Here is a 72,089-nt window from a genome sequence, read left to right on the forward strand (position 1 = left end):
TAAAGTATTAGCAAATCAAATGCAGCAATATATTAAAAGAATAATATATTGTTACCAAATCAGATTTATTCTAGCATCAAAAAAGTAGTTAAATATTGAAAACCAATTAATGTAATTCACTAATTTAACAGAATGAAGAAGAAAAATTGTATCATACCCATAAATAAAGAAAAAAATTAACAAAATTTCACATCAATTCAAGATTAAATATATATTAAGGAATAGAAGGAAATTTCTTTAATCTGATATAGTATTTACAAAACAAAACAAAAACAAAAAATAAACACCATTTACAATATTTAAAGCTTTTACCCTGAGATTAGGAATGAGACACAGATGTCTGCTATTGCTATTTCTAGTCAATATGACCATGTCAGAAGTAGAGGGCTAAAAGAAAGAGTTGGTAGCAAAATCTCTAGAATCACAAGTGACATCATCATTCCCCATCCCTACTTTATGCCCCCCAACATTATTCTATACATACTTCTATCACAGCACCTAAAACAGTTGACTATACTTATATTTATTTGCATGTCAGCTTCCATTAAGTGATCTATAAATTCCTCGAGAATAGGGATCTTATTGGTTCTGCTATAATCCCCAGAACCTGTTTAGTACATCACACTTAGAAGACACTAGATGAATGTTTTGTTAAATTATAATAGTCCCCAAAGTTCCTTGTCTAAGTTACTATTGCTATGAAAGAAACTATTTCAAAATTTAGAGGATTAAACATTAACCATTTTATTATATCTCATGGATTCCGTGGGTGAAGATTTTCAGTAGGGCTTGGTCAGGTGACCTCTCTGATCCCTGACTGCTTCAGCTGGTAGATGGGATAGTCTGAAGAGTCTGAGACTGTTTCACTAACATGTCTGGGTCTTAGTGGGGATTGCTGGAAGGCTAGGCTCATCTGCGACTGTCAACTAAAATATCTAAATGTGGCCTCCTCAGCAGAGAGATCTTATTGTGGTCAGACTCTTGTCAAGGTGGCTGGCTTCCCCTAGAAAGAAAGACCAGAGAAAGCCAGGTCAAAGATGTAGGGCTTTCGTTTGACTTAGCCTCAGAAATCACACAGCATCACTTCTGCTGCATTCCATTGGTTATCAGTGATTCATAAGGCCAGCTCAGATTCAGTGAGAGAAATTAGCCTCTACCTCTAGCTGGGGAAAGGGGCAAGGATATGACAAGGTCACTTTGTAAAACAGCATGTGGGATTGGAGATATTGTTATAGCCATCTCCAGAAATCTGCTACTCCCATATTGTCTCAAATGGTTTCCCCAACAACTGGCCAGGGTTTATGACATTCCATCATTAAAAACATATTTAAATAAAATATTGATAATATGTGTTTAGAAAAGAAAAATGTTATAAGAAATCTTGGAATTAACTAAGCCATATCTTAAAAAAAAAAAAAAAAAGCAACAGTAGATAATATTTCCCCCTGAGAATTAGACTATAAAATCAGCACATCTTCATCACTGCCCCTTCTGTATTAGGAATTTGACCCAGCAAATTCCTAATGGAAACTGAAATGGAAGCTGTGAAAGCCTGGTTCTTTTTTTTTCTCTTCAAAATCAAAGTCTCATGTTGTTGTACCTGATGTCTAGCTGCAAGGGAACCAGGAATTTGAGTTTTGACTTCAGCATTGAGGAGGCTGGACTCATAACACAAGAATTTCCCCAATTGTAAAAAAGTTATTTGAAATCTGATGGGTACCCATGATTATGAGTTCAAATGTTCATTGTATAGAATCAATTTTTCTGCCTCATATTTTGCAACTGCTTTGCCTAGTTCGTCTTTTCCTTTTGTTCTTATTCATTTTTTAGTTTTGGTTTTTTACACAGAGAAATATATATCTTTTTCTAGTCATATTTATTTATTATTTCTTTCTCTAGTCACATTTGTTTATTATTTATTTGTGGTTTCTTTAGATTATGTTTGAATTCCTAAATGATCTATCCACAGAGAAAAAGCACCTCATCATGCCCATGGAAACATTCTGATCCATACTCTACCACTGTTTTAATTCCAGTGTTTAGCACTGTACTGATATGCTTCTGTTGTTATTGTTCAGTATATGGAAACAGAAACTATAAACTTAAATCTTTGTTTCAGCCTTCATTAAAATTAAATGAAAATATAGACCTTAAGGCACAACTGTATTTAATCAGAAGGCTTGAGAGGAAATAATCTTGTTGACATAAGTACTTTGACAATTCAGAGCACTGAGCTAGTCATTCTTACTCATGAGATACAGAAAACATTTACATTTCTGTGCCCTCAAAAGCACAAGGACCAAAGAGTCTAGACAGGTGAGAAAAAAGGCAGTTTAACTGTAATATCTCCCATTTGCTTATGTGTACATAAAATACCTCTGAGAAAAGGATAAAAAACTAACAATAGTGGTTTTCCCTAAGGAGGGGAAGTGGGTGACTATGGGGCATGGGTGGAAAGACTCTTCACTTTTACAGCATTATACTTTTTGATTTTTTTTTAAATCATGTGCTGCCTATATAATAAATGATGGATACAAATTTAATTTACATAAATATATATTTTTAAAAACATTATGTCATCAAGAAGCATCTAGAAGTTTCTTCTGCTATTCAAGGTTTTAAAAAAATTCTTCCAGGACTGTTCAATTCAGACTTCATGCTTCATCTCACAGGAATGTAACCTCCAATTATAAAACGGGATGACCACAAAATCTTACAAATATTTTATTGTTCTTTTAACCTCTAGCATGTTTGTTGGGGTTTAAGAGAATTTGTTCTCTTAAATAGCTAAGCAACCGTCCAGCCTTGTGTTCAACCAACTTATCATTGTATAAATCAGGTAAGCCCTTCTCTTCATTAGAAAAGACCTGAGACCCTTAGTGTACATTTTCTCCTTAAAAAAATAAATTTGAAATGGTTATATTTCTCTCAGTAAATAAACAATTTGACATTTTAGTTTATATTTCAGCCTGCTATGAGTTTGATTAATTTAAATAATTCCTTAGAGATTGGTAATGCCACTCTAGTACTTGGCAGCCATTCTACCTCCTGGTATGAAAAATTCAATAAAACATTCTATATGTAAGTAAGTAAACTATTCCTTCAACTATATAAAAATTTGGGTGTCTGTAAACAAGGGCTAAATTATAAGGAAATATAATAATAAATATTATATATAATAAATAATATTAATAACTACGTTCTGCAAATGTATCCTGCACCAAGTATCGCACAAAGACCTTTACACATATAATTTTCTCATTTTCAAAACAACATTAAGCAGGAATTGTTACCTTCTAGGTGAGAACAATGAGGTTTAGAGAGATTGTATAACCGGCCCATGGTCCTATAACTAGCAAGTGGCAGAGCTGGGATTCAAACCGGTGCCTGTCCAGAGACTGAGACCTCAACCAGTAACTGCTTCTGACAGGAAAAATAGCAGGTTAAAATCAAGCAGTTGTGGGAACCGTTTTGCTTTTTACAAAACAATTTTTTAAACATTAACATATTTTCGAGTTTAATATTCCAAAGGAAAGAAATATATTCTTCTGGGTTTTTGGGAAAACTATAAATACATATGAGAAGGCAGTAATAGGTCACCCTGCAGGCACTGTAATAGACTGCTACAACCTGGCTATGCTGGTAACTCACTCTCAGCATCAGCAGCTGGGGGGAGGCTTCTGAAGGCCTGGAGCCCAGTGAGGCCACAGCTGACATAGGAAGAGAAGAAAGAGGCCCAGAGCAGGAGACCACATGTAGGCTGGCTGCTGCTTCTGCACCTCTGAGAGACAGACCAGGGAAAGAAGAAATGAGATGGCACAGAAATCAAATCACAGGCTTTCGGAGCATGACTCAGTGAGTCTTGCCTCTGTCCTCCCTTCCACTTCTCTCCAGGCCACCCGCATGTCCCAGGATCACTGCTCCTGAAGTGAGGGCGGCCACGACCCAGTCGCATCTGTCTGGCTGAGGCTGCTTCAGATGGGTTAGAGTGAGATGAGGAGGCCCTGAAGTCTGTCTGTACCTATAGCAAGGGTCTCTGGCCTTTAGATATTTTCTCTTGTTTGTTTTACCTTTCATTCTTCCAGAGAGTAACTATTTTTTATTGTAAAAAATGTCAAACATACAGCAAAGTGAAATAATTTTACTTGGAACACACACCCACCCACCACCTAGATTCTGTCATTAACATATTGTCCTACTTGCTGATCACTCATCTATTCATTCTTCCTTTCACCCATGATTGAGTCTTGATTCTGGAAGTTTCGGATGGAGCAGAAGAGAGGGCCATCCTCAGAGGTGAGGCAACCTCCAGTTGGACCATCTTGTGATGCAATTTATCCTGCTTACTTGTTAGTCTTGGGGTCTTATCCCCTTCCCAGCTTCTCGGTTCTAGCTACTCTCAGCCATTCTTCCTTCTCCACTCACCATTAACGCTAGTTCTCAGCATCTTCATAAGATGTTGGCCCCATAAAATCTTATACAAGGAAAGGGATTTTAATGGTCAATAAAGTCCAACTCCTACAGATTAAATAAGCCTCTTCCTTGGGCATTTACATCCTCACAGGGATAAGTTCTGAATCATAATAACAGCTTTCATTTATATGATGGCTTGGAGTTATGTAAGGGCTTCCACGTACCATTTGGCTCTCACAGAAAATGAGGACATCCATGAAGCACATTGGGGTAAACCAAGATAACGAGTGTATGGGTTTTGGCATCCCAGGTTCTGCTCACTGCCCCTGGGTGTGAGAAAACCGGTGACTCAGCATACCAGTAACCTATTCCAGACATGGTTGGGAAGCATCTTTGCCCTAGGAATTAATAGCACAGGCCACTTACTAATCAAGGATGTTGCCCAACATCCCTAAATCTCAATTTTCTCTTCTGAGTAGAATGGGGATGTTGATATTAAGTACCTCAATGAATTACTATGAAAAATAAAATTGGATAATTTATTGAGCCTTTTGCTAACCAATTTATTTCCCTTGTATTATTTAATCCTCTCACTAAGCCCTGCTGGTAGATACTGTTATTTTCCCCATTGTAAAGATGAGAAAACTGAGGACGAAAAACATTAAAAATAACTTTCCTAAGGTGACATAGTGAAGTAAGAGTCAGTGCCAAGACTTGAATCCAGTTTCATCTGGCTGCAGTGCCCACCTTTTAACCTCTATCCTAGTGGTTTTCAGTGGAGGGCGATTTTGGCCCCAGGAATACCTTGCAATATCTGGAGATATTTATGGTTGTCATAAAGGAGTGGGTCTAGCATCTAGTGGGTAGAGACCAGGGATGCTTCCAAATACCCTACAATGTACACGGTAGCCCTTCACAACAAAGAATTATCCGGCCCAAATGCCAGTAGTGGCAAGGTGGAGAAACTGTGTGCTATATGTATTCTTGCCAACTGGAGGAAAACAAAAATCTAAAGATGAAGCATAGGTTTGGAAGCATTGATTTTAGGATAAGCCACTGAGGAAGGGACCAGGCCCCCATCAGGACAAACATTCCAGCAGGGACACTGATGATGGGCCCATCCATTAGGCATCATTCCTGTGAATCAGGCACATCCCTGTTGCCTGAGAAGCCTCAACTCTCATTTGGCAAGAGTCAGTGGATCCAAAGCCACATTCAGCTTCTTTTTCTACAGTAACTTTTGAGCTAAATCCTCAACACCCTTGGCAAATTGTTTGAAGCATGGCATTCTCTCAGCTGCGATCTTGTTCGACGCTCTGGGTGCTAGATAATTAGAGACAAACCAAGAATTCAGTAAGGAAGGAACGAGACAAACCAGCCAAGGAGCCAAAAGAAATTTCTGTTGTCACTTTCCTTCAGTGAGATTTCCCCCACAGCTGCTCCTTCCAAAGCCTCAGGAGGAAATTTGTGGCTAAGGAAAGCAGAGCAGCCACTGAGCCTCGGGTAGCCGCTATGGTGCTCAGGCCCTCGTCTGCAGAGGCTTTTGTTCAATTATTGATTTCTGGGGAGGGAAGCTGGCCTGGCTAGTTGGGCTAGGATGGCTGCCACCATTCAAATGAAGCAAGAAAACCATAAGGAAGGGAGAAGAGGGGCCTAGTAAAGTCCACCTGTGTTTATCAATGTGAAAACATGTCCAGGAGAGGTGATTATGTGAAAAAGCAGTTTATAGAACAGCTCAAAGGAAGAAAGAGATCATTGTGTGTGTGTGAGAGAGAGAGACAGACAGACAGAGAGACAGAGAGACAGAGAGAGAGACAGAAAGGAGGGGATTTGATAGATGTTCATTAAAAAAGTAAGTAGTGGTTGTTTCTGAGTGACAGGCTTTTGAACAATTTCTCTTTTCCTCAGGCTTTGTGGATTTCTTTACTAATAGGGAATTATTGTTTTTAGAACCCCAATGACCAGTGATATGTGTGGCAGAGGTGGGGAAAGGAAGAATGTGTAGAAAAGGGTGAGTGGAGTAGCAGAAGCCAGCCATCAGGCCTTCAGACACTACCTGAGTCTCAATTGCCTTTCCGGGGCTACAAGCCTGGGGTCTTCACCAGAGAGAAGCTAGTTAACATGCCCAGAGAACCTGCTGGCCAGTTCTGAACATTGTTTATCAACACAAGAGGGGCCCTGGCTTCTGCCTCAACCGTCAGAGTGCAGAGGCTAGGAAACCAGCTGTCTCCTCATAGGGGCTCTCCGGCTGAGGCGCATGTTCCCTTAGGCGGTCGGTATAGCAGTGCATTCTACACCAGGAATGCCTTCCTCACCAGAAACAAAGTTCTGATTGAAAAGTGTCCGGGCCCTAGTCCAGAGTCACAGGACCACACAACTGCAGGGTAGAAGCCACCCCAGAAGTCATCCCCAAGTCTAACTCCTGCCCCCCGATGCTTGAATTCCCTCTGTCATGTGGTTAGTTATTCAGGACTTGTGCCACCCAACTGCCAGGAAACCCCTAATTTAGGGTTTAGAGTATTAATGTCAAGAGGTTCTTCATTCTTCTGAGCTCAAATTGGACTGCCTGTAACCTCCACATTTTGGTCCAGACAAAACGATTTTACCCCTTTAAAAAAAATTGTTCTGACTTCCATCATCTTCAAAGAAAGTTTAAACTTTTTCCCTGGGTGTACAAAATCCCTCAGACTTTGGGATATAAGTACCACAGGTCAGTGGGCTCTAACATAACAGGAAATGGGGAAAGGGGGGACCTCATAGACCCAAAGAGCAGTAGTACAGGGAGGTGCTGGGACTAAGAACAGAGGTCTGTCTTCCCTTACATCTACACTTCGTTTTCCTCAGGCTCTCATGGCCACCGGGTAAGCAGGACTTGGCCCCCCACAGCTCCTGAGTGTCTTTCTTCTGGTTACAACAGTCCAGTCCCAGATCTGAAATCTCTTAATCCCAATTCCAACCTTCTGAAATATTATTACTATTGGCTCAGGTTGGACCCAGTGCAACCACCTGGGGTCAAGGAAAAAGGGTAAAATGTACACACACATAGCTCCTGAGAGCATCTGCTTAGAAGAAGCACTTAAAGAGGTTATGTCTGTGCAGACACCCCAGCAAAGTGCCCACTTTAGCACACAAGATTCGTTATGATCCCCACCCAGCAGATCTCTCCTACATCATCCCTTAGCTCCTTCCCTCTGTTACTTCTCCTCCATCTCTTGCTTCTTCCTCTACTTGCTTTTCTTCCTAGATACAGTGTACTGGTTAGATCACAAGTTCTACAGCCAGACTGCCTGGATGCAAACGGCGCCCTTTCACTGGTGGCTGTGTGTCCTTGGGCAAGTTACTTACCTTCTCTGTATCTCCAATTCATCTCTTATAAATGAGTACACTAAAAATGTCTGCCTCATAGGATTCTTATGAAAATTAAATGAGTTACTAGAAAAGTAAAGCACTTAGAACAGTACGTGGGGCATGATAACCCCTTGATCAGTGTTAGATATAGCAATGATTCCCCATGTATTTAGTCAGGATTCACCAGAGGAATAGAACCAATAGGAGATAGATTTTTTAAAATGTATATTTATAAAGAAATGTATTTATAAATATATTTATATTTATAAAGGGACTTATAAGAAATTGGCTCACACAATTATGAAGGCTGAGGAATCCCAAAATCTGCAGTTGGCATGCTTGAGAACCAGGAGCGCGGGTGGTATAAGTTCCAGTCTGAGGGTAAGAGAAGACTTATGTCCCAGCTCAACAAATCAGGTAGAATCCCACTGATGCAGCTTTTTTTTTTTTTTTTTTCTATTCAGCTCTTCAGTTGACTGGATAGGCACACACCCCTTGCCCCCCCACCCCATCCCACCTTAGTGAAGGCAATCAGCTTTACTCAGTCTGCTGAGTCAAATGTTAATCTCATCCAGACATACTGTTACAGACACACCCAGAATAATGTTTGACCAAATATCTGGGCATTCCATGGCCCGGTCAAGTTGACACACAAAATTAAAATTATCCATCACACTGAACAACCAGCAGTCCCCCAAACATGCATGAAATAATTCCGCAAAGCAATGCTTACGTTGTATTACACATTTTTAGAATAGCCATGTATTTTATAGATCCTATCATCAAGTCCATTTCTCCACTGCTTGAATCTGAGTTTGGCCACATGACTTGCCCACTTGGGAATTAACAAATGAAATGCAAACAGATAACAGAAAAGAGCTTGATCTTTGTAGCTGCTTTTGGAAGCCAGCCTCCACGTGGAGAAGCCTGGGCGAGTATGCTGGATGCTAGAGATACATGGCCCAGGTACCCTGTTGTTCCCAGTCATCACCAGGTATATGCCTGGGCCATCAGTGACCCTCCAGCCCTAGTCCAGCCAGCCCAGACCAGGAAAACCACTCAGCCAAGTCACAGACACTTAAGAAATAAATTTTTAAAAGAATTATTTTTTTTAAGCCAGTAAGTTTTCTGGCTGGTTTGTTATACAACAATAGATAACTGACGCATAAATTGGTACCAGACGTGGGGTGTGGCAATAACAGAAACTCAGAACAAAGTTAGCCATGGGCAATGAGACTGGCTGGCAAGAAGCCGGAACAGTGGTAAGGAAACTGTCAACAAAAACTAGGAAAATGAGGATATTATGAGTGGAAACTGGAAAACCTTTGAGGAACTACTATGGCAGGCTTGAAAAATGATGACCCATGTTATCTAGTAGCAAAACAGTTGACAAGTGTTGCCTACAGACACCTGAAGGAAAATAATTAGCAAACCTGTGGATCCGATGAGAGATCTCCAAACAGATGTTGAAAGTGTAAGTTGGGTGCTTTCAGCTGTAACAGAGATGAACTAAAGAAGGAACTGTCCTGTCTGCAAGCAGAACTTAATGGAAATTTAGAGGGGCCAGGACTTGCTAGATTGGAAAATAAAACAATTTCACATTTTCTGTCTCCCCAGGGGGCCAAAGAGAAAGTAAGAAATGGCTCAAGCCAAAGAACAAATCAACGATGAGTCTGTAAGACTCTTAGTTAAGACTTCTGAAATATTTAATTTCAAGTAATACCTAGAGTGAAATAATAGAAAAGAAAAAAATATTGATCTCTGCCCCGGGTTCCTAGCACAAAACTCCTAAAAGCCTGTAGTTTCCTAAATGATAAGAATACTATTGTAGGAGCATCTTTTGTTCTATATTTGACCCAGTTCCTGACACAGAGTTCCTAAATCCCTTGGGATTTCCTGTGTGATAGCAGTGTCTTTTGTTCTAACGAGGTGACTCTGGGTGGGCCCTGTCTGGGGGCTGGTCATTGGAAAGACCAAGTCATGATTAGAAGCTTGGAATTTTCAGCCCTACCCCATTCTCTGGAGAAGGGAGAGGGACTGGAATGGAGTTAATGACTGATCATGCCTACATGAGGAAACCTCCATAAAAATACAATTGTACATGGTTCAGAGACTTTCCAGGGTATGGAACACATCCAGACCTGGAGGGTAACACATCCCAGTCCTGTCCATGGGGACAGGAGCTCCTGTGCTTAGGACCCCCCCAGACCTTGCCCTCTGTATCTCTTCATCTGTATCCTTTATCACGTCCTTTAATAAGCTGATACATGTAAGTGTTACCCTGAGTTCTGTGAACCACTCTAGCAAATAACCAAGAAGAAGGTCATGGGAACCTCTGATTTGTAGCTAAGATGGACGGGAGTTGTGGGTAACCTGGGGACCTACCACTTGTGATTGGCATCTGATGTGTTGAGGGGGGCAGTCTTGTGGGACTGAGCCCTTATCCTATGGGATCTGACACTATCTCCTGGTACACAGAGTGTCAGAACTGAGTTATAAGTATACCTTACTTTATTGAACTCCACTTTATTGTGCTTCACAGATACTGTGTTTTTTTTTTTACAAATTGAAGGTAATACCCTCCACCAGCAAAAAGGTTACAACCCTGAAGGCTTAGATGATGGTTAGCCTTTTTCAGCAATATTTTTAATTAAGTCTTTTTTAATTAAGGCATGTACATTGTTTTTTAGATAATGCTATTGCACGCATAGCAGACTACAGGACAGGGTAAACATAGCGTTTACCTACACTGGGAAACCAAACAATTCATGTGACTCGCTTTATTGTGCGATGTGCTTTATTGCAGGGGTCTGGAACCGATCCCGCAATATCTCTGAGGTATAGCCGGTCCTCGCATAATGTCATTTTGTCCAACTTCTTTCTGTTATAACAGTGATGAGCTGCCTTAGGAACTTAACTCTTGTTTATATCAACTAGCCTACGGTAAAATTTGTTTTGTTATACACCGTTTCACTTAAAGTCGCAGAACCTTACGACACCCAGTTGATGTCGCAGCAGTGCTTGGTGTGGGAAAACCCCCCATAGGTCTGGTGTCAGAAGTGTTGTGAGTGTCGCAGTGTGTAAGAGTAAAGGAGAAACACAAGGGGAAGACCGAGGTTTTCTTTAAACTAGTAAACCCTCTCAGCTAGACAAGAGCTTTTAAGAATCTTCTGGTTGCAGTCCCCTAGACGCCTAATCTAAGAGTAAGCCAGGAAAGAGAGGCCCATCTTGGGGGTAGCTTTTGTCTACAAGAGTGAACTATAACCCAGTACAAAGACTTTAAGGGATTAAGACAGACAGACGATTCAAATGAAGTCTCTTTGTGCTTGAGTTTCTAGGACTGGGAAGCAGGCTGAGAAAGCTCTGCAGCGGAAACGTGGCTGTTTCTTACAGAGAAGAAAGAACATCTCAGAGGGCTCTGATAAACGCAGGGTCAGTCAGCCCCTGAGAGCAAATGCCTCAGTAAATATGCACCCCAGGTTCCTTGCTCACCTGTCCCTCCTCCTGGCGCTGAATTATAGCACCACGTTTGCCACTAATTATAGTGTGTCCCTAGGTAGGTGACTGAATTCCTGCATCTCTGCTTTGTCATCAGTAAAATGAGGGACTTGGACTAGAGAATCTTAAAGTTCTTTGAGAAATTCTTTAAATAATGGTATCCCTCTGCCATAGTCTGGCTCAAGAATTCTGATAGTGAAAAATTAGACAAAAGAGAATAAAGCATGTGGAAAATGGTTAAATGGTGTCTTCGAAGCAAGTGTGGAGAAAGGCCCTTGTAGTCAGTTGTCCATGTTTGTTGTAAGTAGAAAACAAATCATTTGTCTGATAGTGGAGTTGGGATCATGGCAGCAGTGAAAAGGTCCTGAGTCATGACGTACAGATACATGAGGTGATGGACCAAGCATCAGAATATTATGGTGTGAACCTCCTTGTGAAGCAAAGCCCGGTTTAGGTGGAGCCTTTTATTTATACCCATAAGTTCCAGCAGGAGAGGGTATATTGTGTCATAACTAATGGATTTCAGGGACTTAACAAAATAGAGGTTTCTTTCTAGCTCAAACAAAGCCTTATTGGTGGAGGGCATGGGGATGGTTGCTCTGCTTCACAGTCTTTCAGGGACCCAGAGAGATGGAGGTTCTGCCATGTTCATCATGAGGCGTCCCCCTGGGAAGCAGATTTCCAGCTAGCAGACAGGGAAGAGACAAAGTGAAGGACCAGGCCTGGATACAGTGTATTTCACTTCTGCCCGCCTCTTGTCCAGAATTCAGTCACATGGCCACACATAACCACAAAAGGAGGGCTGTGAAGGTGGTCTAGCTGAATGCCTAGGCGGAAGGGGAAATGGGTGGGTGTGGTAGTGAGAGATAATTGGAGGAAACTCTGAATGACAATGGAGTTGAGTGCATTTCAAAGTTATTACGATTATTATTGGTTTTAGTATTGGAGATTTAAAAAATATATACAGAGGATGCCAAAAAATATATAGACACACTCTAAGAAAGGAAAACGGTATCACAATTGTAATACTCAATGCACACGTATATAGCGATAACAAAAGATGAATACAAGTCATATGAATACGTTTTTTTGGCACCCCCGGTATGTATACTTAGAACCTGATATACAAAGCATATAAATGCAGAGTGCTCTTTTGAAGCACAGGCTTTGGAACCAGTCAAAATTGGTCCATATCTAGCTGCTGCCACTCAATGTCCAGCCCAGGCATAGGAGACCCTGAAGCCACTGGTTAAGAGCATGCACTTTGTGGCCAACCAGACCGGGAGTAAATGCCAGCTCTGCCCTTTATAAGCTATGGGATCTTGCTCTCTTTTTCTGAGCCTCAATGGCCCTATCTATAAAATGGAGATTATATTACCAATCTCACAGGATTGTTGGGAGAATTAAATGACTATTATTATGTATTTTTTTTAACTACCTGCCTGACACATTGTAGGGTAATCAATAAACGATAGTATGTTTATTATTGTTCTAAGATGGAGAGCACCTCTAAAGAGGTCAGTTCTCCAGGGAATGAATTTACACAAACACTAGCAAGTGCACCAAAAGTATGGCATATGCCAGTAAAAGAAATAAAAGGCATTCCTGACATTTCAACAACAGAGGCCACTCATGCAGGTGCCCGAAGGCAGCCTGTGACTAGAATTATACTGGAAACTTCAGTCAGATTCTCAGGCCCCATCCCAGATGGCCTCAAGAGCAGAGTCTAATGCTTCTCATTAAAGACACAGCCAGACGGCACTTTACAAGCCTTCCTCTTTTTATTGTGAAATTCCTAATTCCTCTCCACTCTTCCTGCTTTCCAATGAAATGTATTTTTGACAAAATGAGAGCCTATGTGTTGCAGTTTTTAAAAATGCAACATCTTATTAGCCATACGGTGATACAGAAAGAAAACTGGGAAGGAGATAGAAATAATTACCTAGAAGCATGGGGACATGAGAGTTTTTGAAAACACAATAATATTAGTATCTTTAGACTGGTTAATAGTACGACCAGAAGAATCCTGAGCAATCATCTAGTTGGATGCTGGAATTTCAAGCCAGAGTATTTAAATGCAAATCCTGATTCCACCACTTAGTAGCAATGTGACCGTGGGCTAACCTCATTTTCCTCAAATATAAAATGGAGGTAATGATAATACAGTTCCCAGTTATTGTGAGGGTCCAATGAGATCACATACAGAAAAGATACTATGTAAACTGTAAAGATCTACATGGACATTAGATGTGGTTTTTATGATGTGTCATCTCAGTTCCACAAATATTGTGAATCCCTAAGATCCTCAGTTGGGCACAGGAGATGTACTGATGGACAAGAAGCTCTCAGTGTGGTGTGGGAGAGATGTAACTAATTTGACATGATGCCAGGAAAGGATGAGTACCAGAGTGGCTTTCCCATCCTGCCCTTACCACGCCTCTGCCTAAGAAGAGGCACTGGCGTCCACTGTAGGACAACTACTCCCAGCTGGTAAGACCAAGGAGCATCCCCTGACATAGGTGGGCCAATCAGAGTTCCTTCCCAAGATTTTGGAATTGGGCACAACGTGGGTTACTGGGCTATCCAGAAACTATGCCTGTGACATCCTGTAAACTCAGGGGTCAAGGCAGGCATTGCGGTGGGGGCTGCACATTTTGGGGCTTTGTATGCTGAAGAGCAAGCAGAGAACTTGTTTGCAAAGAGAAAAGAAAGGAAGGAGTAAATGTGGAGCAAAAGAAAAGAGAAAAGAGAGCAGGTCAGAGACAGAGAGAGACAGAGGGATTGAGATAAATTTCCTTGTCTCTTTACAATTATGAGGCCTGAATGCATTCCTACTCCTGAGTAAAAGTGAGGTATTCCTAGAGTCTTGTATTACAGACTTTCCTTCACCTTTGCTTCTCCCTCTAAATTGATTTTGGTTGGGTTTCTCTTACCTAAAATCAACAAATCCAAAGTAAAATAAGATAACCGTACAGAATGTCCTGGACACATGAGAACAGAGTGCTGCGTTCTCCTAGGACAAGTTGGAGTTGAGAGGAGCTTTACAGAGTCTACCTCCCTCATCTCATACAGCTGGAGACCAAGACCCAGATTGAGGTGAACTGATGTCCCCGAGTTCACACCCCTGATACGTGTAGAGCCAGGACTTCAACCTAAGTCTGAATTAGTCTGAGAGAAAGATCTGACTCTAGGCTCTCAGTCAACCAAGAGGATAAAGGCAAACAAAGAGCCCCCTTCTCCCTCCGTTCTGCTTATCAAATCTCACTTTAAACCTAACTTAAGCCTCCCCTCATTTCTGTGCTACTCTAGTACTTGCTTTCTTTTCCTCTTTTGGGCCACTTATCACACACTTTCTTTCATTACTTGTTTATGTTCATTTGTCTCCCTGACTTACCTGTTAGGGAATAACCACACCTTGAATCTTTTACTCAATTGGGAGGCAGAGTTCTATAGTGGAAGAGCAGAGAGCTTTTTAGTCTTATATGGGGTCAACTGATTGTGTGACCTTGGGACTATTGTATGACGTTGGGATGAATGCTGGTTAACAATGATGATGATTTGCTGAGCATTCGCTATGTGCCCAATATTGGCTGTGTGCTTTATATGTGATCTATTTAACATTAATAACAACACAGGTAATAGGGGTGGTTATTCCATGTTTACAGGAGAAGAAACTGAGGTTGACAGAGATGACAAAGATAGGTACAGAGTCAAGAAAAGGCAGAGCTGTGATTAATAGCACAACTCTACAATTTCTATTTGGGATTAAGGGTTGCAGCCCAGTTATGATGGGATGCTAGAGAATTTAATTTAAATCAAAGTGTGAGAGCAAACACTTTCATTTAGAATGTGTTATGTACTAATAGTATAAATAGCAAAAAAGCTTTCCACGAATGCTTTGATTCATTTTTATAGAAGATTAAGGAAAGATCAAGTGCCCATACCAGAAACTAAAGACACCAAAAATGGTGGCTCTGGGAGCGCTGAAGGCCAGAATAGAGCCTGAGAGTGTAGCCATGAATTTGTCATCTCCTCAGAGCAGCATGGTGCTTCTCCAAGACTACTTGAAATGTGTGTGACGGAACTGCTGTCCCCAAAGAAAAGGGCAGGAACAGAGAAGTCTGTGAAGGTCTGAGTGTGCTTCCTGTGGAATCAGTAAAGGGACACATTTTTACATAAGCTGAAATACTTCATCTGTGATTAATCTCTGGGGACAAAAACAAAAACAAATTCCCAAAATAATTAGACTAAGTTAATTGGCCTAGCAAAGTCTCTGCTCTTCATCTGTTAGTTATAAATGGAACCTCAATACCCTCCACAACTGGAGCTGGGGCCGAAGAAAAGCCTTAGTGTTTACATTTTCTGTTTTAATATTTGGCAAAAACAACAACAACAAAAAACATATCTAAATCCGTAGTCGTCATTCAGATCTTAGCATTCAGAGCCTTCACAGACTCTTAGCACTTGTTTGTGTTTCCTATCCTCCAATTTAAACAGAGCCATTGGAAGGAGATGGCTGACAAGATGGGTATCCAACCCCGAGCCCTCTAGCTCCCTGGAGCCGGCCAGCCACCTCCCACTCTAGTCCCTGACCCTGGTCTCCTGCATCTGGGGCTTTCCCATGGCCTTCTAAACTCTCTCCTGAATTCACGTCTCCCATTCCTCCTCCCTTTCCTTCCTCATCCTGTGTCCCTTCCGAATTGGGTCTGTCACGTGAAGTCACGTGTGTTGTAGTATTTTGTAAATGGGAATGTGCTATAATGAATACAAGTAGCTCCCCCTTAAGTCTCTGCTGGTTCCTAGCCTTGTGCCGAGTATCTTCTATGTTTAACTTCATTTAATCTTCACAATAAGGTTATGAGGGAAATTCTGTTATCGCCATCCCACAGATGAGAAATGGAGAAGTAGGGAGGTTCAATAAGTTCCTCAAGGTCACAGAGCAGATATACACACCTAGGTTTTAAAATTCGGACACCATAACCGTAATGACTATGCTGTTATTGTCATTATGAATAATAATTACTGCTACTAGGTAATGTTACCCAAAATAAGGTTTTGTTTTCAGACTTTAGCTATCTATTTCTTGAGTTCTTAGCCCTCCAAAGAATATTGTATGACAACATGCAAATGCAGCTTCTCCGGACGCCAGCCACGATCATCTGAAAGCATTGCCTGCCTGAATCAGACGATGTCTAGTGAGGCCCACTGTACTCCCCACCTTGGTAAACTCTCCTCTGAGCCACAGACACTGAACACCTAGACATTATATTTTCCAGAGCCTCTTGCCATCAGGGCTTTGGCTTGACTCTGCCAATAAGAGATAATCTCATGAGATTTGGAAGATGGATGAGAAGGAGAAGACACTGTTTTCTGGAGGCAGCTGTGAGGTTCTCAGGATAACTCCTGCGAGTTATCCACCAGGGGCTGCTGACAGCTGAGATCCTGGTGCCAGCTTCTCAGGGATTCCTACACTTACAGATTCCTTAACAATGACTAGCAACCTTCCCCGTCCTTGCCCCCAGCCCTTCCCATGGTTGTGTAGGCCTCTATCTCCTTAGGTAAATTCACTTCCAACCTGAAATACCTAGGGTGGCTTTTGTGTTCCCGACAGAACCCTGAACGAAACCTCTCCCAAGGTAATGTACCATTAGTAATAAAATTAAAGGAATTAGTAAACTAATATATATTGATTACCTACTATGTCCAAGACACTATTTTTGGCGTTGGAATGGCAACATAAATAAGAAATCCTTTCCTTTGAAAAATTTATGCTAGTATGTTTTGTAACTATTTGTTAAATAAATGAATACAAACAATATGAAAAAGAAATTTAGAAACAATAGTATAGCTAGAACAATAGAATGAGTTCAGACTTGAGGGTAAGGTATACCTGGGTTCTACAATCCACTTACCGATTAACCCTGGGTTGTCTTTGAAAGCCTCTTAACACGTTTTCCTAACTTTAGTTTCACCCTGTGGAAGCAATATAAATTTGGGTGTATTAAGACCAGCTCGTCCTTGCTCACTGCTGACCTGGGGTAATATTTTCCATCTGTAAATGAGTTTTTAATGGACCAAAACTTGTACATAAAGCCAGGACTCAAAATTGTTCAATTCCTGCCTAAGCAGCAAAGCATTTAATGAATGTGGTTCAGAGTGGAATTTTTTGTCTTGCTTCAAGCCTTCCTCAAACATTTAAAAACATCTGTGGTAGCTGGCCTCCCAAATGGCCGCCAGTGATTCTCACTCCCTGGTATTCATGCCCTTGTATAGGCCCTTTCCCACACTAAATAGGACTGACCTATTAATAGTTAGTGTGACTATTGGATACCGCTAAAATGCCTGTGTGTGACTTCTGACGTTGCAGTGTCCATCTTGCTCTCTCTTGGATCACTCACTCTGGAGGAAGCCAGTTATCATGTCCTGAGGCCACTCAGTGGAGAGGTCCACATGGTAAGGAACTGAGAACCTCCTACCCACAGCCATGCGAGTGGGCCATCATGAAAGTGGCTCTTCTAGAACTAGTCATGCTTTCAGGTGATTACAGCCCAGCCAATACCTGAGCCACTATTAAGACATTCCCAAATTCCTGACCCACAGAAATTACATGAGATAAATGTTTAGGCCATTAAGTTTTGAGTTAGTTTATTGAGTTACATGGCAAATAGAGAACTAATTCAGGGCCCAAAAATTCTACTTAGAGAAATGAATGAAATCTCTCGTCCTCTCCTCTCCCCCAGTACCCTAACCCCTAGGAGTCTCTCACCCTTCTGCTTTAACAGCACCTCTCCCCGGCTCACCCTGTCCCTTTTCCATCAGGTTATACCCACGTTCCTTTCTCTTCACAGACGCCCCCACATGACGTATTCCTTATCTTCTCACAGAGAACAGCCCTTCCAGGATTATACCTTTTGTCTTCGTTGATTTTTGCCTGAAAATCTTGGTCATTTTTATCTTTTCTAGTTTCAGAGATGAGAAAAAGAAGGAATGAAAAACAAGATTCTAAGTGGGCGAAAGAGAAGGGATGGCTGTAAATAAGTTTATTCCATCACATAACACATTCGGTTATTGTAAGAATTAAATAAGGTGATATATGTACAACGTCCAGTTTGGTGGTTGACAAATAGACACCCAGTCTATCTTAGTTCCCTTCTTTTTCTTTCATGTCCCACCTCACCTCTCTTCCAGCCGTAGAGAACCACTTGGAATTCACCTCAGTCCTTCACATCTATTTGCATTAGCATTCTTTTTTGTTTCTTCTGATAGGAATACCATGTCTCTTCTTGACTATTTGGGGACCTCTTACTCAACCTATAAAATCCGTTCAAGTTTTAACAGTTCTGGAAAGCCTTCTGTGTTCTCCCCAGGCCAACAAACTGTCTACTTTCTTGCTCTGTGCTCCCATCTCTCCACTATTAGCATTCATCCATTGCTGTAAGTACGGCTCTCACTTGTCACTCCCTGACCAGCCCTAAGGGGCCTCCAGAGCAGAGAATATGTTTTCATGTTTATAGCCTCTACTCCAGGCACAGAATTTGCCATAGAGGAGAGAAGGAAAGAAGGAGAAAAAGAAAGAGAAGCAGGGAAAGAAAGGAAGGAGGTCATAGACATTGATTGGTTGCTTCTCAGCATCTATTTCCCACTTCTCTGACTTCCTGTGAGGGAATTTGCCTTCCCCGTATTCAATCCTGGTTTGGATGTGTGATTGAGTCCACTTCCAGCAGTGAGCTTGATTGGCCCAAAGAAATCACAGTGTCTCAATACCCTTGCCACAGATTGGTTCAGAGATGGGTGTGTAGCCCAATCAGAAATATTTTCTGAGTCTTCAGGGAAAGCTAGGACTTCTTCTTTTATAAGAGGTATCAGAGATACTTTTTTCCTTCCTGACTGATATGAATAAGGAAGAGTGCCGCCGTGCGAGCTGCTGGCACAGCAGCTTGTACTTCAAAGGGAAAATCTGTCTGAGAATGAAGCAAGTACAGTAATTAGGAGAGACAGGCCAGAAATAGAAAGGGGAAAAAAAATTTTAAACTACATCCTGATCACATTGTCTGAGGCCTGGATCAAGCCACACCTAAAAGTGTGAACCCCTGGTTTTCAGATAAGAAAATTCTCTTTATTGTTAAATCCAGTTTCAATTGCGTTTTCGGCTATTGGCAATGTAAAGAATCCTAACTGATACAAGATGGAAAGAAAGGAAAAACTTACATTTTCTCATGTAAAATGTCTAAGATACATATAATTTGCTATTTAAAGGACTGTTCCATTTATCTGGAAAATTCATTTACCTAAAATTTTTTATGCCCCAGTGATGGCAAATGAGGAAGATATTGCTGTACCTATCTGCTCAACTGTGAGTAGATGAAAAGCTCATTAAAAGTAGGATCTATTTCTTCATTTATTTGACAACTATTGAACATCTTCCAAAAGTTAGGCACTGGGTGACCCGAAGGAGATAAGTTTCTTATCAAGTGGAGGAGACAGACACCTCTGTCCAGCCTCTATGATATCTAGCCCATAGTCCTGTACATCAATGGTGGGTAATCAAAATCGATGAATTATTTCATGACTGCTTGCATGCAGCTGCATAGCAGCTGAGAGTTGGTTACCAGGGATAAGATGAGAATAGGAAATGCGAGAATGGAAAGAATGCTAACTTGGTCCAGGTCGAAGGAACTGGTAAAGGAAGTTGTAAAAGAATGCCATCGGAGAGACCCAGTCCATTAGAAAAGAGTTGAGTTCAGGGACCAGCTGAAAGAAAAGCCGACCAGTTCCAGACGTGCTGGGAGATTGGAAGGCACCTAGAGAGAAAGGACAGTGGGTTCCCCAGGCCCTGAGTGAAGTAAATGTGAGCAGACCAGGCTAGGGAGGAGAGAGCCGGGAACTATAAACCCCTGACCATCCTGATAAACCAAGTTAAGTGGAGTCAAAAAAGATTCTGTCTGCACTCCCTCCTCCCCTCCCCTTGAAGCCCCTCCCCCTGGCGCCCTGCTGCCAGGGTGCTTTCTGCAGAGCCCTACCCCTGCCTGCAGAATCAGCTCCTCAACCCGGCACTAATGCTTGCCCACATCAGTCTCGGACCCACTTCTACACTCATTTCTTACCTTTACTCCATGCAGAACTTGGACAATCATATTATCGTACTTTGTGTACATGTTTCTCTCTTCCACTGTCTCCTGGGCAGGGACCTTTTTGTAGTCATCCCTGTGGCCCCAGCACCTAGCTCCGTCCTTGGTATTTAAGCTCCTGCTGAGACGGTGGTCAAATGGCCAAGTGGGTAAGGAAGGGGGGTCCTGGTTTGATTCCTGGTTCCTGCACTTACTGTGGAATTTGGAGCAAGGGATCTGACTTCTCTGCACTCGATACTCCCCATCCCTACATAGTGATCTTAGTTGCAGGTACCTCTGGTTGTTAGGAGAGTTATGTGAAATTCACACGTGTAAAGCAGAGAGAGACCAGTGCCTGGCACGAGGGGCTTAATTTAAAGCTAGGTATTATCACTGCCTGCACTTGGGAAATTCAAGGTTAAGCTCTGACAACTTCTAAAATCCCAGCCCGACTTGAAGAGTCAGATTCTATAAAATCAATCATCATCATAGCTAATGGTACACATGTGTGTGTGGAGCACTTTGCGGTTAACAAGGCATGTTTTATCCTTTGTCAGTTTCCCTAGCCTCGCCCCGGCAAGTGGGCAGTAATCTTTTAATAAATATCTGCACAACAGGATGCAGGGAGCTGCCGGCCTTTGCTTGGTGTGGGTGGACACCAGGTACTCGTTTCCTAGGGCTGCTGTAACAAATTACTGCAAACTGGGTGGCTTCAAACAACAGAAAGTATTCTCTCACAGTTCTGGAGTCCAGAAGTCCAAAATCAAGCTGTCAGTAGGGCCACGATCTCTCTGGAGGCTCTAGAGGAGAATCCTCCTGGCCTCTTCCACCTTTTGGTGTCTCCAGGTGTCTCTTGGCTTGCAAAACCGCAATCTCTGCCTCTGTCTTCACATAGCCATCTCCTCTGTGCGTCTGTGTCGTCTCTTCTGGCCGCTATAAAACATTTGTCATTCGATTGAGGGTCCACTCTGATAATCCAAGATGATTTCGTCTCAAGTTCCTTAAATCAATTACAGCTACAAAGACCCTTTTCGCAGGTGGACATATATGTTGGGGGAGCGGGAGCGGCACAATTCCACCGGGAACACCAGGCATGACCTCTGCTGTGCTAAGAGCCTCTGGGTCCTCTGGGATATTCTGGGATATGCATAGTCCCATGGAGCAGGCCTTCCTTGCCTGGGGAAATGTAGAGCAAGGCCATTCCTCCCTGACAGACCTTGATTGCTGGGTTGAGGGGAAAGAAGCTGCTGTGAACACAAACCTGTATCCCTGAGGGTCAAAGTTAGGGGTTACAGCCCTGACCAAGGTTACCAGGCAGAAGAACAAAGCAGGAGTGCTCACCAAGTGAGGGGAAAGGATGTCTGTGCTTAGCACCAGATCTCTGGCTTCTTGGGGGCTGGGCTGGCCCCTGCACAGCCTGGGCTTGAGGCTGGAAGGGTTTGGACTCAGCCTCCCAGGACCGGGTGCCGATTTTGAGAAGCTCTGTGGGTATGAACTAAGAGAGTGTAGCATTGGAGCCCAGCTGGGGCACTGTGGGGTGTTAGTGAGGGTCCCCATGGCAAGGGTGTCACTGGAGTGGATAAGCATCTAAGGGACAGTGTAAGACCAGGAACCATCAGGTGAGCGTGAGAAGCAAGCGCAACTGAGTCCTGAAGAGAATCTCTTGTTCCCTCTTTCTGCTGGGCAGTTGGAAACAGACTAGTGTGAGGAAATTCTGAGCTCACTGGGCACTTTGACTGACAGCATGAGTCAGGAAGGACCCATGAGGGAAATAACAGAATCCTTCCTGCAAATAGGGCATGTGAGAAGTAACTGACACTATTTCCTAAGCATTGTTCTAAATGTATCATATGAATGAATTCTTGAAGTCTCAAGTTATAATCTCATGAGGTAAATAATATTATCCCCATTTTACAGATGAGGAAAGTGAGGCAAGTGAGACTTAAGTAATGTCCAAGATCACACAGCTAGTAGGTTAAGTGTTAGAGTTAGATCTGAACCCAGGCTATCTGGCTTCAGAATCTAGGCTTGTTTCCACCACACACTGGCTGCCAATCCTGCTGGTTATATTGGAGGGAATGAGAGAAACTCATTTAATCCTGACAGCTTCCCTGTAAAGTAGGCAAGGTGGGGATTATTGTCCATTTTGCAGATTAGAAAACTGATGCTCAGAGAAAGTTGCTTGGTTAATTTCACCCAGCTAGACTGTAGTAGAGCAACGGTTTGGGCCTAGATCCTCTGGGTCCAGACCAATGCCATTTCTACATCACCGCGCCACCTTTAGCGGAAGTGCTTTTGCATTTTGAGTGACTGCCTGAGTATATGTTCTTGGGACATGGGGCATGCCCAAGAAAAAGAAAGCGGGAAGGAGGGCTTTGAAGCATTGATGTGTTTGGTGCTAAAACCCTTCCATCTTCTTAGGGGCATCCAGGCTTTCTGATTCAGTTGAGCCAACATTTACTGAGCCCCTGTTCTATGCCAGGAATGAAGAAGCCTAGGGAGCTCCGTCTTTGAGGTTGTCCTGGTCCCCAGGCCCCGCACCACAGAACCAGCACCCTCTCAAAAGCCTGCCAGTGTTCAGGCTTACCCCTGACGGAGAATGGCCCCTGGGAGCAAAAAACCTAGGGATGCTGGGTTCCAGCTTCCGCCCTGACCTGGTAAGCTGTATGATCTTTCTGGGCCTCAATTTCCTTCTCTGTAAAATGAGAAAATCGGACTGAGCCATTGCTAAGATGCCGCCATATACCGTGATTCCCCGAAAATAAAACCTAGCCGGACAATCAGCTCTACTGCGTCTTTTGGAGCAAAAATTAGTATAAGACCCAGTATTATTTTATTTTATTATTTTATTTTATTTTATTTTATTTTATTTTATTTTATTTTATTTATTTTATTTTATTTTATTATTTTATTTTATTTTACTATAAGACTGGGTCTTATATTAATTTTTGCTCCAAAGGACACATTAGAGCTGATTGTCCAGCTAGGTCTTATTTTTGGGGAAACACGGTACTAACTTTGTAGGAATCTGGGATTTCCTAAGTTAGTGTCCATGCCTTGATCTGTGATGGAAAGTGATCTGTTGTTATGATGTGAGTATTAATTCATGTATTCCCACAATCACTCTGTAAGATCAGCATGATTCTCCCCATTTTGCAGAGCGGGAACTGAGACTTGGGTTTAGTTCTGGCCCTGTAACCCCACAGCCAGCAAGATTTGAACTCAGGTTTGACTGAGGTCATAGCCTTTGTCCTGGCTCTCAACAACCCCATTCTGTCTACCCACATGGCACCATACAGTCTGGGGTCCATGCTCAGCAGCCTGGCCCCATTGGGGCTTTGCCAGTCTTGTTGGGCTCAGCCTACCTTCTTACTAAGCTAGGAAAACAAGACAGGTGTGTGGTTACTTGTCAGGACTCTGGCACCTCAGGTTGCTGAGAGAGAACTCACTATGTTATAGAGGTGAGAACTTCCATGCCTGACTTCTGCTGGGCTAGAGCCCCGTGCCAGACCCAGCCTAATGGCTTCCTGGCTGCCAGGTGTTTGGCAGCTGCCAATTCTGGGGGGTTACCAGCCACTGGGTTTTTGAGGTTTGCTCAGCTTTCAAGTCTGGCCACATTCAAACCCTTGCTAGGCCTTGGGCCAGCCCCAGGAAATGCCTCTGGCAGTTGCAGCTACATCCAGATAAAAACAACTCCTTGATGACTAGCAAGGGCCTACTCCACGTGGCTGGGCTCCAGGGGTGGAAGGAGATCCAGACCTTTCAGAAACACTGTAGCCCAAGGTCACGCTCACCAGTGAGGGATGCTGGCAGCCGGCTCACACAGGAACTGCCAATCAGGAACACTCAGCCCCAGCTGGAATCCTATACGCACACAGAACTGGAGCCACACTGCCCCAAGACAGCCTTCTTCACAGTTTAACATCCGGGCCAGGTATGGACTCCAACCAGTTTACTTGTCCCTCATCACTAGCCCTATAATCTCCTGACTGTTCTTCTGGAAAAGGAAGCTACATAGCAGAGTAACTAGCTTCCTGTGCCACTACCACTTGATTGCCTACCAGGCACTCTACTTATTCATCCCTGTCTGGCCACTTACTAGCTATATGGCCTTCAGGAACTTATTTGACCTTCCCTGTGCCTTAGCAATAAGCTGTTTCCTTAGTTATAAAAGGAGGATAATCGTTGTACCTCACCGGGGTGTTGTAGGATTCAGGAAAAGAATGTATATTCATTGTGCTTAAAACAATGCCTGGCACATAAGCTTACAGCATATGGTATCGGCTACAAGTAATCTACAGATAACAATTAAACCATTTAAGAACTAAACATGAACATTCTGTATATGAACACTTTTCAAGACTACTATGTGCCAGACTCTGTGATAGATGGTAAGAGTACAGCTATGAATGTCACTTTTGTAGCATTTGCCAATTTCCATGGTGTAAATACTCCCACCATGGCAAATTCCAAATTACAATGTCATGTCACTGACTATAGAGTTGTGAAGCGGTGCCCATAACAGCTCTCATGACCTAGTGCAAGCCAGTGTCAGCATACCCGTGCTTTTGATGGACATCCATGCTGGGCCTCCTGGGGACTGGAACCGGAAGAGGAGAAATCAGGAATTGAGGTTTCTCCTTCTACCTCTTGAAAGTTGCTATTTCTCTCACTTCTGGTTTTCTCTACATCTTCCTCTAGAGAGATTTATTCTGCTTACTTATGCCACACTTGGCCAAATCTGGAGGCTTCAGATCTTATGGCCACCAAAGTTTTCACAGCTTACTGACTCAGGTTCCCAGTGCACAATTTCAGAATCTAATCACCCATCTTTTCTTCCAGAGTCAGGTGCATGAGTCACTCTCTAGTCTCTTACCTTGCTTTACATTCTTTGTGACACTTAACATCTATTTATTTATTATCTCTCTTCCCCTCTGAATGTAAGGTCCACAAAGACAGGGACACTACATGCCTGGAGCCTAGAACAATGCCTGTCACTTGATAAATCTTTGTTGATAGATCAGTGAATGAATGAATTCACAGACCACTGATGAGATAACAGGTTGCCCAGCTTCAGGTCAGTTCCTCACCTCTGGTCCATTCAACCATGGTAAGAAAAGACAGTGCGGCTCATAGGCAGGCTGTCCCATATATGGAGGTCTCACAATTAAGTTCCCGAACTTGCTGTAACGAAGTTGCTAAACTTTTTTGATATCAGAGGGATTATTCATTATGAATTTGTACCAACTGGACAAGCAGTTAACCAAGTTTACTATTTGCAAGTGCTGAAAAGCCTGCATAAAAAAGTTAGACAGGGCCGGCCTGATGGCTCAGGCGCTTAGAGGTCCATGCTCCTAACTCCGAAGGCTGCCGGTTTGATTCCCACATGGGCCAGTGGGCTCTCAACCACAAGGTTGCCAGTTCAACTCCCTGAGTCCTGCAAGGGATGGTGGGCCCCTTGCAACTAAGATTGAACACGGCACCTGGAGCTGAGTTGCCACTGAGCTCCCGGATGGCTCAATTGGTTGGAGCGCATCCTCTCAAACACAAGGTTGCCAGTTTGACTCCCGCAAGGGATGGTGGGCTGTGCCCCCTGCAACTAGCAACGGCAACTGGACCTGGAGCTGAGCTGTGCCCTCCACAACTAAGACTGAAAGGACAACAACTTGAAGCTGTACAGCACCCTCCACAACTAAGATTGAAAGGACAACAACTTGACTTGGAAAGAAGTCCTGGAAGTACACACTGTTCCCCAATAAAGTCCTGTTCCCCTTCCCCAATAAAAATCTTAAAAAAAAAAAAAAAAAAAGTTAGACAACCTGAACTTTTCACCAATAATTCATGGCTCTTGTGTCACTACAATGCACCAGCTCACTCGACACTATCTGTGAGGGAGTTTTTAGCCAGTAAACAAATAACTGTATTGGAACACCCTCTCTACTCACCTGATCTGGCCCCCAATGACTTCTTTCTTTATCCAAAGATAAAGGAAATATTGAAAGGAAGACATTTTGATGGCATTCAGGACATCAAGGGTAATACCATGACAGTTCTGATGGCCATTCCAGAAAAAGATCCAAAATTGCTTTGAAGGGTGGACTAGGCGCTGGCATCGGTGCATAGCTTCCCAAGGGGAGAACTTCAAAGGTGACCGTAGTGATATTCAGCATTGAGGTGTGTAGCACTTTTTCTAGGATGAGTTCATATATCTAGTTCAGTTATCACATAGATTAGACTAACACTCTGTGAAAATAACATACATCCTCGGGAGCTTGTACCCCTGGAATTTAGGTTCACCTGTGGGATTGCCCATGTATATTCAGATTAGACATCTCAACTTAGAGTGTAACCATTTCCTGGTTTGAGAAATTCTAGCTTGAGTGTGATCAATCTGTCACACTGTTGGTGAAATTTACACTTTCTATAGAAGACATCTAATTGCTTTATTTGTCTGGCAACCCTCCTTGTTTTTCTAGAAACAGAATTCCCTTTTTTTTTCTTCTAGGAAATCCTATTTCAACTTCATCCATTTATTTTGAGTGGATATCACCGTGTTCTTGCTAACCCCCTTTCAAGTCACTGTTGATTGGACCAAACGTAAGCAAATCACTCAAGCTGGGGTCCCTATTTTTATTCTTGACACCAATGAGAGAGACTGGTTCAGTTTTTCTCTGGTGGTGGAAAAAGCCCCAAGCTGAGAAATTTGTAAACTCTTTGTAGCCAGGCTCTCCATCAAGCAAAGGAAGCTGATCTGCAGGGAAAGCTATTGATTCAATATGCAGAAAAATGGAGAAAGACTATGGAGGGCAAGAGCCCTGACCGCATTTGGTTGAGACCCGGATCAATCTCTGTTCTTATCATTTGTTCAGTTCTTCCTTCCCCAGTCCCATCGCCTTCACAATTCCTCTTTTGGCCTAAAGGAGTTCTAAGCTTGATTTTCTACCACGTTTGCTGACTCACATTTCCAGCACACCCCTGCCCTGCCCCTTCCCATGTATACAGTTGAACACTCCTAAGGGCAACCAGAAAGTTCCCTCTCAGTCAGCTTTCTAGAAATTGAAACCTTGAAATTATGGAGCTAGAAGCAGCCTGATAGCCAGTATTTGAGGCGGAGATTGTGTGGGGGTGGGGTACTCTGAGGGACAGACTATGACAGGAAAAAGAAAGGAAACTACTCACAAGAGACCTATTTTATGCTATGCATGTTAGTTTATTATGTAATCCTCACAATACCATAATAACCATCAGAGGAATTGTCCCCATTTTATAAAGGATAAAACTGAGGTTTCAACAGATGAAATACTTTGCTTGAGGTGGAGCTTACTAGGTAATTTCAACACAGTACACTCCACTTAGCCCTGGGAATTGATGCAACAATGGGAAACCAGGTCTCTGAAGCTAGTAGTTCCCCTCCCTGCCAAAGCCAGCATTTCCCCCTGCTTGGCTGGTCCTGCCTGACAAAGAAAGAGAGGCAGGGCCCTGATTCTCTTTGCTCTTGACTTCTGTTTCATGTGTTTCCCTATCTCCCCACGCTGTTTTTTTAAACTCTACATTTTTACTAGGAAAACAATAAATACTAGGACAAAGTATTCTGTATATGTGTACAAAGATTGTACACAGATTGTTGTTCATTCTCACTTTAAGTCTGGAAAATAGTACATCTGTTTGACATCATGGCTGCTCTGGAATTCTTGTTGAAAACTTTTTTAGCAGAGTATTCCAAGAATATCTTCTGTTTCCTCTTACTAGGTAATTTTTTTTCCAGTTTTATTGAGAAATAATTGACATCACTGTATAAGTTTAAGGCGTACAGCATGATGGTTTGATTTACATAGATTGTAAAATCATTACCACAATAGATTCAGCTAGCATCCATCATCTCATATAGTTACAATAAAAAGAATAGAAAAGAAAATATATTTTTTCCTTGCGATGAGAACTCTTAGGATTTACTCTCTTCACAAATTTCCTCAGTAGCATACAGTAATGTTAACTATAGTTATCATGTTGTATATTACACTTCCAGTACTTACTTATCTTACAACTTGAAGTTTATTGACCACCTTCCTCTGATTCCACCCCCGAACGCCCTCCTCTGGTAACCACACATCTGATCTCTTTTTTTATGAGTTTGTTTTTTTGCTTTTTGTTTAGTTTCACATATGAGTGAGATCATACAGTATTTGTCTTTCTCTGACTTATATCGCTGAGCATAATGCCTTCAAGGTCCATCCCCATTGACGTAAATGGTAGGGTTTCCTCATTTTTATGGCTGAATAATATTCCACTATGTATATTCCAGTATACACACACACGCACACACACACACGTACCACAACTTCTGTATCCATTCATCCATTGATGAACACTTAGGTTGTTTCCATTTCTTGACTATTGTAAATAATACTGCTATGAATGTAGGGGTGTAGATATCTTTTCAAGTTATTGTTTTTGTGTCCTTTAGATATACCCCTAGAAGTGAAATTGCTGTATCATATGGTAGCCTATTTTTAATTATTCGAGGCTCCTCCATACTGTTTTCCATAGCGGCTGTATCAAATTTACAATCTGACCAACAGAGCACAAAGGTTCCCTTTTCTCCACATCCTGGCCAGAATTTGTTATCTCTTATCTTTTTTGTTGATGGCCATTCTAACAGGCATGAGGTGTTATCTCATGTAGTTTTAATTTGCATTTCATTCCTCACTAGTGGTGATGATCTTTTCATGTACCTGTTGGCTTCTCATATATCTTTTTTGAAGAAATGGCTGTTCAGGTCCTTTGCCCATTTTTAACGGGGTTATTTGCTTTTGAGATGTATGGGTTGTTTATATATTTTGAATATTAAATTCTTATCAGATATAAGGTTTGTGAATATTTGTTTTCCATTCAGTTGTTTTTTTCACTTTGTTGATGGTTTCTTTTTCTGTGCGGAAGATTTTTAGTTTGATGGGTTCCCACTTGTGTATTTTTTATCTTCTTGCTTGTGCTTTAGGTGCCATAGCCAAAAAATCATTACGAAGACCCATGTCAAGGAGATTTATTCCTCTGTTTTCTTCTAGAAGTTTCATGGTTTCAGGTCTTACATTTAAATCCTTAAGCCATTTCAAGTTATTTTTGTGAGTGGTGTAAAATATGGGTCCAGTTTTATTGTTTTACATGGAATATCCAATTCTCCCAGCACCATTTATTGAAGAGACTGTCTTCACTCCATTGAATACTCTTGGCTCCCTGTTCAAATATTAGTTGGCTGTCTATGCTTGGGTTTATTTCTGGGCTCTTGATTCTGATTCATTGGTCTATTGTTCTGCTTTTATGCCAGTACAGTAATATTTTGATGACTATAGCTTAATAGCACATATATCTTGAAATTAAGAAGTATTATGCCTCCTGCCTTGTTCTTCCTCAGGATTTCTTTGGCTATGCAGGTCCATACAAATTTTAGGGTATTTTTTTCTACTTCTACAATAAATGCCATTGGGTTCTTGCCTATGTCCCCACTTTTGATGTTTTCTCATGGTTATGGACCCAGATGCACCATCACAAAATTAGCAATGAATAGGTGGGCAAGAGATGAGCTATCCCTGCTTGTACCTCCAGGCCTGCTTCACTTTTAAGCACTATAAGCATTTAAGTGTTCAGTCTATTTAATGAAAGATTTATAAGGGGAAGGGATTATGTAACCAGTTTCGTAGATCTCAGTTCTCTGCAGCCCTCCAAATGAGTTTACACACACACACACACACACACACCTGAAATCACTCTTGCTGTAATAAAGGCAAATATGAAAAGAGCACACCTGCTAGAGTCAGGCAGACATGAGTACAAGTCCTGCATTTTCCTTTCTGTATGGCCTTGGGCAAGTACCTATATCTTTCTGTGCCTCAATTGCCTCATTTTAAAAACGAAGAGAATAACAATACCCACTTGTGAAGGTTCTTGTGAGGATTGCATGGCATAATATGTGAAAACACCTGGCTCATAGCAGCTACTTCAAATGTACTCATCAAGGCTGTTGTTTTTGTTCTCTGTTTGTATGGAAGGAAAGAACACTTCCATGGAGGAACCAGAGGCTTGTGTTTCTCCAAAAAAAGAGAAACATAATCACACCAAGAATGCCAATCAATCTCTCCCTGCCTAGCATGCTCTTCTCTGGCTGTCATCCTGGTTTGAAGAGGGCAACAGAAGAGAGGTGAAACACATACGCTCCTCTGATGACTTTTTCTTAATGAAGAAATCAAGTTGGCTTTTGAGCCCAAGTGGAGAGACCTCCAAACAAGTCTTAGCTCTGTCCCTTCTTTTATGGTATAGATGTCTTTTTCTAAGAATATTCTAAAGCATTAACTTGCATCCTTACATTTTTAGCAGTGGTATCCTTTAATCACATGAAAACTTATGTGCAGTATCTAAAATATTAATTCATTTATTTATTGAGTACCTATTTTGTGCCAGACTCTCCTCTACGCACTGATCAAACAGAGGAAAGTGGAACTTTTGGGGTCAAGGAGACAAATCCCTGGATCCTACCTATTTATTTGTCTTCACATCTTCATTCCCATCTTTATTCTCATCTGTTCTTGATTCCTAAGCTATCCCCATAGCTCCACAAAACTCCATGGCTCAGTTTGAAACTATTGTTCCATGTCACCTTTGGAAGGTAATTCTCAGAACATTAAGAGGAAGGAAACCCATGCAACTTCCACTGACTATGGAAGGGAACTATCAGTCTTCTTCCCTTCTAGGGAAGTCTGGAGTTGGTAAATAATTTTCTAGAATATTCTGAATGAAGCTATTGAGTTGAAGCCTTGCCTCCATCTTATCTAACACTTGCAATGAGTTGTGTTTCTTCTCTCCAATTTATGGTTTGTGTGCTGGCTGCCTCCTAGAACTGGAGTCCTAGACCACTTGCTCAAGCTCTGCTCTCTTTCCCATCTCCTGTTGGATATTAATTTCCTGTCTTAATGCTCTGTCTCTACCTCTAAATCATATAAGATATGCCTCTTCATATCCCCACAGAGGCGTGTTCTTATCCTAGATCTTCCACAGAGAAGCCATGTCTAAATAAAATGTAGAAATAGCAGCATTATCTAAAAGCTGCCGTATACATACGCATTATTGAGTTTTAATCGGGATCAGGGGTTGAGATGATCCTTTTATGCTAGTCTGACATCAAAGAGGATAGAAGTAATGTTCCTTAGGAGCCTACTATGAGTCAGGCATTGAGCTATCTGCTGTCACATATTTTAGCCAGTTTAGAGGAATCCAGGGTAGCAGATACTACTATTAATCCCCCATATATAGTGGAGAAAATCAAGGCTTAGATAGCTTAAGAAACTTCCACAAAGTCCCTTGCTCGCAAGTGACAAAATGGAATGTTAAGCCATGTTCCTCTAACTCCAGAGCCAGGGCTTTAAATGTTAATATTGCCCAGAAGCTCCTGTCACTGGATTCCCAGTTCTGTCTTGGTCATGTGAGTGGACACCACAGTTGAGTCCCCAGAGGCTATTCCACCCCATTCCAAGTGTGTAAGAGTAATCCCCCTTGCTAGTGACTGGTTCAGGGATAGGTAGGCCTAAGCCATTTTGAGCCAATGAAATTGGAGGAGAAATGTACTGGGAGTTTTAGGGGAAAACACTTTTTTGATCTTAAGAGAAAATCACATGAAGCCCGCCTCTCTCTTCCTTACTGGGTGAGAATAAGGAAGCATGTACCATTGATTGCTCATGACAACCATCCTGCAAAGATGGAGGAAACCAGCCTTGGGATGAAGCCAACACTGTGCACCTCAGAGCATGCACTGGGTCCTTGCTAAGGCCACTGAACTTCTTGACCACTCAACCCAAAATCCTCCCTGCCTCAGGGCTCCTTCTTTATCAGCTAATATTGTCTAAGCCATTTTTGAGTAGTATTTTCTGCTGCCCAAAAATGAAAGAATCTTCAGTGATACAGCTACTCATACCAGCATTGTTGTGCATTGTCATTTGGCTCCCAGACCGTGTCTAGCTGAAGGGCACTTATGCTTTCTGGTTGATAACGTCAGCACCCATATAACATAGTAAGTAAAATCTCTAGTTCTGGAGTATGAGTTTGAATCCCATCTCTTCCACTTGATAGCTGGGCAAATTTGCTTGCACAATTTGCTTTATTTCATTTCTGTTTTTTCACCTGTAAAACATAGGATTACATGAGATAAAGCCCATGAAGCACTTAATGCAGAGCCTGACACAGAAAATACTAGGAATTGCAGTGTTATATATTAAGGTTGGCCCCTTCTGTTTCCATCTTTTCTCCACCTCCCAGTATGCTTTGCAGCATCAGCCAAATGGATAGATAACAGGATGACCATATAATTTGTCATCAAATCAGGACTTTTTGTCTTGGATAAAGGCTAAGCTAGAATACAGGGACAATCTGTCCTGAGGAACCAGAATGTATGGTTACTTCAGTAATATCAAGAATGGATCCTGGGCAGCAGCATTTTCCAGGGAGGGTCATTAACCTAAGATATGATTATTGAGTTCAGTAGTAATTCCTTGGAGGATCCAGAACTATAAAACTGTGGTCCATTGTGGAGACCACTCTTAGAAGAGCTGGACAGAAAGCTAATGTCTAGCATATTTTCTTTCTGCATTTATTACAGGGGACACTTTGGACAAGTGCTTTATAGGCATCATTCAGATTTCCTCTAATCCCATATCTGTAACGCATTTCCAAGAGATGGTGGCAAACCAACATTGGAGGAACCATCTTAATGTAATTATATAAGACAGATTATTACCCCAAGTTGAAAATATGACTCTCTTTTTTTATTCTGTGCCAAAGGGAATTTCAGGAAATGAGTTCAAGCTGGAATCTTCCTTCCTGCCACCTCAGGATCGGGGTGACACAGTCCCAGGACCCAACCTGTGGTGAGTAGTACCACGCTAATGTTGGACATGAGAAATCCTGTAAACTTCAATGGGGGCCTTCCATTTTAACCCTGCAAGCTTTAGAGGGAAAACTGCCTGACTCTTAGTGTAGTTTTGGGGGAAACAGTCTTTCTTATGAACCTGTGAGGTTGTGTGTCCTTAGGGGCACACCACGGGAAAGCGTATTTACTCTTTCTCAGCAGACACCTCCAGCTTGACTAGTAATTTCAAAACTTGACCCTGGAGATTTTCCCTTGATATTACTACCTCTGGGAAAGGTTTGATTCAGTCCCCTACTACTGGACATGTGATTGTCTCCACAGCACCTACTCCACACACACGCCTATGGTGTTGCTGCCATGCTCTTTGGATGGACTTGACCATCCAGCTCCAGGGGTACAAGCCATCAGTCAACTCATGGCCCTCACCCCTGTGGTCAGGAGTGCACATAGGACCTAACTTGGTTTTTCTTCAAATGTGTGTAAGAGTATCGATCTCCCCTTGACTATGGAGAAGGAAACATGTTGCTTCAGGGGGTGTTGGCAGCCATCTTCATCCCTTTAGGGAAGCCAACTTGAGGCTGAAGCTGCCTCCCAGAAGAGACCAGAGTTGAGGAATGGTACAGAGGAATGAAATCTAATCTCTGAATAAACCATACCTACAGTCCTCTGTACCGTCTTTCAATTTCATGTACACATAAGTACCATTTAATGTTAAATTGGTTTGAATTCGATTTCCTCTTACTTGCAACTGAAGGCCTCCTAGGTTGAGTATTTCTTTGCAGGCATTTATGTAGGTGGAAAGCCCCTTCCGGCTCCCAATTCTGGCCATTAAGGAAAGTCACAGCAGCTGTCCTCACGGCCCCTCCTTTACACCAACATAATTGTCATAGAACTTGAGAGAAATTAGCATCTCAAATCATATAAAATTCATATATATATATATATATATATATATATATATATATATATATGTATATATATAGTCATTTTTGACCTATAAAATGGCAATGTCATGTGACTCAACCAATTAGCAAGAAGTAGCTACTTCTTAAAAGCTACAGTCAAAAGGATTTTTCTGTACCATCAAAATGTGTTTCCAACCATTTTTCTCCATCCCCATTACCATCATCTTGGCCTAAATCAATGCCATCTTTTGACTGGAAACTTTTCATTTTTGTCCCCCTCAAATCTACTCTCCATACTGCAGCTAGAGTGACTTCTTCAAAATGAAAATCTGATCAGATCCTCCCTTGCTTAAAATCCTTTAATGGCTTCCCTTTCCTCTTAGAAAAAATGTTTTAATATTCATAAAAAGCTCCCAACACTTTCTAAAACCTGAACTCTTACCTCACCCTGAAACTTTCTTAGCTATATTTTACTTCTTCAGTCATACCACGCTCAGTCTTACCTCCACATCTCTACTCATGCTGTTTTTTGAGTCTAGAACTCTCTCCCCCATGACCTGCTGAACTAGATTGTCTGTGGTTAACTTGGCACAGCCATGTCTGACTCAGATTAGGGCTACATTTCATAGAACTCCCTTTCTCATTGGTAATGAGAGAGATTGAAGATTTGGAAAGTGAAAATGAAGTGGAGTCTTCTATTTACCCAGTCATGGCAGCCAAGCATGGTGGAAGTTTGACAATAGTCAGACAGAGAGCTTGGTCAGATGCAGCGGCTAGACAGGCTTCTTAGATCTCACCACAGCTCTTACCTCATGGTCTAACTTTGGCAGTCACATAGACACAACTCAGACTTCCCTGCAAACTACAGCTTTTCCACCCACACCAGTGCTTCGGCCTGAAGTACTTAGTAGCTGCTTCTCCAACCTCTGACTCCTCTCTCAGGCCTTCACTCCCCCAGCTTCTCCCACATTAAAGGAAGCTCTAATTCCTACATTAAATCTCTTATTCCTGTAATGCTTCAAGGGGTTCTCTTTTCCTGACCAAAGCCAAACTTTTACACCTGTCAAAGTTCTCTGCATCCTACTTGTGTCAACTTAAGTGTCATTTCCTCAGGAAGGGCTTTCATGACTCTTGGGCTAGATTCAATATCACTTTTATATATCCTCCGCGCTCCTGAGACATCCCTTTTCATAACACTATGAATTAGTCAGTTCAGGGTTGCCGTAACAAAATACTACAAAGTGGGTGGCTTAAACAACAGCCATTTATTTCTCACAGTTCTGGAGGCTGAGAAGTCCAACCAAAATCAAGGTGCTGGCTCATTCAGTTCCTGGTCTAAGCCCCCTTCCTGGTTTGCAGACAGCCACCTTCTCACTGTGTCATCACATGGTGGAGGGAGGGAGGGAGGGAGGGAGGGAGGGAGGGAGGGAGGGAGGGAGGGAGGGAGACAGAGAGACAGAGACAGAGAGAGAGACAGAGACAGAGAGAGAGAAAACACGCTGGCCTCTCTCCTTTGTATAAGGCACTAATCCCACCACGGCAGCCTTGCCCTCATGACTTCATCTAAATCTAATTATGTCCCAAAGGCCTGACCTCCAAATACCATCTGACCTCCAAATACCATCATATTACTACTACTACTACTACTACTACTACTACTACTACTGTTATTATTATTATTATTATTGATTTGGACTTCAACATATGAATTTTGAGGAGACACAAACATTCAGTTCATACTCAAATTACTATTGAATGTCTATTAATCTTCCCTGTTAGACTCTAAGCAATTGAGAAGAATGAGGAATTATGTGGGCATGTGAAAACATTTCTCATTATTGAATCCTTAATGCTCAACAGAGTACCAGAAACATAGCTGCTCAATAAATACTTGTAGAAGGAGTAACTGGATGAATGAATGGAAGTGAGGGAGATTATATTATTTATTATTATTATTATTATTATTATTATTATTAGCTTCAGACATACAGAACAGCACAGTGATCAGACATTTACATAACTCACAAAGTGATAACCCCAACAAGTCTACTACCCACCTGATACTATACATAGTTATTAGAACATTATTGACTATATTCCCCATGATGCACTACTCATCCCCGTTTCCTAATTATAGTTCACATTCAATATTATTTTATATTAGTTTTAGGTGTATAGAATAGTGGTTAGGCATTTATATAATTTATGAAGTGATTCCTGCCCAATAAGTCTAGTACCCATCTGACAATACACATAGTTTTTACAATGCTGTTGACTGTATTCCTCACACTGTATATCCCCATCACTCTCCTATAACTATCAATTTGTACTTCTTAATCCCTTCACCTTTCTGAGAGATTATACTCTATCAGAACTTTCTATTACAAATGGTCTTAGGCCTATGCAGAAATTTTACATATTGTTAGTCATATAGGCATGCAGCAATGTTTTTCCATTTTACGTGAAGACAAATGAGTCATTTCAGTAGAAAATAGTCATTTTAATGTTCCTAAAGGGGAGTTTCTATCAGGCAGACAGGATGAACTGTGAATTTATTGTTGGAAAATCTCCCTCCTCTTCATCCTTGCCACGCAGAGATACAAAACACTTGCTCTTGGGGAAGAATAGGGACTACTTTCGGCATGTGAAAAACATTTGTCACCAATCCACAGACCACTCAACACTCTATGCCCGTACCCTTGAGAACAGAGAAATGAAAGCCTCAGCTTTCTCACCTGCACATGACTGTTAGAAACCACTCAGTCACCGAAACATGCGCTTCTCTCAGGGCTCTATCCAGGTGAAGTGGTGGCAGAGACAGCAGGTGAATTTTTTGCCTTAGTGGCCGGTCAAAAGAAATTCATTTGAGAACCATTCCAAGCCTTTGGGTATTGCACAGGACACTATTTTTTTTATTTTAAATGTATCTGTCCCTTTCATTTTGGATGTTTGTATTGAACAACAAGTATGCATTGATACTATGCTAGATTCTGGGGGGGAAATGCAATAACTCTGATTCCAGCTCCCAAGGGACTCCAAATCTACTGGGGAAGATTGACAAGTAGACAGATAGTTACAGTACAGTTCAGAACTATAAGTTGAATTAATTATGTCAAAAGTCTAAACATCTCAGACAAAGAGCCAACAAAATAGTGGCTTAAGGAACAAAGAAGTGTATTTCTCTTACGTAATAATCCCAGGAGAGAAAGCATTTTTCTACCCACACTGTCATTCAGGAGCCCTGGTTCCTCCCATTCTATTATTCGACTGGCCTCTAGGGTGTTGTATTCATCTGAGTGGTTGAAGCTGGGTGGTGGCAACATGTCTGTGCTCCCACTAGCAGAAAAAAAAAAAAAAAAAGATTATGAATGAGCATGAGTGAAACCTTTTAAGGCCCAGGAATGGAAGCGGGCATGTTATTGATATGAACTGAATCACATGAACAGACCTAACTGCAGTGTGAGTTGGGTGATAACCTTTTCTGTCAAGTACATGTGCAGGTACCTCTGTTGTTACAGAAAAGGGAGAAAGACATTGTGGGCAACTAAGCTTCTCCACCAGATAAGAGAGAATGTAACTGGAGCACAGGTGAAAGGTGTCTTCCTCAGTGTGAGGGTACCAGGAAAGGCATTGCAGAAGAAATGTCTCAAGCTCTGTTTGGAAGAATGAACAGCACTCTGTCATTCCGATGAGGTGGCAGAGTGCTTCAGGAACAACATGTGCAAAAGACGACAATTAGTCCAGTGGACTTTCATTCAAGGGAATAGAGGAAATCTCAGTCATAGCTCATAGTTTTCCATGTCTTCCTGCGATGACATGAAGTCCAGCCCATTTTAATCCAGCATACAGTTGTGCGCCACTAATGATGTTTTGGTCAATGACAGACCACATAGATGACAGTGGTCCCGGAAGATTACGGAGCTGAAAAATTCCTATCACCGAGTGACATGGTAACCATGGTAAAGTAACAGCGCAACACATTATTCACATGTTTGTGGTGACGCTGCTGTAAACACACCCACTGCACCGTCAGTCGTATAGAAGTATAGCACATGCAGTTATGTACAGCACATAATACTTGGAAATGATAATAAATGACTGCTACTAGTTTACACATTTACTATACTCTCTATCATTGTTTTAGAGTGTACTCTTTCTACTTATAAAAAAGAAGTTTCCTGTAACACAGTACGCCCTGTTGCACGGGCAGCAGCTGCGTGTATCTCATGTTCACCACTCCTCTTGATTGCCTCCTCGTCTTCTGCGCTTGATTTAATCTCATGTTGTTTTGTACAGGCTTGTGTGTCACTTAGGAGCAGTAGGCCATACCACAGAGCCGAGGTGTGTAGAAGGCTATACCGTGTAGGTGTGCGTAAGTGTACTCTATGGTGTTTAAACAAGGATTAAGTCGCCTAACGACGATGCATTTCTCAGAGCACATTCTCAGTGTTAAACTGTGACTATATAATGAAACTCCCAGTTCATTCATTGCGGACGCCTCCCCTGCCCTAGACCTGCAATCGGTGACAGTGCACAGCTGCTGCTTCCCTCTTTTCTCACTCTCCTTCGTCTCCCTCTACCTAGTGGTTGATTTGGGGCCCTCAAGACTCAGAAAGAAGGAAGAAAATAGAAGTAAGGGATAAGAAGGATCTTATTTTACTGATAACAGTTGTGCTCTGGCTCTGGCAGAGGCACAATTGCTGGTTCTTTCTCCTGTGGGCACTTTGATGGATCCCTTGGAGATTCTCTGTTGGAGACCTCCTTTCTAAAGTTCTCCTGGGACAGGCAGGCCTCCTCCAACTGGCCGTAGGGCGATCCACTCCTCTGTTGAGTCACATCACCACTCCAGCCAGTCCTCTTGGGATGGGTCCCGTTTAAGAGGAACCCAGGCTAGCCCAGGCTGACCCTCCCGTGAGGCCTTTATCTGGTCCACAAGATGTACACCCTCTGGTCTGCCGTAGGTGAGAGTGCCACATGCAGCAGCCTTTAGACTTCTTCCATGAGAGTTGCTTGTTCCTCCGAATTCCAGGGAACACTTATCAATCTCTCCGAATGATTCGCTCACAACTCTCTCTTCACGTGGCTGAAAGGAAAGGGAAAGTACCATGGAAGTAGATGGGAGAGCTGAAAATTAGCATACCTACAAGTCTCTTCAGAACAGCCCTTCCTACTGATCTGGGTTATGAGCTGGTGCCTGGAGAACCTCTTAGCTAGTCAGGCACAGCTGGTCTAGTACCTCTTTAGGATGTACAGATGTTCTTAGCCTTTTGCTCCTCTAACAAAACTGAGAAAGTAGGAACGGTCTCATTTATCAGACTGTTAACGTAGTCAATGAAGTGTTATGGTTTTTTGTTTTTTTTTTAAATTTCTCAATATTGCACGTATGGTATATTTTCTAATTCATTGGTTCATCAAAATAGTGGACAATTGTTTAAAAGGGAAGTCACTCTTAAACAGATACTTTAAAAATTAAATGAGTAATGAGAACAACTCACGCTCGAACCCGCGATGATAGAGGATGCTCGTCATTCCCCTGCCAGCACTTGGTTACCCTCTTCTGCCAGGAGCACTTGGGTAAAGCAACCTCCTTCCCAGCTCTCCACCCTCTTCACCTTCCGTCTCAGGCATGGTCATTCCTCTAAGAAGTATTCACTGGGTGCCTCCCCTGGGCACTGTCCTAGGTGCTGAGGATACATTCCTGTACAAAATAGAAGTCCCTGCACTCAAGGAGCTTGCATTTTAGATGGAGGAGAGAAAAGCAATGAACAAAGTAAATAAGTGAAATGTATGGTAGATTAGACTGTGACCCTGCTCTAGTAATGCACTTCCCCGGGGGAGAGATTTGTACGGCAAGAGGTGGTCTTGGGAGCTGGCCTTCTAGTCAAGGGGAACGATATGTAAACACAATTATAATACAATGCCACTTAAGTGAGTCAGATAGCAGGGTGTATACAGAATGCCGGGTGACTAACCCTGCTCGAGGGCATCAGGGAAGATTTCACTGGCTTTCTGTTTGGAGAACACAGTATTGTATTATAGAAAAGTAGCAATCACTGTCTTCAAATGTTAGCTCCTGGAAGCTTTCCCCCGGAGCCCCAGGCAGTCACAAGTTGTTTCAACTTGTGCATGCGTTTCTTTCTCCTGTTCAGCACTGAGGCCCGAAGCAGTACTGGGTGGAGAGCTCCTTCTTCCAAAGCCTTGGAAGAAGCAGAAGGAAACATACTCCAGGTATCTGTAGCCAGTCCGTGAGACCCATAGCGGAGGTGTCCGTGGACTGTGTCCTCTCAATGCTCCACCTGGCCCCCAGCTGAAGACCTACTCTCGGTGAAGTTGGATCCTGGCTGGGCTCAGACCATGGGCATATTCATCTATGTCTCTTTTTAGGTGAGGAACTCTGGGCAAGCACTCATTCTGTCTCACATACATCTTTGTGTGAGTCACCTAAGCCTGGTATGTGCACCCCACCTACCATCCACCCCACCAAGGGATTGGCTCAGTAAGTGAAGCTGAACTACAATGAAATGAAGTGCTTCAAAGGCAAAGATTCTACTCCTGGAAGGCATTGTTGCTTATGGGGATGATTCTGGAGTCAGAGAGACTAGGATTCTTTTTTTCTTTTTTTTTAAACATTTTTAAAAATTAGTTTCAGGCATACAAAACAATGTAATGGTTAATCATTTATCATTTATATCTCTCACACAGTGATAACCACCCTCCCTCCGTCTACTACCCCTCTGACATCGCATGCGGCCATTATATTTCCACTGTCTCTATTCCTAATGCTGTACTTTGTTTCTTGTAAATATATATATATGTATATGTATATGTATATGTATATGTATATGTATATGTATATGTATATGTATATGTATATATAAAATTGTAGTTGACATTCATTATTGTTCAGCTTCAGGTGTACAGTGCAGTGATCAGGCATCTACATCATCCCTGAGGTTTTCTCCCTAATGAGACAAGTGTCCATCGGATACCCTACAAAATCTTTACAACATTATTGATTACATTCCCCAAATTCACTTTTTGTATCCCCGTGGCCATCTTGTGGTTACTGATTGTGCTTTCTAATCCCCTCACCTTCCCCCTAATCCCCACCCCCCTCCCATCTAGCAACCCTCAGTTTTTCCTCTATGTCTCTGAGACTGTTTCTGATTAGTTCATTCATTTATTCTTTCCTTTAGATTCCACATATACATGAGATCATATGGTATTTGTCTTTCTCTGTCTAACTTATTTCATTTAGCATAATGTTCTCTAGGTCCATCCATATTGTTGCAAATGGTAAGATTTCATTCTTCTTTATGTCTGCATAATACTCCATTGTATAAATGTGTCACAGTTTCTTAATCCAGTCGTCTACCGATGGGCATTTTGGTTGTTTCCATGTCTTGGCTATTGTGTATAGTGCTGCAATAAACATAGGGGTGCATACATTTTCTTTCGAATTAGAGTTTTGGATTTCTCCAGATAGAAACCTAGGAGTAGAATTGCTGGGTCATAAGGTAGTTCCATTTTCAGGTTTTTGAGATACCTCCATACTGTTTTCCATAGTGGCTGCACCAATCTGCAATCTCACCAACAGTGCACAAGCGTTCCCTTTTCTCCACATCTTTGCCAGCACTTGTTATTTGTCAATTTATTGATGGTAGCCATTTTGACTGGGGTAAGGTGGTATCTCATTGTGGTTTTTATTTGCATTTCTCTAATGATTAGTGAGGTTTGAGCATTTTTTCATGTCTGTTTGCCATCTGTATGTCCTCTTTAGGAAAATGGAGAGGCTAGGATTCTAATCCTGATCTCTTCTGTGTGATACTGGGCAAACTATCCAATCTTTTTGAGTCTCTACCCCTGTACTTGTAGATAAGAGTTTGAAGGTTAAACAAAGCAATAAGATTATGCTTAGCACAGAGCCAGGCATATAATACTTGTTCTGTACAGGGCCACTATCATTAATACTGTGTTTCCCCGAAAATAAGACCTACCCCAAAAATAAGCCCCAGTTAACATGTTGCGTACGGATCATGAGAATCTTCACGAGGGATTTAAACCCCGCCGTACGCAACGTGTTAAGATTGTCAGCTAGATGGACACATTTAGTACATTATAACGATGTTCCAGAAGAAGATGACATGACTGTAGTTGAATAAATGTAGATTGTTGTACATGAAAAAATAAGACATCCCCTGAAAATAAGTCCTAATGCGTCTTTTGGAGCAAAAAAATAATATAAGACCCGGTCTTATTTTCGGGAAAACATGTTATCAAGGATAGAAACTACAATGAGGGTAGTTTGAGCTCAGTAAAAGAAAAAAAAAGCTACTTAATCATTATAGCTTACCAATAATCTAAATGGTTCCTTTGTTAGGTAGTGAGCCTCCTATAACTGGAGGAATTCAAGTAGTAAGGTTGGATGATAGTCTCTCCATCAGAAATTCCTGCACTGGGTAAGAGATGGGACTTCATATGCCTTCCAAAGGTAAAGTCTGCTGAACTCGATCCTAGAGGACAGATTAACAATTGAGAGCATGGGCTTTGGAGACAGGTTGGGTTCTAATCCCAGCTCCACCACTTTACCAGCTCTGTAATCCTACGAAAATCGTGCCTTAGCTTCTTCGTTTGTAAAATATTTGTAAAATAGAGATACTAAAGAACATCGCCTACAGAATTGTCATGAATTAAATGAGTTAACATTAATTAGCCTTAGGACTTTTACTGATAGAATGTCCTCCTAAAGCTGCTGGGGAAGAAGACAGAGGTTACCATGAGGCTAGCGCTCACCTGAGAATGAAGCGAGAACTGAGAGATACAGATCTGAGAGATATAAAACTACTCTGCTACATTGGCATTTCTTGAGCTCATAGACCCAGCTACACCTGAAGAGGATCACTCTTGAAATTTTCAGTAGATGGATTAATAAGTTTCCCTTTTGCAACCGAAAGACTCTGACTACCATACATGGAATTTTTTTTTTCAACTTCTGAATGGTGGTCTACTTTCTTTGCCAAAAGAAATGTAAATTTCAAGAGGACTCATGAAGTTATTTTTTAATGGAGATATATACTGGCAGGGCACTGTGTGGTTTCATACTGGCTGAGAGAAGAAATCTGTCTTGAAGGGATAGCACTTGAGCAAGACCCAGGGACTAGCCAGGAACTGAGAGTATGAAACACATAGCCCAATAGAGAGCATCTAAGAGCCATTAGAGAAGGTAGAGAAAGCCAAGAAGAAGTGTTTAAGATCATGGGCAGATTGTGTTCATAGGATAATCACTCCCCACTTTACACCCACGTGTTTAAAAAACACCTGGCACATACTAGCTGTGCAATGATTATTATTATTTCACTATCTTTATAATTATTTATGGATAGCGATGGGGGGAGGAGGCAGCCCAAGACCATATAGGACTGCATTAGTCAGAACTCATTTCAGTTCAAGTGAACAAAACCCAATTCAAATTGCTCAAGCAGAAAGGGAGAATTCCTTAAAAGCTAAGAGTAGAGGCATAACTGGACCTCAGGGTAACTGGTACCATGGACTCGCACCCAACAGAATTCTTTCCTCCACTCATATTCATTTCTCTTGGTGTATCAGCCTTACTTTCTTCCATAACAGCCTGGATTTATTCAAACAAGCCTAGTAGAACTGACACTCACTCTGACTCTTCATTTCCAAGTTCCAAAATCCCAAGGAGGCTTGTGATTGGCCCACCTTGAGTCAGGTGTAGAAAACTGAGGAAAGGGTCAGGTTTGGCAACCTACGGCTGGCATTGTCAGTGCCCCATCTAGCTCTCTCAAGCCCTTTCCTATCTAACTGCCAGCACCCGCATCCCTGTACTTGAGACTTTCATTTCCCAGAACCGTGAAAAGCTGCTCTGTTCCAGGGAGTGGCAGACCAGAGTGCTGGGAAAATCTCAGTTCCTGGGAATAGCCCTCAACCAGAGACTATCTGGAATTGGTGTATAAATACTCCAGCTCCCTCCTCCTTGGGAAGGATAATTCTGAGGCATGTGGTTTGCACTGTTTCCCAGAGCTTCCCTGCAGAGCAGTGATTTAGTCACCCTCTGGGATGGCTGGCTTCCTAAGGCACAGTTGTCTGCCTTCCCTTCCTTTGTGATTCACCTACCAAGGTCACCTGCACCTCCCAAATAAACTACAGGTTCAGGTTCTGCACTTGGAGAAACTTAAATTAAAGCATAAACCAAGGAAGAACCAAAATCAGGAATAAAAAAACCTAAATATAAATCCAAGAGAGTAAGGATGATGGGTTGGGTAAATAAAAGAGAAGCTGGTCCTGGGCAACATGCCCGAGACAGGGGCTCCTCCTCCCACAAGCTCTGCAGCTCTCAGAGGCAAGGTCTTGACAGGGACAGGGGCAGTGACATGGACAAAGCTAGAGACAGAACAGACAGACATTGCAGTGCATTGTCTTCCACTGCTGCAACTGGAGTTCCCACCAGTCTTGTGTGTATGAAGTGTGTATATGGTGTGGTTTGTGGGGTGTGCATATATGTGGCTGTGGTTCTCTTTAGTGGGTGTGTGTGTGGGGAGGAGTGTGTGTGTGCGCCAATGGTCTACTTTACCTCACCTCCTGGCTGCCTCGTGTCTGCTGGGCTCTGTGTGCACACACAGCAGTGACTTTCTATGTGACTCAGTCATTTCCTCTGGAAGGGAGAAAATGAGGCCCTGGAGATGGATAGGAACTCTGAAGGCTGTGGTGCTCCATCAACTTGTCTGAAAGACCTTTCGTAAATAAAAAGGGAAAGGGGGTGGGGGAGGGTGTGACAGCAACAGGGGAGAAACATGTAATGGGAAGGCTCCAAACCAAAGCATTTTGGGTCCTGAGATGAAAGAGTAGAAATAGTCCATGTCTAGGCTTCCTCGCTGCTCTGTAACAGCTCCATCAGAGTGGGAAGCCCTCACTTTCCTGCTCACAGGGAGAGGCAGGTGACCTACTTCCCTCATCTGGAGCTGGTGATGTAGGAAGCTCCCCATAGAGAGGGAAACATAGGACACCCTGCATCCCCGCCATGCTGGACGTGAGTGTGGGCATGTGCGTGCATGGGCACGTGCGAAAATCAGTGAATAGATTTGACATGTAGCTGCTTTTTGCTGCTTCTCCAAGTTGGCCACTGTACAGAATTTCAAGAGCCCAGACAAATAACCCACCATGGGAAACAACAAAATAACAGGTTAACACGTCTTCCTGTCTTTGGAAATTTCCAGAGAATATTTAGGGGGAGTAGTTGAGTGCCCCACCTCTCCTCAGAAATAAAACGGAATTCCAAATTGAATGGATATGTGGTCCATATTCCAGGCTACTCCCCACCCTCTCTTTAAAATGACTTTTCTAGAATCACAATTGTATGATATAGTAAAAAGTTCAGCTTCTTAAATCCAGCATTTTTTGTAACTGTCCTATGACTTTGGGCTTTATCTTCTCTGGGCCTCAGTTTTCTCATCTGTGAAATGAAGAGGATGGCTAAGAAATTGATTCCCATTTTTCGTTTTAACCTAAAACTCTTGTTCCCAACAAAATCCTGTTAGAACTTCAGTAAATGCAACAAAGCACTGGTTAAATAAGGGGTGATGGACTTAGACCCCACTTGCTTAGCCTTACTCTTAGGTCAAAAACAGTCCCAGAGGTATCTGGGACCCAGAAGCTCTGGAGAACCAGTTTGAAAACCACCTGACTCAAAGGGTCTTCTGGCTCCAGGACTCCTATAAGCTGTAGTCTTCTGGGTTGTATTTGATGAACCAAAGATGGTTACATTTCTTTGTGTTAGGGTCCCAACTTTCATCCAATGGGTCACATACAGGAGGCTGTTTCTCCTGAGCTAGAGGTCTGCTGCCTTTGTGCACAGCTCATTAGCACCTTGAGGAAAGCTTGGCCAACAGGGGGTGGCCCGACCACCAGATCAGCCCACAATCCCTGTGTCAGTGCTTCCCAGTTAAGCCTCAAGAGGACAGGGCTCAATCCCTCCTAATAGCCCCACTGAGACTGTTTTCAGCCATAAACCACCTCAGAGGCAGCAAGAGGTACACAGAGCTCTTAGCTCTCCAGGGAAACGCAAGAACCAAAGGGAGGTGGGCAGAAGGAGGTGATCTTGCCTTAGCTTACAACGCATCTTTCATGACTCCACATGACCTCCAAAATAAGCTATAAATTCTTCCCTGGGTCACCCAAGGCCCTTGGCCCCTGCCTCCTCTGGCTTCATCTCATATCACAGCACCCCTTTCATCCTACATTCAGCCACACCCACCCCTTGGCCATTCCTGTCTACTAGCCTTTCCCTGATTCCATCTCCCAGAATACCTCCCTCACCACAGAGACATCCACCCCACCAAAATCAGCATGTTTCCATGCCTCTTCTTCAATATCAGACTTCCCTTCTCTTGCCCACTACCCCTCGCCCCGACATTCACGCATAAGACTTGCCTTGGATCAACCCCCCCACATCTGCTATTCCCAGCACTCTATCAGGTCCCCTAGAATACAGATGGGGCCTGTCAATGTCTCCAGCACTTAACAATAGCTACCACATGCCATGTGCCAGACCTTATCGTAAGTACTTTGCAAGCAGAAAGTCGTTTACTCCTTGTAATAATTCTGAGTCAGGTATTATTATCATTACCATATTACAGATGAGAAAATCCAAGGCAAGAATAACTTGTGCAAAGCTAGAAAATCAGGAGCAGAGCTAGGTTTTTCTCAGGCAATCAAATGAACTCATGCTCTTAACTTTTTTTTTTTTTAAGGGGAACAGGACTTTATTGGGGAACAGTGTGTACTTCTAGGACTTTTTCCAAGTCAAGTTATTGTCGTTTCAATCTTAGTTGTGGAGGGCGCAGCTCAGCTCCAGGTCCAGTTGCCGTTGTTGGTTGCTAGGGGCACAGCCCACCATCCCTTACAGGAGTCGAGGAGTCGAACGAACTGGCAACCTTGCGGTTGAGAGCCCCTGCTCCAACCAACTGAACCATCTGGTACTGGAATCAAACCAGCAGCCTTTGGCGTTAGGAGCATGGAGCTCCAACCGCCTGAGCCACTGGGCTGGCCTGCTCTTAACTTCTATACCCCAAGCCTAACACAGAGCAGTAACAGAGTTCAACTGAATACATTGATTTGGACAGATCTTCTAACTTTGTGTTTATGGTCTATGTCCTATGAAAAGAACCCCATGATTTTCAGTGGTGCCTCAGCAGTAGCCCAGGCCCTGGAGGTGACGTGACCAGCCCCTTTCTTCTCCCCTCTTCAAGCAGGACAGCTCAGCCTTGGTCTGCTTTATACACTGGGCTGTGTTAGCATTAAAGTTTGTTGAAAAAGGATTTCTGCTAAGGAAAGATAAAATAAGAAAAAAAGAAAGTTAGACATTTGCTCAGTTCACGTAATAATAGTTAACATTTATTGAATATTAAGATGTATCAAATGCTTTATTTGCACTAATTTTTAACCCACTCAACAACCCTATGAGATAGGAACTATTATCATCCATACTCACATTTCTTAGATCCTAACTGAGTCACAGAATGTAAAGTGACTTGTCCCTGATTGCACGGCTAATAAGAGCACAATCAGGATTTGACTCAGATCATCTGACTCCAGACTTCTAACCACTGTGGTAGGCTGAATAATGGCCCCCAATGATCAAAAAGCCTAATTCCCGGAACCTGTGTATGCTACCTTATATGGCCAAAGGGATTTTGCAGATGGGATTAAACTAAGGTTCTTGAGAATTATCCTGGATTCTGTAGGTGGGCTCTCAATGTAGTCAAATGTTTTTATAAGGGAGAGGCAAAGGGAGCTCTGACTACAGGCGAGGAGAAGGTAATGTGATCATGGAGGCAGAGATGGGAGTGATGTTGAAAGGAATCTTGGAAGCCCCCAGGAGCTGGAAGAGCCACGGACCAGGTGCTCCCCTGGAGCCTTCCGAGGCAGCCTGGCTCTGCCCACCAACACCTTGATTTCAGCCTAGTAAACCTGATTTTAGCCTTCTGTCCTCCAGAAGAATGAGCAAACAAATGCATGTTGTTGTAAGTTACTAAGTTTGTGGTAATTTTATAGCAGCCATAGAAAACTGTACAACCACCAAGGGTGCTGCTTTCAAAAGAGTGGGAGGAACTCTAGAGGGTCAGAACTGGTGGGCAGAGAAGAATTGAGGGTGCAGGGCTGGGGGCTTCTCCTCGCGACGCCAATCACATCTCAGGAAGTCTCTTTCACCTACTTCTGACTCCATTAACCTGTGTCTGTCCCTCTCTCTGAGCTTTTGCTAGGCAGAACCTCTGAGGTTTGAACAACTTGGGGCAGCATTTGGCAGATCCTGCTTTCGTTTTTCTGATTTTTTTTTTTTTTTTTTACACATTTTTACAGAGCTGGGAAAGAAGATGATTAGAGGGATACTTCCTTAAGTCATAAGTCTCCCTCATCACGTTGACCCTCACACCACTCCTTTCCCCCAAATTCAGAGGGAAGGCCAGGTTATTGCTTTGCCTGGCACGTTGCTGAAGGCTTCTCTGCTGTCCAGCTCTGCCTTGGAGCTCTCTCCCCTGTCCCACGACCCAGACAGGCATAGTTGAACGTGTGCACTTGGATCTTCCTTAGCTTGCTGTGGGACTTGGACAATGGGCATTTTCCTTTATTCTAGTTGAATTTTCTTGTAGGTAAAATGTGGGTTAAAGCACCCAGTGTGTCTACCACTGAAGATTGTTATGAAGATAATGATGAGATGCCACTTGCAAATGCACTTTTTAAATTGTGAAGATACTGACTGTGTTTCCCCGAAAATAAGACCGGGTCTTATATTAATTTTTGCTCCAAAAGACACATGAGGGCTTATGTTCAGGGGATGTCATCCCGAAAAATCATGCTAGGGCTTATTTTCTAGTTAGGTCTTGTTTTCGGGGAAACACGGTAGCACTCCAATTGTTTGATGTGTAGGGGATCTATCTCCCCAAAAGTTATAAAAACTTCTCATTCCTACTAACAGTAGGAATAAGAAGGCTTCCATTTATTGACTGTTTATTGTGTACCAGACACGTTTCATTCATCCATTCAAAAAATATTTATTGAGCGCCTAAGTTCCAGGCATTGTGTGAGTATACAGGGACTTAAAGAACAAGATTAGGGGCGGCCGGATGGCTCAGGTGGTTAGAGCACAAGCTCTTAACAACAGGGTCGCCGGTTCGATTCCCACATGGGCCAGTGAGCTGCGCCCTCTGCGATAGATTGAAGGACAGAAACTTGGAGCTGGTGGGCTCTGGAGAAACACACAATCCTCCAATATTCCCCAATAAAATGTATTAAAAACAAAAAAGAAAAGAACAAGATTAGAACCAGTCCCTGTTCCAGAGATTGCACTTTTGTAGGGGAGGCAAACATTCATTAAGAGAACAAACATCTGTATAATGACAAGTAGTGATAATTCTATGAAGACAAAGTGCAAGGTGTGGTGGGAAGACTATTGAGAGTGGGTGTGGTCTGTATTAGGAGGAAGGGTCAGGCGCCTGTTAGACTTCTGAATACTTTTTCATCCCAACTATGATGGGGAGATGTTAGAGGGATTTAAGCTGGGGTACAATAATCTAATTTAAATTTTAAAGCAGAAGAGAGAGACCCCTCAGGAGGCATTTACATTGAATAGATGATACAGCATCCTTTGTGGTAGGCATTATTATTCCCATTGCCATGGGAACTGGGTTCAGAGAAGTGAATGATTCACCCAACTTTTCTAGTAGATGTCAGAACTGGGCCTCATAGCCAGACCTGTGTCATATTTGAGCCCAGACTCTTAACCACTTACATATTCACCAACAGCTCTGAACTCATAAATTCCTTTGTAAATATGCTGCGCTCTATCCCTGAGCCTACTCATTTCTAATACCTAATACAGTACACGGTTCTGGAAAGATCCAGTGAGTTTATTTTTTGTTTTGGCTTTTTAATTCACTTTCCAAAAGAAAGACTTAAAATAACCCCTCCCAGATCTCTCTGAGTCCCCAAGGCGCTGACTGAGGCTCTCACTTCTGGCATGCCGCTACCCTCTCCCCCAACCAACCCCTAACAAAGCTTTGAAATGAAAATGAAATAATAAAATCTCATAGAATCTGTTCGACTTCCGTTCCTTTTCATATGCCTCTCCATGGATATTCAAGGACCAGGCTCAGTAGGTTGTAAATCGGCCTGATGGCTGCAGTCAGAGCAATTTCACAAGCGGGAGAGAAATTCTTCCCTCCAGGGAGCCTGAGGCTCCCCCTTGCAAACCACCTTGGAGATGTGAGTGAATGCATTCTCAGTCACTATACTGACCGACACTACCTATCCTGGAGGTCCCCTAGCCTTAATTCGGGAAGACGGGGCCCAACACCTTTGCCAATGCACCAGTGGGAGAGTTCTAGCCCAAGGGGACTTGGTAAACCAGCTGGGAAGAAGCAGCCCTGAGCACAAAGCCTGTCCCTTGCCTGGCTTCCATTTCTCCATCAGGCCTCCCACAGTGACTCCCAGAAAAGAGAATCAATATTTAATGAATGAATGAATGAACTGTTGGCTATATAAAATAGGAAATAATAAGTGCCATGTTGTTGAGGTTGATTAAATGAAGTAACAGCAAGTGGAAATTACTAGCAGAGAAAAGACACAATGAAAAAAAAGAGAAGTTTCTTTCCTCCCTCTCTTCTTCACTCCCTTCCTTCCTTTCTTTTTTCCTTTTCTCCTATGTCTGCATTAGGAGTGACATCTCCTTCAGGCCCTTTCTGCCTCCTGCTTTTGAACCTCCTCCTCCTGCTTCTATTTTTAGCAGGAGACATCTCTACCTTGCAAGCTGGCAGAAGAGCTGAGAGCAAAACTTTTCAAAGCAAGCCTCTAGAGCCAGGAATCTCTTAATAGTCCTCCAGCGAAGTGTGGGAAGATCTAAGGGCTCAGGACAAGACGTCCCTGGGTGTTTTCCACAGCCTATAAAGCGTCCCTATAGACTATAAAGCTGAACTGTCCCTATGGCCTCTCCTCCTGGAATGATTTTAGGGAGAGTGAGGACACACTGTGGTTTCTGACTTGGTTTGATTGTGGGAAGACAGAGCTGACCTTTACCCAGCAGCCCAAACTTCAAACTCAAAGAATTACAAGATAAGCTGTATTAACCACCTTTTATTCTACTTGTATTCCACGATACCAGCTTTTTTTTTTAGCATTTAAGACTGAAACTGTATTTTTATTGTTGGTTTATAACTCAGAGCATCTCCAAGATAAAGACTTATTTTACTCATCTCTGTATTAACATATGGTATATAATGGGTCTCAAAAAAGAAAATTAAAAAAAACAACAACAGCTGAATAAGTGAGTTTATTTACTGCTTACTACCGTGTTTCCCCCAAAATAAGACCTACTCCGAAAATAAGGCCCAGTTAAGATCATCAGCCAGACGGACTCATTTAGTACATTATGACGATGTTCCAGAAGAAGATGACATGACTGTATTTGAATAAATGTAGATTGTTGTACATGAAAAAGCAAGACATCCCCTGAAAATATACCCTAATGCGTCTTTTGGAGCAAAAAATTAATACAAGACCCGGTCTTATTTTGGGGGAAACGCAGTATATGCAAGGCCCTGCCATATAAAGGTAAATGAAAAAAGTGTTCAAAACTGAAGAAACTACCAGGGAAGATACATAAACATACACAAGTAACTGTCATTTTGTAACAGTAGATGCTATGTTACAGAATCCAGTCTTCAGCATTAATCAGCCCATCCATCATTAGTTCTTAAAATACAGTCAGTGCTGTGATAAAACCATTTTTTATTAGCAGGGACAGAAATGGAGTCCTATAAGTTAATCATTTTGCAGTTTTCATAAAACTAAACTGACACCTTTTTTTGCCAGGTGAGCTGGCACTCCAGCATTTATTAATATTTCATTGGTGTTATATATGATATGGGTAGCAGTGTCGCCTGGGAATGGAGTGATAGATATAAGCCAGGTTCAAAGCTGCCTACATGCAGTATCATTCCCAAGGTCTCCTTTGAATCTGTACTTAATGATTTCTCTTTCCCCTCCTCCCACTCCATCACCATCACTAAAACAATAAATCAGAACTTCTAAGTCCTGTCAGAAGCCTGCTGGGGAGCTGTCTTCCTGTTTCTTATTGCTCTCTTCCTTTGAGGTTTCAATGTGAACTTTAGTTGCTATCAGCTCTAAGAGGGAAAAAAATCAACACTCTATTATGTTGAAATCCATAAGGACATTTTCAGTTGCCTCCTTAGAGACTGGGCCTACATGCTGGAAATGGACCATGACTCAGTTACACACTCTGATTTTCAGCTGGGGACTCCTAACTCACGTTGTGATTTGTGATACGCGGCAGGAGAGCTTGTGCTACAAGGGGGCATGTTAAATATAAGACATGAAAAGGTAGTAACAGTGGATTCTTCCCTCTGCAAAACTAATCAGGCATCCCTGAATGGCTTGGCATCTTAATGGGGGCGGGGGGAAGCAACTAAGGTATCCAGACATGAAAACCTTGTGCAATCTTACTCCTCTCTAGTAGGAGTAAAGGCTGGCTTCCAGGATAGGACCACCTAACAGTCATGGACACTAATTGTAATGAATATCAAATAAAAGCTTACACTAAAGAGCCATCTAAGAACATGGTCAAGATCAATGATCTCATTCTCCATCACCAGTGGCACTAAATATTAACACATTGGCCTGACAGCTCTGTTGGGTTTTGTATCACAAGCATTCTAGTCTCAAGCCAGGGACTTTTCTGGGAACAAGCAATTCGCATTTGATATAAGAACATCTACCTCTTTACTGCTAATAGTACTTACTCTTCTCCTGACTTCCCTGGTGTGTGTCACGGCAGATCCTCTCTTCCGTTCCAACTCTGGGACTGATCCCTTGGCCTAACCCAAACAGATATTTTAAGAATGTAATACGTAGGAATAAACTTAACTAAGGAGGAGAAAGACTTGCGCACTGAAAACTGCAAAATGTTACTGAAAGAAATAAAGAAGACACCAATATATGGAAAGATATCTGTGTTCATGGACTGAAGGACTGAACATTTCTAAGATGTCCATATTACCCAAAGCAACCCACAGAGCCAATGCAATCCTATCAAGATCCCAATGACACGTTTTGCAGACATAGAAAAATCCGTCCTAAAATTTGTATGGAATTTCAAGTGACTTCAAATAGCCAAAACAATCTTAAAAAAGAAGAAGAATATTGGAGGTCTCATATTTCCTGATTTCAAAACTTACTACAAAGCTACAGTAATCAAAACAGCATGGTACTGGCATAAAGACAGACATAGACCAATGGAATAGAATAGAGAGCCCAGAAAAATACTCTTGCATATATGATGAAGTGATTTTCAACAAGGGTGCCAAAACCATTCAACAGGGAAAGGACAGTCTTTTCAACAAATGATTCTGGGAAAACTAGATATACACATGCAAAAGAATGAAGTTGGACACATTCTTTAGGCCATAGACAAAAATTAGGTAAAGATGGATTCAAGATCTACATATAAGTTAAAACAATAAAATTCTAGGAAGATAACATAGGGGGAAAATCTTCACAGCATTGGACTTGGCAGTGATTCCTTAGATATGACGCTAAAACTGCAGGCAACAAAAGAAAAAAATCGATATCCTGGACTTCATCAACATTAAAAACTATTGTTCATCAAAGGACACTATTAACAGAATGAAAAGACAACTCACAAGAGTGGGAGAACATATTTGCAAATCGTATATTAACATTTGACAAGGGATTAATATCCAGAGTATATAAAGAATATCGATAACTCAACAACAAAAACCTGATTAAAAAATGGGAAAAGCACAGGAACAGACACTTCCCCAAGCAGATATACAAATGGCTAATAAGCATATTAAAAGATGGTCAACATCAATAATCATTAGTGAAATGCAAATTAAAACCCCAAGGAGATAGTACTTCACACTCATCAGAATGGCTACTAACAAAAAGTAGAAAATAATAAGTGTTGGTGAGCAGGTGGAGAAATTGGAACTCTTGTGTATTGCTGGTGGAAATGTAAAATGGTGTAACCACTGTGGAAAACAGTAGGGCAGTTCCTAAAAAATTAAACATATAATTACCACATGATCCAACAAGTCCACTTTTGGGTATATATCTAAAAGAATTGAAAGCTGGGATTTGAACAGATATTTGGACACCAGTGGTCATAACAGCATTATTCACAACAACCAAATTGAGTGGAAACAACCCAAATGTCCATAGATGGATAAATGGATAAATAAAATTGTGTGTGTGTGTGTGTGTGTGTGTGTGTGTGTGTGTGTTTACACACAGTGGAATATTATTCAGTTCCAAAAAAGAAGGAGATTTTGACACATGCTACATCATGGATGAAACTTGAAGACATTATGTTAAGTAAAATAAGCCAGTCACAAAAGGACCAATATTGTATGATTCCACTTACATGAAGTACCCAGAGTAGTCAAGTTCATAAAGACAGAAAGTAGAATGTAGTTGCCAGGAGCTGGGAGAAGATGAGCATGGGAAATTATTATTTAATGGGTACTGAGTTTTGGTTTAGGAAGATGAAAAAGGTGATGGATGGGGGGGGGGGGTGCTGTACAACATCATGAATGTACATAATGCTACTGAATAGAACATTTAAAAGTAGTTTAAATGGTAAATTTTATGTTATGTATATTTTATCACCGTTTTCAAAACAAGAAAACTTGACCATCTGTAAGGGAAAACCTGCTCAGGCTATGGTTATCTGTGGACAAGGAAAATTCTCAGACTGATGAGAAATTTGAATTTTATCTTGGGACACAATTTCCCCAGATATTTCTGTCCCTGAGAATTGTGTGAATGATATCTTTACAAAACACAACTGCATTTCATGACTTCTCTTTTGACTAGTGGGTGGCCTGGGTGAGAACAAGGCAGCATGTTTCTTTTCTTTAAAACAAAACAAAACTGTGTTTACTAGCAAACACTGTAAAATGACAGGGAAATCCTGGAGAAAATCAAACTCTTTATAGGAGTGAGCGAGAATCCTCTTTAGAAATACTAAAACCAATCATAGATGATGATTGCTGGAGAAGAATCTTGTAGATTAAATAGTGCAAGTTCTTTTGTGAAAAGAAAGGATTATTTATCTAAGAAACAAGAAGAATAAAAAGGGTAATCCTGCCTGAAGGTATGGGTAGGGCAGTGCGCATTCATGAACTCTGCCCACACACAATTTGTGAGCACACACACTTTTCTCGTGGGAACAGGTAGCAGCCCACCTCCTGAGGGGCCTAACTGTTTGGCATCCATTAGCTTCACAAGCTCTCCAAGGGCTAGCTAGCTTCTGGCCCCAGCCTTGCCAATTTAGACACGTGATGTGTCCCCATCCTGACAGCAGGCCCAGCTCACAGGAGCTGATTCACATGAACTCCGTTCACAGCGTGGATTTATGGAGAAGAGAAGGCCAATTCATGAATTCGGTGAGATTCATAAATGTCACAGGACCAAAAATACATAAGTCATTTTGACCAGCACATTTTACTCCCTGTTAAACCTGTGTGTGGAAGCCAAACATTAATCAGTGAAGACTGCTTGGTGAGCATGCAATCAAAAGTCAGGCATTCAGTGTTCACTGATTACTGGCTAGAGCAGTGTTTCTCAAGGCCCAGAGTTTGATTTCATTGTTCTGGTTTTATCCTGGGCATTGTGAAAGCTTCAAAAACGGCCCAGGTAATTTTAATGTACAATCTAGGTGGTGAACCCCTGGGGTAGTGTATACAAGGGTTAGGGACTATCTGCAAAATGTCCTTTGGTGAAGGTCCCCTCTCTGAATAATGCTTGTGTATTGCTCGTGCCTGCCTCAGAGCCTCTTCTTTTAACTCATGGCAGACCTCTCTCTCCCACCCCCACCCCCCATTGTTTCCTTCCAAGTGCTCATTCTACAGAACAAAGAGGTGAAGTGACTTGCCTATATATAATCAGCGGCAGAATCACAAGTAAACTTCTTGTTTTTTCTGAACTGCACTCTATGGCTTCCTCTGGCCTTCTGAGGGATCAAGAGTGACTTTATAGCTGAAGGTGGCCTTGAAGGAAGTTAAGTCCCCACCAATCAAGTTAGGTCCCCACAGTTTGCATGTCAACGGCTTTTACTTTTCGTGTCTCGGAGTATGAGTTTGGGTGGGGACAGAGTTAATGAGCTCAATTTGAGATGAGTTTGCAATAATTGGAATCTACACAGATTGGGAACCACTCCTCTGTGCTGCCTACCATATTGTGTTTTTACCAATCACATACCAACCAGTTTAATTGTCTAATTATATGTCCATCTCAGCCATTATCACATTCACGTCAGCACCCCTAGTTTATGGCAGGTGCCAGGCTCATGAGTAAGTCCAGTATGTTAAATCATTGGGCAGTGGCTGTTAGGTTCTAGGGCTCAGAGAAAGGTCTGAGCTGAAGATGTCAGTAGAGGCAGCCAATGTGGTGGATGAGATTCCATCAGGGAAAGTTCTTATCTTCCAGGCCCTGTAAAGCTGACTCTGCTGCAGTCTCTGAGCCTCTTTTACGTAGCTGGAGAACATTTTATGCCTTAATGGGTCCCTTTTTAGTAAGATGAAATGGGGGAAACATCTTGTTCACAGGAGACAATGTAATGGACACTCATTGTTTGGATGTGATACACTTCTAAATCTCTATGATAGGAGAGTTTTACAAAGGACAGCACCTGAAAAAAATTGAATTTAAAATGTGGGCATTCTATTAATGAAAGGTACAGGAAACGTGTCATAAGGAATCTAAATAATTTCAAATCTGTAGTCATTGTTCCTCTCTTTCCTGCATGCCACTTTTTTGAAAAATGATACACGAACTGTCTCTAATTGCTCCAATGTATATCAAGACAAAGGGTCAGGAAAGAGTCAGTGCAACCTTCTATATCTGTAAGGGGTCAGCATCACTGGAGTTTGACTTGATGGCAAAATTTTGAAGTGTCTTCAAACCATCAAAGCAAGATTAAATTGTATTTTGAATAGTTTTTACGAGAATTACAGTCTCATAGTCTAAGTTTTTGAAAATTAATAATTCATGCATGACATGCATGCTAACTCAGTTAACTTGAATATTCACCAGTTTTGTACCATTTTTGGTAGATAGGTGTTGATTTTATTTGTATTTAGGTATTTAGTCCTCTGAACCACTCTCCTCAGACACACATCATTAAAGCTGAAAATTTTCTATGGTCCATCTTATTATATTTTGTTCTTTCAAAAAGATACAGAAATATATTTTTTACTTGCTTTAACTTTAGTTTTCCCATTGTTCTCATTTCAGAATGGGAATCTTTACATTGTTTTTTAATTTAATTTTTTATTAAATAATACATGAAGGTTACTGGTGAGGTCAGAATTTTGTCCATAATGGCCTAGTATGCTAAAAAGAGATAAACATTATTTTCTCCATTTTAGGACCAAAAAAAAGATGAAAAAAAACAAACCCACAAAGTCTATGCTTTAACAAAACAATTTGTTTCATTTTCTCCAGTTTCTGCAGCCAGTTAAAATGCTTTGGTTGAAAGAGTAGCAGTAGACCAAGATTCTGGGTAATCATTACTCAAAGGCAGTGTCAAATTGGAGGATCAAGTTTTTTCTGTTCCTTCCCTTCATTCCCATTGGCATAAAGGCAAATACTTAAAACAGTGAGATTAAATTCAGATAGCTCGCAATAGCAGCCATATAAGATTATAGAATCAGAGAAATCTAGAATTGGGAATAATTAGTAGAGCATTTAGCTTAGGGATAGCAAATATGAGATGGGTGATGTAACTCCTCCTCATAAATCCCATCTATGGCAGACATCACTAATCAATATTGAGCTTAAATATGGCCTAAAAATATTGTCTGCACAATGCCCCCAGCAGCCATTACCTAAGTAACCAGAGGTGCCAATGAGGCTCTACCTAAGCTAATGTAATTATCTCATGTCATAAGGACATTGAGACCCATGAAGGTGCAGTGAATCACCCAAGGTCACTCATTGGCTGACAGAGAAGCCCTATTCTGTCTGTATTATGTAAAAATCTGTTCTCCTATGAGCCTTGAGTCAACTGATAATGCCTCAGAACCCAACAAAGGCACCTAAGAATCTATACAGGATGGATCATTTCTACCTGGGAAGAAAGACAGGTTCCTCTGGCATCAAGAAACCTAGGGAGCAGCTAGGAACAGACAGCAGATCATGACTGTTCCTCCTCTAGGGAGTGTTCCTCCCCAGGGAGAGGGCAGGGGATAAAGTGGAAGAAAATAATCATCCTTCCCCAGCTTTATAACTGTGGGATTCTTGAAACTATCCCACCAGGTAGTGGGGAAAGGAGGAAAGGGTCCCAATACAAGCAGTAGCCCAAAAGAGGGAACAGCCAACTCCCTTCCTATCTGTTCAGATTCCCACGACCAGGGCTTAGAAGTTCTCCAGGAATGATTCACCACCTAAAAACCCTTTTCACTCCCTAGACAAAAGTTGGTGGTAATGAAATGATTTGTTGAGGTGGGACTTTGATAGGACTTGGGAAATTGGACAAGAAGTCCAAGATGAGCGCTTTGGCTGACTATTATTCCTGAAAGGGCAGAGCTACCAGGCAGTGGTCCCACAGCTCCAGAGGTCCTAAAGTAGGTTCGTCTCTGAAGGGAAGGCATGAAGTGGGTTTGGCAGCAGAACAGCTACTGAGCAAAGGTGCTGATTGAATTTCTCCTGCCTTTCCTTTGAACTCTGGGTGGGGTTTGCGGTCCCTATAATTCAGAGTAAAAATTGGTGTGCAACAAAGCTCTCTCGAGAGCTCTTGGGGACCTGAAACCAAGGCCTTCAATGCTTTTCAAGGAACCGGGAAAAGGCTGCAATGGGGCAAAGTCAGATTTCGAATATAATTCCTTTTTATCCAAACTTAACTGCCCCCTGAACAGTGCCGCTAAACATTTTTCGACAGAAGTGGATGTTAAGATGTAAATATAAGAAGCAGTCTGAGGCACTGAGAGAATTAGAAGCAGCTGAGGAGAAAAATGTGGAAGACTCAGGAGGCTAAGACTGAAGCTTCCTTCCAAAGAGGGTGGAGTGAGGGGAAATACTGTTTCTAGCTGGGATAGTCTAAGTATGTTTCATTTTTTGAGTTAAACATTCACCGTCCCTTGGAATTCAATGATTGGCAAATATAATGGCTGTGGGATTAAATAAAAGGAAGGGAGGTTCCTTAAACCCATTTGGCAAAGGGTGGCTGTTTACAGGCCTGCAGGCATTCCACGCCCGTTGATACACAGCCTTTTGGTTTGCCTACACACCCATATCTGAATCTCAGAAAGGAACAATGATTCCATAGACTTTGTCCATCCTCTGTGAGGAGTTCCTTTGGTGGATGCGTCTTTCATTCACCCAGGTTGGAAGGACCAAAAACTAATTTAATATGCAACTGGGACCTGGGCATCGGTAATTTTTGTTGTTTTTATAAAAGTATTGCCGTGTGCTGAGTATATAGCACTTTACAGAGACTTTCTCACGCTCATCTTCACGGCAACCTTCTAGATAGTTAGTTCCCCCTTCGCCAGTGAAAAGAGTGAGGCTCAAAGCAGTCAGGGGCCCAACCCAAGATCCCACAGTGGTGAGAGCGCAACTCAGAGCTGAGATTAGAAGACAGGTCAGCCTGACACCACACCCAACCCCTGACCAGGAAGACTCACCCAGTAGGTCACAACCATTCAGCAGTCCCATTAGGGAGATCAATTTAATGGGAAAAACTAGCACTTGGCAATAACATGAAACAAAAACAACAGAGAACATCCTACATGAAGAGTCAATATTGTTTTGTAATACATTTGCTTTAATTATATATATATGTATGTAAGTGTCCTTGGTAGTGATATAAAATTGATTTCTTACTGTGGATCATGGTAAAAAGGTCTAAAGGCCATTGCTCTAAACCATTCAGCAATCCTGCTTGCATGTGTTAGGTGTGAGCTATCAGACTCTCTTCCTGGGCTTTTAAAGATTTCTGGAGAGAGCACAGGATGGATGCCTCAGAAAGCACTAAACACAAGCTCAATCATTCCCATATTAAGTGTTTAGATTTCTGTTTCTGAAGACATGCTCATTATTCCTATGTTGTTAATGCATTAGTTGTGCTTTGTGCATAAAAAATTTATCCCTAACTTTGTAGTCTAAAAGAGCAAACACTATTTCATAGTTTCTGTGGGTCAGAAATCTGGGCCTGGCTTAGCTGGGTACCACTGCTTCAAGGTCTCCTACAAGGCTTCAATCAAGGTATCACCTAGAGCTGTGGTCTCATCTGAATGTTTGATGAGGGAAGGTGCTCTTCCAAGCTCACCCTGTGGTTGTCAGTACTGAGTGTTTTAGGGGCCTTCCTCTGTTCCTTGCCATGTGGACCTATTTATGGGGCAGTTCACAATATGGCAGCTGTCTGCCATCAAAGTCAGGAAGTGAGAGAGCAAAAGAGAGCCAGCAAGACAGAAGCCAGAGTCCTTTTGTAACCTCATCTTAGAAATGACATTCCATCACTTTTTCTGAATCGTATGCAGTAGACGTAAGTTACTACGTATAACCTGTATTCAACGGGGGGATTACACAAGAGTGTAAATACCAGGAGCCAGGAATCATTGCAAGTCATTTAAGAGGTTTCCTACCACATATGGGCTAGATATATCATTTATTCATTTAACAAATATTTATTGAGTACCTACTATGTGCAAGTCTCTATTGTAGGCAATAAACAGAACAGACAAAAATTCTTGCCCTCATTCTGGTGGGAGATGGCATACAATAATCAAAACAAGCAAAGAAAGGAATTAATGCAGAATGTTGGATGGTATTATAGACAGAATGTTTGTGTCCCCTCCAAATTCATATGTTCAAGCCTTAACCACCAGTGAGTCTATATTTGGAGATTGCCCTCATAAGGAAGTAATAAGATTAAATAAAGTTATAAGGATGGAGACCTGATCCAATAGGGTTAGTATCCTTATTAGAAGACACCACAGAACTTTGCTGTCTGTCCTCCCTCCCTCTTCACATAAAGCACTGAGAAAAGGCCATGTGAGGACATACCGTGTTTCCCTGAAAATAAGACCTAGCTGGACAATCAGCTCTAATACATCTTTTGCAGCAAAAATTAATATAAGAGCTGGTATTACATTATATTATATTATTATATTATATTATATTATATTATATTATATTATATTATATTATATTATATTATATTATATTATATTATATTATATTATATTATAGACCCCGTATTATATTTTAGTAAAATAAGACTGGGTCTTATATTAATTTTTGCTCCAAAAGACGCAATAGAGCTGATTGTCTGGCTAGGTCTTATTTTTGGGGAAACATGGCAGTGAGAAGGCAGCTGTCTACAAGCCAGAAAGAGAGACCTTACCAGACACAGCATTTGTTAGAGCCTTGACCATGGCTTCTAGTCTCCAGAACTGTGAGAAAACACATTTCTGTTGTTGAAGCCGCCCAGTCTGTGATATTTTGTTATGACAGACTAAGAAGACTAATACACATGGTGATAAGTGTCATGGAGAAAAATAAAGCAGAGTAGTGCTGGGAAAGGGTTTGCAAATTTAAATTGGGTGGTCAGCGGAGGCCTAGTGGAGGTGACAGCTGAGTAAAGATTAGAAGAGGTAAAGGAGGGAGCCAGGCAAATCAGGGAAAGAGTTTCAGGAACAGGAAACAGCTAGTGCCCTGGGAGCATGCTATTCAAGGACCAGCCAAGACACCCTCATGTTTGGAACAAAATGTATGTGGAGGGTGGGGAGGAGAACATGTAACGTCTCAATTACTGCAAGATATTTTGCTTTTACTCTGGATAAAACGGGGAGTCATTGCAGGGTTTGGAAGTGAGCAGCGCCATGATCTAACTGATGTGTTAATGTGTTCCTCTGGCTTTTGTGTGGAAAAAAGATTGGTAGGAAAGGCAAAGATTGGGTGCAGGAAGGCCAGTTATGAGATGATGGAGGCTTTGTTAGGGGTGGAGGTGGTTACAGTAGAGGTAATGAGAAGTCAACCTCTTACTTTCATTTTCAGAAGCAAAATGCTAGTACTTCAGTTTCTTCATCCTCAGAACTTAATCAAAAAATTTTTTGTAGTGCAAAGAGCGCTAGACCAGAAGCTAGGTCCTAGTCTGGACTCCACCAGGTTAGTTGACAGATAAGAGGCAAAGCTGTCAACCTCTGGATCTCAGACTTAGTCAGTCCTCTCTAAGTCTGAAACTTACAATTTCATAACATTGTCAGTAGAAGGTGGAGTTAGGGCAAATGAGCAGTTAGATTACTGCTCATTTTAAACTTGATCTTGCTTGCGAGAGAGAAAAAAAATCATAGAAAATTGCAGAGTTGGGCCTTCAGAAAAATTAAAAAACAATTACAGGCAAATCTATGTCACTGAGAAAAAAATCCCATGTTTAATCTTCAGGCAGCCCGAAGCCTAAGAAGACTGAGGACGTGCATCACTGAATTTTCCCAATACAGATGAATAAAACAGAATTCAAACCCAAATCAGACGAGGTCCTATTCCTTAGGAAGTGAAATGACGTTATGGTTTTAGAGGCAGTCCAATCACTCTAAATCTCTCTCCATGTACCCACATGTCAAGCCTGATGTGCTGTGACAAGGCGTTACCCCTCAAATAAAGGGATTAAGGAGTATTATTTACTATCTACGCCACCCCCTGGAAATCTACTGGAGGAGGTTAGTATGAGCCACGTAAGGGATCCTTAAACATTCCTATGAAACAGGTTGAGACTTGATAACAACTCTTTCCAGAGCCCTGTCAGGCATTTGTCCATGAGAAAAACACATACATACCACTAAATATCTTTGTTAGGATCAAAATTACAATTTTTAACTGTCGGTGGGCAGTGCAAGAGGTTAGCATTTTTGGACTGCCCCTTACCTACCTGCGCACGTATATCAACTCGTTTATTCCTCACAATGACCTTGGGAGGTGAATATCTTATGCCTATTTTTCAGAGAAATCAACTGAACCTAACTTGCCTAAGGACACAGAGCTAGTAAGAGCAGAGCTGGCATTTCACCCCACAGGGCTGCCAGGCTAACGTGTTTTGTCTCACGACTTGGTTCTGCTTGCAACAGCTCATATGTTCCCTGAGCCCTGAACGGAACATCAGTCAGTCACATATTATTCACCTTCTGGTTGTTTTCATTCTAAGACCTAATCTCATGAGTGTACTGGGGAATTTAAGAGCATCAAATAATTTGAGAAATGATGCCAGGATGGGTAAAGCTGCAAAATAGGTTATAAGACTGCAGAGATTTGGATTCAAACCTTGAATCCAAAGCTTAGTATTCGGGGGACTTTGGGCATGTGACTTAACCTCTCTGAGTCTCAGTTTCTTCCTATGTAAAGCAGGAACAAAAAAGTCGGTCTACCTTATTAATTTCTGTGTATGTTAAATATAAAAATTCATATGAACCACTTAGACCAGTGCCTAGCACACAGTAAATGTTCAATAAATGTATTATTTACCTAGTATTATTATTTACCTAGTATTACCCAGTATTATTGTTTACCTAGAAAAATATCTTCTTTGAGGTTGCTAAAGCTATTTCCTTGTCCCTGCTGACTTCTTCAGGCTGCAAGTTTTTTCTTTGTTTTCTTCACAACAAACCTTGGAGATCGACTAATAAAATTCTCTTCCCCCAAAGTTATAGCTAGGGGGGAATATATTTTCTATTCTGGGATTTGATCTTCATGGTCCAATTTCTATTGAATTGGTGGTATTTTGCTTGCCAATTCAAATCCCAGGATAGAAAAATAAGTTTGTATCTCTTCCCTGTCTGTCCCAGAACTCTAGCATTAAATCCACCATGGCTAAAATTATAAGCAAACGTCTCCTTCAGTGCAGTCCACAATGCTGATACTCTACATAGCCTCCCAGAAATGTGCTCTTCTTCTTTCAGAGGGTTTCCTGGTCACAGAAATAAAGGAATGGTCAGAGTAGGGAGTGTGCCAACTAGAGGAGTGCATGAATTGTCAAAAAGAGGTGGTTGCTGCATGGCTTCTCATCAGTATTTGACCTCCAAGAGCCCATGTTGCAAGGAAAGCAGGAAATCCAGATTTTGGATTTTCTTTCTTTCTTTCTTTCTTTCTTTCTTTCTTTCTTTCTTTCTTTCTTTCTTTCTTTCTTTCTTTCTTTCTTTCTTTCTTTTTTCTTTTTTTTTTTTTTTTTTTGGCGTGGTTAAGGGTGAAAAACTCATGCTTTTCAAATGTTGACAACCAATTCAGGAGGGAGCCACAGGCAACAAATCAAATATTGATACTAATGAAATGTTGAGCTCTGTAAGCCAACAAGTTTTTAACTCTGGTCTAGTGTAGCTCCCTGGTTTGAAATTTTGAGTTTACGAATAAAATTAGAGGAATGGAAATAGCCTCAGGGGGAGAAATTCTTTTAGGAATGTTTTGTGATTTGGAGTCAGGAGCCTATTATCCAGGCATATAGGTTAAGACAGACCCAGAAAACTGCCGACAGAAAAAGGTTTTCCTTTAAATTAATTCACCAATGCAAAACCACTTAAAACCACATGATAGTAGATGACCTCGAGTGCGTAGAAGATAGCTGGTCCCCATTGTTGCCAACTCTAAAAGCAGAAAGAATTTTGGAGTAGCTGATCTAGGGGTACCTATGGAAGCCTGTTGCCATTTAAAATGAGAACTTTAGGAGTATTTCATAACCCATGTGGAATCCTATTGACTTGCTGTAAACGCAGGAAATACTGTTTTTTTGTGTCTGTATTAGTCAGAATAGACTAAGTTATCTGCAGTCACAAACGAATGGGTGGGTAACTCTGAAGGATGTTCTACACCTTCTCCCAGAAATTGCCAAAGGTAGTGAGTGCCAGTTGCCCACAGTGGTAACTGGCTTCATAATGTACTCTCTACTAGCGTCTTTCTTTTCCCTGTCTCACTTTCCCATGCCTCTAACAGCACTTCCTCAGGTTGCCTCCCACATAAATGACTTGCCCACAAATCTAGATCTAGATCTGCTTCTGTGGAATCCAAAGACCGTTACCCTCCAATTACCTCTCTGGCATCATCTTATGTTAGTCATATTATCCATGGGTATCTAGAACTATACCTATCCTGCAGTAAACAGTTTTATATGCAAGAATATTTTCAGGACTATGACTAAGCTTAGTTTAGGAAACCATTCTCTTTATATTGTAACTGACTCATACAGGTCAATCCATCAGACTAGGACTCCTAGACATTTAGTTTCTCTATAACTTTTTGTAGTAGGTAAAAACTCTCATATGAGTTAGAACTGAAACTACATTACTTTAAAAAGTAATAATGATTAGGTGAGAGAGGGAGAATTTATTGGTTTACAAAACTAGGAAATGCAGGAGTAGATTGGACATTAAGCGTGACTAAATTCAAGAGCTTAATTATTGTTCTCAGACTCTTCCCTCTCTCCAAATAGCTTAGGTTGTTACATTAATGTCCCCACTAAATCAAGCCTGCAGTATCCATGCCTTTGTAGAGACTCTGGGCTTGACCATGATAATTGCTTTGACCAATGGGACATAATCAGCAAGGACTGAGAAAATATTGAGACTTGTCCCCTTGGAATTCTACTATCACCATGTGAAGAAACCTAATCTAGCCTCTTTGAAGAAAAAAGACCACATGGAGCCAGCCGCCTAGCAGTCCTAGCTGACTTACAAAAAAAGAGAGTAGGGACCTCGTCTTAAACTTTTCTGTCACTCCTAGACCACCTAGAGAGACATGGATAGATGTTCAATAAATACTTGCTGACAGATTGATTGATAGGACTTAGAAGGAAATCTCCTTTAAATCCCTGGGTAATTGAGAACTACTCCTTAATGGGGAAGGAAAGAAGGAGGATGCATTGTTGAGGATAGATGTGCGTTGGGTCACATGTTTCTCAATGCTCATCAATATCTAGTGGATTTCATTTGCATTCTCTTTCCTAAAGCTCCAGGTTGCTAAAAGGCACATTTGGTGTCACGTGGTTAGTTAATCAAATAAGTAATTTCATAATTAACTACATCCAAGTTTACCCATTAACAGATAAATGAGTATTCAGACAAGAGAAATCTCACAATGGTGTAGAAATGAGCCCTCGATGAAGAGAGTGCATATGCTAAATGAATAATAAATTGATAGATGTCAAAGAACCATAGAGTCTATGTCTGCCTCATTCATCCAACAAATACTCAAGTACCTACTATGTGCCAGCCACTTTCAGTCCTGGAAAAGATAGCGATCATCAGATCTACCCACTCCACACCACCACTGCCTGGTTAACAGATGAGAAAACCAAAAGCAGAGAGAGAGGTGACCTACCCGAGGTATCGTACCCAAAACTAGAACTCAGTGTATTATCTCAGGATCCCTAAATGCCAGACCAGCTTTGACTCTAGTTGGGTGACCTTTATACAGTCATTCATCCTCCCAAACCTCACTGTCTGTTAAATGATGGGATGGGCCAGATGAGATCTCATGCCCTTTCAAAGTTCAATCTCTATATAACCCTATCTAGCTCCTGAAGTAAAGTTACTATAAGCGCATTTGGGAGTTTGAACTTTTAAATGGGAGCTACAGATGCCAGCCTTGGAGGAGTAGCCTTTGTATATGTGTAGGCCCAACTTAACCTACAGTAAGAAAAAGGGATTTTTCTGTAGACTGTATTAAATGACCCCTGAGGTGGAGAAGGAGGCTTTTAGCATGAAATCCCCTAGTTGAGAATATATCTTGTTATAATCTGACTTGAAAAACAGTCCATTCTGAGTCTATAGGAGGAGGAAAGGGCACCTTTTTAATTATTACGATAAAAATACATAACATAAAATTACCATCTTAGCCATTTTTGAGGGTACAGTTCAGTGGTGTTGGGTATACTCACATTGTTGTGAAACAGATCTCCAAAACCTTTTCATCCTGCGAATCTGAAACTCTATACCTATTAAACAATAATTCCCCCTTCACCTTTCCCCCTAACTGGTAACCACCATTCTTCTCTCTAGTTCTATGAATGTAGCTCCTTTCAATACCTCATACAAGTGGAATCATACAGTATTTGTCTTTTTGTGACCGGTTTATTTCTCTTAGCATAATGTTCTAAAGCTTCCTCCATGTTGTAGCATATGACAGGATTTCCTTCTTTTTTTAGGTTGGGTAATATTCCATTGTATGTATATACCACATTTTCTTTATCCATTCACTCATTGATGGACATTTAAATCACTTCTACCTCTTTGCTATTGTGAATAGTACTGCTATGAACATGGGTGTGCAAATATCTCCTCAAAAAACTGCTTTCAATTATTTTGGGTATACACTCAGAAGTAGGATTGCTGGATCAAATGGTACTTCTATATTTTTTGAGGAACTGCCATACTGTTTTCTACAACAGTTGAGCATTTTACAATCCCACCAACAAGGGTTCCAATTTCTCTACATCCTCACTAACACTTGTTATTGTCTGGTTGTTCCTTTTTTTTTTTTTTTTTTTTTTTTTTAAATAGTAGCCATCCTAATGGGTGTGAGGTGGTATCTCATTGTGGTTTTGATTTGCATTTCACTGATTAGTGGTGTTGAGCATCTTTTCATGTGCTTATTGGCCATTTATCTTTGGGGAAATATCTATTCAAGTCCTTTTCACATTTTTAAGTCATGGTTAATTGATTTTGTTGTTGTTGTTGACTTGTAGGAGTTCTTTATGTATTCTAGATATTAACCCCTTATCAGATATATGATTTGTAAATATTTTCTCCCATTCTGTGGATTGCCTTTTTATTATGTTGGTTTTGTGCTTTGATGCACTAAAGTGTTTCAGTTTGATGTAGCCTCATTTATCTGTTTTTGTTTTTGTTATCTATGCTTTTGGTGTCATATCTAAGAAATCATTGCCAAGTTCCATGTCATTAAGCTTTTCCTTATGTTTTCTTTTAGAAGTTTTATAGTTTGAGGTCTTCTGTTTAGTCTTTAATCCATTTTAAGTTAATTTTTCTATGTGGTATAAGGTAACAGTGCAACTTCGTTCTTTGCATGTGAATATCCAGTTTTCCCAGAATCATTTGTTGAAGAGACTATCCTTTCCCCGTTGAGTAATCTTAGCATTCTTGTCAAAATCATTTGACCATATATGTGAAGATTTATTCCTGCTCATTCTATTCTATTCTATTCTATTGGTCTATATGTCTCTTGTTATGCCAGTACCACATTGTTTTGATTAATGCAGCTTTATAATATGTTTTCAAATCAGGAAGTTTAAGTCCTCCAACTTGGTTCTTTTTCAAAATTGTTTTGGCTAATCAGGGTCCCTTGAGAGTCTGTATGAAGGTCATTCTTTTTGAAATCAGGACAAACTCTACAATACTTCCTCACATAAGCACTAAAAGTTGCACTCAGGAGACCACTTTCACTTCTCAGGTAGCATGCGCTTTCTTCCATACGGAACACATCACACTATCTCTTGGACTTGCCCATTTGCTTGACTGTAAGTTTCTTTATTCTCTTGGGGCTTTATCACAATGCCTGGCTCATAGTGGGCATGTAATACATAATTTTAAATGAATACATGCAAGTAAGAGTGAATGAATGAGAGATTTCAAAACTCAGAAGCTGCTGCATGGATGTTGACCTCAAACTCAAATAACAAATCATACAGAGACCTCACAGAAATGGTGGCATGAGGTAAGCCTCTTGAAATGTCCCCTGTAATTTACAACAAATTGAACAGCTATAATTCCGCCAACAAATCATAGAGAAGGAGGTCCTGTCTTCCACCCCCAGCAACAGTACTCTTATACCACAGAAGAGCCATTGGACCAGCAGCTCCTCCCTCTATGGTATGGAGCTAAGAGACAAACAAAAGGAGTAGCAACGTATCCTCCAGAACACAGCCCATTTCCAGCCGAGACCCCCATGATGGTCCTTGAGCTTATATTCTGTTGATCCTGCTGGACTCTTTTTAAATTGATGCTTCTTCTAGCCCCTCTCCCTGCCTCCCAGAATAATGGAATAATAGACCATGAATGCTTTGATTGAGTTCCCTAAGAGCAGAGTCTAAGGCAGGAGTTCTTGTGCAGGTGGTTTAGTGAGGGAATACTCTCAGATAAAACTTGTAATGGACTGAGGGAAGTGGGAAAAGTCTGGGAAGAAGCTGAGCAAAGATGTGTGTTCAGCGGAAGTCTGGTCCCACAGGAAGCTCGGGAGTATGAATGGCACCAAGAGTCGTCCTATCTTGAGGCAAGGGGACCAGCCCATGGTACTCTGTAAGAGTCATTGTCTGTAGCAACTGTATGGAACAGTGTATAATCTTGCAGATATTCCCAGATGGGAATAAGTCATTCTCAGGAACAGAGAGTCAGCTCTCAGCTGTTAGCAGCCAACACTACAGCAGCGGAGGGAGCTGTGCACAAGTTCAGAGAAGGGATTGGGGAAAAGCACCAACAGCGTCAACTACACTTCTTTTCTTGCTGATTTTGCTCCCTCTCCTTCCTAACAGCGTTTTCTTCCTTTCCCTTCAGGCAGCTCCAAGTTCTCCTTCAAACTAAAGCCCAGGAAATTCAGGGGAACATTCACCAATTTTCCCACTGCTTCTCCTTTTGTCACTCCCACAGTGTGGCCTCTGGGGTCTGAGGGACTGCTGGCCTGAAATTCCTCTGACTGGAAATTCTCCTGAGTGAAGGTGCTACCTTGGGACCCAGGAAAGGCCTTGATCTTTTTATCCATCAAGCTTAATGGAACATTCTGTGTCTCAAGGGTAATATTCTAATGGGCCCCAGAGTCTCTCTCTTAGCCTGAGCTGACTCCTTTCCCACCACCACACCTCTGACCAAATCTTTGTCTGTAACAGCCCCGCTGGTTTTTTGTTTGTTTGTTTTGTTTGTTTGACGTGTGTTAGCAGTTTCTGGGGAGGGCAGGGCTGCCTGCCTCACTGGCCCCGATGTCCCTCTATCTAATATATAAGGATATGTGCAGTAAGATAACCTGATACCCTGCCCCTTTCCTTGGTGGTTGAAAGGAAAACCTGATGTGAATAAAGAAGCATTTTGAATCTAGTGCTATTTACAGTGAAGTGATTTGAAAAAACTGGTAATGAAACTCAGGGCAGAGGGGATATGAGTAAGCCCACATCATACTCAGGCCCAGAGACTAGGTTCTGTTGGAGAATTTAGACCTTCCAGAGAAGTCTAGGATAACCAGCTTATGGAAGACAGCACAGTTTTGTTACAATCGATACATAAAAGCATAGGTGGCAATGAGGAGAAGGCTCAACAAAGTAATTGTAATAACTGCCTGCCCTTCCAGTGTCAAAGGGAAAGAAATGTAACTAATCCCAGAACTTTGGTAATAAAATTGAAGGCAGAGTTGAAGGGGTACATCCCAAATGTGACCCATGGGAAGCATGGCAACATGCTGGGACCTTCACTAGGCTGAAACTAGTTTTCTCCAGAAATGTAAAACCGACACAACATGGGACCACAAATATTCATTTATTTTCTGAGGATGACACCATCTAATCAACACGAGAAATTCATGTTACTAATATTAAAGATGTTGACCCTATTTCTTGTAAAATAGTAACCATTTCCATTATTATGCTAAATATGATGCTTTCCCCTCCCCCGCCCCCTGCCTCCCTGTCCTGGGTTCCATTACAAATCTTACTCACATTCACTGACAATGAACAGTGTCGTGGAAAAATGTCTTATCCTCAGTCCCTAAACTTTTTTGTCTGACCGTAGAAGGAGTTAAAGGGGTGGGTAGGAGAAAGCTAAGTTCTCCTCAATACATGTGTATCTAGAGAGAGAACACCTTGTAGTAGCTTGCTGGGTTGGGTGAGATAGTTAGGGTAGAAAGCTAGCCCATTTCTTTCCGAAGACTTTGTTCATATTGATTCCACCTACTACAGGGTCCGATAACATCTCTAAACGTCCAAATTCCTTATCTACATTTCTCAGTTTGGCCCTGTGCTGGTTACTTCCCAGTCATATTTCAGCCCACACCTGCTTTTTTCTCTATTCTGCTCTATAATTCTAAGCCTGAGGGTCTGCATACTACTTTTCCCAGCTGGCTTCCTGTTACTTATAACTGTAGAAGTCACTGGCAGGATATAGAAAATAAGAAAATGGAGAAGTTATTCTCCCTTCTCTTTCTTGGCTTCTAGCACTTTCTCTGGAAGTGGCTGCATCCCTCTGGCAATCTCTACCTTCTCCATAGTAGCAGCATCAGCCATGGTTCCAGCAAAGCGTGTGGCCCTCTTCTCTGCCCATCTGCACCCTGATAATACCGTCTTCCCCTTTTGTCCCCAGTTCTCACAATTATAGCTGTTGCTTCGTGTAGTTACTTAAACTTTGGGCCACTAACCATCCTCTTTGTTCTCTCTCTCTCTCTCTCTCTCTCTCTCTCTTTCTCTCTCTCTCCACCATTCCATTACTTATGTAACTGATTTCCTGTGTGAAATTCCTTCTGTTTGTAATACGTAGAGAGGTTTCTGTTTTCTTGACTTGGACTTGGATTAATACAGATCCCAACATACCTTTCTACTCTTATCTTCTGCTCATCACTAAAATCAGACACTACCTCCCACCTCTCTCACCTATTCTATGCTCCAGTCACACTCTGTTCACTCTCACTTCACATAAGTCCTATGTTACCTTTTTTTTCTTCTTCTTCTTCTTCTTTTTTTTTTTTTTTTTTAAAGATTTTATTGGGAAAGGGGAACAGGACTTTATTGGGGAACAGTGTGTACTTCCAGGACTTTTTTTTCTTTCCAAGTCAAGTTGTTGTCCTTTCAATCTTACTTGTGGAGGGCACAGCTCAGCTCCA

This window comes from Rhinolophus sinicus, chromosome 14, assembly GCF_057876585.1.
Source record: "Rhinolophus sinicus isolate RSI-liver-muscle chromosome 14, RSI-T2T, whole genome shotgun sequence".
Taxonomy (NCBI): Eukaryota; Metazoa; Chordata; class Mammalia; order Chiroptera; family Rhinolophidae; genus Rhinolophus; species Rhinolophus sinicus.